At 37.8% G+C, this 60,988-nt stretch overlaps 2 protein-coding genes across 2 annotated transcripts; one reads left to right on the plus strand and one right to left on the minus strand.

Annotated features, from left to right (window-relative positions):
* Positions 1–25,075: 25,075 nt before the first annotated feature.
* LOC145798305 (protein FAR1-RELATED SEQUENCE 5-like) lies at positions 25,076–36,369 on the minus strand. The gene is made up of 3 exons (XM_082885816.1): positions 35,878–36,369; positions 25,274–26,382; positions 25,076–25,121 (listed from the first exon to the last, which is right to left on the minus strand). Exons 1-3 carry the CDS (start codon positions 36,367–36,369, stop codon positions 25,076–25,078), a joined length of 1,647 nt encoding a protein of 548 aa, XP_082741942.1.
* Positions 36,370–57,587: 21,218 nt separating this feature from the next.
* LOC145798306 (uncharacterized) lies at positions 57,588–58,373 on the plus strand. Its single transcript, XM_082885817.1, has 2 exons — positions 57,588–57,818; positions 57,978–58,373. The coding sequence occupies exons 1-2, from the start codon at positions 57,588–57,590 to the stop codon at positions 58,371–58,373; spliced, it is 627 nt and encodes a 208-aa protein (XP_082741943.1).
* The last annotated feature ends 2,615 nt before the right edge of the window (positions 58,374–60,988 follow it).

The following is a 60,988-nucleotide window of genomic DNA, read 5'->3' on the forward strand; positions in this document are numbered from 1 at the left end:
AAGATACGATCAGAAAATAGTTTCAGAATTTTTAGAAAAATAGGGGTCCCGCTCGAGCGTAGGTTAATCCGCTCGAGCGGACATGCAGACAAAGGTTTCCGCTCGAGCGCATACTCAACCGCTCGAGTGTACCTCAAAATAGTCAAAACTGCTGGATAGGTGAAATCCACGCTCGATTGGGCGCTCGACATCCGCTCGAGCGTAAGACACAAGGTCCCGCTCGAGCGTAAATTACCCTGCTCGAGCTAACTTAAAAACAGAACAAAATGCTGGGAGCACGATTTCCACGCTCGAGCGCCAGTCACCCCGCTCGAGCGTGAGTTCAAAATCTAGAATTCCCATATTCGAACCTCAAGCTCAAAATCAAGTTTCAAACACCAAATTCGATCCTCTTGGGCTCATTTTCTGGAAAACACTTCAAAACTCATAGTTTAACATAATTCAAAGCTCAATTTGTAAAATCAAAGCCCAAAGGAAGATCAATTAAACTCATTTTCAAACCAAATTTCAAGAACACAATCCAAGCATGACATGCATGAGTTAAAACCACTTCAAAGCTTCAATGCTAGCTCCAATGAGCCAATTGTTCAAAAAACAAGATGAAAACATGGACTTAACATAACTATGAGCATGCATGTGACAATTTTCCATGGAAACAACTCAAAACTCAACAATCCAAACATGCATGCATGAATTAAGCTATAATTCAACATGTTAGAACTAAATTATGACTTAGCTCCTCAATTAGACATGAACCATGCAAGAATCAACTTAGACACAACAATGAGAGGTAAATCTCCTTACCTAAGTCTTGAGTTTAAGGTGTAGGAGCTTAATTATGTAATCAACCTTCAATTTCTACAAGCCAAATCACAAAGATCAAGTTGAAATCACTCCTATTCTCTCACTCTCTCACTCTAGTCGATTGTGGCCTCTGAAATGGCTGAGGGAGAAGTGTTATGAGATCAAGTGCAAGGCTCAAATGTGCTAGGTAGTGGGCCACTAGGATGACAATAAGGTAAATAGGGTAAGTTATGTAATTTAGCCCATTTTAATCTAATTTAATCATACCAAATCAGTTTTTAAATAATTACACCATAAAATCACATAAATTATGATGATCATGAAACACTAATCGATCTCCGGTTCGGCCGCCGATAAGGCCTTCAACTCGCAATTTAAACATAAAACATGAACAGATAATCGAACAGTCAAACAGAAAGATAATGCAATTAAAAAGATACAGTCAATCGATTCAGTTTCAGATTTCAGTCAGTCAGTTCAGTATTTCAACCAGTTCAATTACTTTTCATAATCAGTCTCAGTTTAGCGGTAATCGGTAGTTTATCGGTAAACAGTGGTGAGGGTTGTTACATGGGGTAAGTGTGATATATGGTGAGCAGTAAGCTATTTCTTGTGAGTTAAACATGATTTGCTATCTCTGAGAGATACTTGATTACTGACTTGATCGTCGGAGTGCCCCCAAGTCGATGAACCACCATCGGATTCTTATCTTTCTGTGACAGGTTGTTCGGGCTTAATCTATTCTGCTGGTACTCTCCAACTGAGTTCCCTTTCTAGTTATGTGATCAGAAATCAACACCCACAGTAGCCAAAAAGGAGTGCCACGTTTTTAGCGACTAAATATTTTAGTTACTAAAACAAAAAGCACGTTTATTGAAAACTTTGGGCGGCTAAATTTTTAGTCGCCAATTGCCGACTTTCGGCGACTAAAAAAAAATTAGTCACCAATACCTTTCCTTTTGGAGACTAATTGTTTAGTCACCAATTTAGGACTTTCGACAACTAAATATTTTTTAGTCGCCAATACCTTCCTCGACAATTTTCCCCTGACCAAGCTCGTGACCAAACTATTTAGTTAGGAAAACTTTTCAGCGACTAAAATCTGACTTTTGGAGACTAAAAATTTGGTCGCCAAAAGTGCAATTTCTTGTTGTGTCTTAAAAAAAAATTATGACATAAAGTAAGGGGCAAATTATGTCGGTGATCCTTACATTTTATTTTTTTATTTTATTGTGATTCCTACAATTAATTGGCTCAATTTTAACTCTTAAATTTAAATTTTGTGTCAATTTGATCCAATTGATAATATCGTTACTATTTTTTATGAAAAAAATTATTATTAAATTGGTTATGGTCAACTCACTGAATTTAGTAAGTTTATAATTTTACTCTTAAAAATATGACAAATAGCACTTATATGCGTATTTTTTATAAAAAAAAAATGCTAAAACTTATAATCAATTAAATTAAATTAAATTATAATTATAAATTCATAATTAAAATCAAATCAATTAAAATTGCAAAAGAGACCATAATTTGGCCTAGAACAAGTGATATCTTTTCTCAAAAATAAATGTTGTGGGCCTTAATGCATGCTCCAAGTCAATGTAAAAAATAATCAAATAGGGCAATACTTTTCATGTCTCATTAATATGGACTGAAAAAGTCAAGAGTTTTAATGTAAACCCCTCAAAATTCAATCCTCACGATCCCATGCACCTATGAGAGAAAGAGAAAAAGAAAATACATTCCTTGTCCACATCAATTGGGAGATTTTACATTGATTTTTGATTAATGCTTAGTCCCACTATGCCTTCCTCAAGACTTAGTCCTAAGTAGGAATGGCAAGGGGCCGGGGCGAGGCTGGGGATCACACTCCCCGTCCTCAATCCCTGATGGTGAAAATGTCCCTGTCCCCGGCCCCGATCCTCGACGGGGAGCCTATCACCGTCCACGTCCCCGTCCCCAACGAGGATCGGGTTTCCCCGACCCCGAAAATCCCCCGGTCCAAATCTGTTTCAACTTTCAACACCATCAACAACAACTTTCAACCCAAATCTGTTTCAACATTCAACATCATCAACAACTTTCAACACAGATCGGCGAAGATCGACAACAACATTCAACATAGATCGGCATTCAACATTCAACACCATCAACACTTTGGATCTAAAAAAAAAAATCAACACCATCAACAACATCAAAATCCCCCGGTCCAAATCTGTTTCAACTTTCAACACCATCAACAACTTTCAACCCAAATCTGTTTCAACATTCAACACCATCAACAACAACATTCAACACAGATCGGCATTCAACATTCAACACCATCAACAATTTGGATCTAAAAATAAATAAAAAATCAACACCATCAACAACAACATTCAACACAGATCAACAACCATGTAATACATGGCATGTATACACACACACAGAGAGGACGACGGAGAAGATCGGCGAAGATTGGCGGCGATGACGGAGGAGATTGACACAGACCTAAGATCTTTGTGTGACTGCGACAATGATGACTCGATGGATCGGAAGAGAGATAGGGCAGCGACGGAGGTGGAGCGAATGGCAGAGTCAATGGAGGTGAAGCGGAGGTGTGAGGTGGATGGTGCTATACTTTAGTTGTTGTGTAATTTTAATCCCTATAATTTTAATTAGTTGAATTTTAACATTAAATTTATAATTTTATCTCAATTTAATTAAATTAATTACATTTATTAACAATTTATTTATTTATGAAAAATGAGCACGCATAATCAACATATGTCATTCATAATTTTAAGGGGTAAAAATTGTAAACTTAGTAAATTTAATAAGTTAACTTCAATCAAACCAGTGATCATTTTTTATCAATAACCTTAGTAGGCATTGTCAATTGGACCAAATTAATACAAAATTTAAAAATAAAAATAAAAATTGTAGAAAAGCTTGAAAATGATTATTTCATAATCTCTCTTTTTCCATATCCTTCAAGTACATGACTCACATCTTTATATATACGAATGTGAGTCTAACTACTCTTAACTATCTAACAAACTGATAACTACCTAACCACCTAACCAATTGGAGAGATATTCTCATATGACTGCAGCACAGGTGAGGTGCAATGAGGCCGCGACTTAGCGGGTGATGCTATGGTACATTTTGGTGTACCATACATTTAGTTATGAACTTATATGATTTTATATCATAACCTATACCATATTAGTCATAACTATCACCATATTAACTCATAACTTAGTTATATTCAATTATTTACTTATACCATATTACTTCATAACCAGGTCATAACTAAGTTATTAAATAATTTTTCTCTTAAATTAGGCAACCGGTGTACCTGGTTACCAAACAGAGCAAAGTCAGAGTAGTCCAACAGTCCCGAAGCCAGTTGGCCTCCCTCTCTGGGTCGTGCTCTTGCTCTTGCTCTTCTCTTCTCCTCCCTCCTCTCTTCCACCATAGCTGGAGCTTCAGCCATTGCCGAAGACCACCAGCCCCGTTGGCGTCGGGACCACCACTCTCTCAGTGTAACCTCTCACTCTCTTGACGTCAAGAACTAGAGTTTCTTCCATTCAAATCGAATATTTCCAAGAGATATTTTCTGTGGCTCAGGTTTGTTTCTAACTCTAAACTTCATTTACATTAGGGCTTTTGATTTGAAAACCCTAACCCTTATTGAATATCTGATATTAAGTTTGGTTCTCTATATCCAATAGCTGTGCCACTTTGATTTCAGAACTGAAGAATGAATATCTGATATTAATTTTTATGGATGGTTTAGATCAATGGGTGTTCCCGCCATATGGATGATTTGTCTGTGTTTATATCAGTATCTACTCTCTGTCTCCCCCATACCCTGTGTCTGCCATCTGTCTTCCTTGCTCTGTTTTTGTGTTTTTGAGTTATATGGTTTGAGTTATACGGTTTGGATTTGGATTACCCGTGTGTGCAGATTTTATTGTGTGCAGATTTTATTATGGTGTGTGCAGATTTTAGTGTGTGCAGATTTTATTTTTGAGTTATTATGGTGTGTGCAGATTTGAGTTATTATGGTGTGTGCAGATTTGAGTTATTATGGTGTGTGCAGATTTTATTGGATCTTGAATGCTTATTGAGTTATACGGTTTGCAGATTTTTGCAGATTTTATGGTGTTTTATGGGTTGGGGTTTTCAATTTTCCTTTCTTTTGTATTTTCCTCTACTTTCTCGCTAGCCACACACACACACACACACACAGAAGATGTGCATGAGTGTGTTGAAATCAAAGGTATGATGGAAGAGTCTGACAATAAATAAATAAATAAATTAAAAAATATTATTGTCAATTTTAAAATTTCGACAATATTGAAGTTTTTTTGGCAGTCATGGCAAATCTTTTGTGCATGCTTTAGTTATCTCTTTGGCGTCTTTGTGCATTTTGGACTATTTTTGGATTTTGAATTTGTGAAGCAATTTGTTGAGAGAAAATAATAAGGAAGAGATTTTTGTGAAAAAATTCATCCTCTATTTCATTCACAAATCCCTTTTTTTTTCTTTTTTTTTTGTGAAGATTTTTTTTTTCTTTTCATTTACAAATCTTTGCACAAATCCTTTTATTTCTTGCAAATTCATGGTATATTTATGTATGCCTCATATATTCTTACATTTACATCACTGTTGCTTTCTTCTTGGTGCAACCCAATTGAATTTGTTGTAGAATCTGCAATGGTTTGTAATTAATGTCCATGAAAAACAAATCATAACATTTTAATATATAATAATAACATACATTTTCATTCTAATTTTAAAAACGTTACTAATGCATGATGGATAGACACTCGCATGTTTGTGGCTCCCATTTTGTGTGAGATCCATAAACATGTGAGTATCTGTATATCATTATGTGATTTATTTTATATTAGTAGTATTTTTTAGTCCTTAATCTTTTGAATAATTTCGTAAAAATCTCAAAACACAAGAATCTTGAAAATTGTTGTGTAGTGAAAAAATAAAAAAGTGAAATGCCAATTAAATATAAGTTTTAAATTTCTTTTCTCTTTTCTATTCTCTTCTCAAATCTTTTCAAAATTTAAAATTCAAACACAACTTAAAAAAAATTAAATTCGTAACAAATGATAGAGAAGGCAGAGAAACAAGGACCTGTTTGGGTTGTGGTTGGGAGAGAGCAATTAATGCTTCCTTTCTAATCAGTGGGACAGTCACAGACATCATTCTCAACCAAACATGCACCTCCATGGAAACAGAAAATGTCACCACATGGTGCCCTTGCAAGCTCACAGTGCTCTCCACTATGCCCTGTTTGGCACTGGCATTTATAACTCTCACCCTGCACTATCTCCTCGCAAGTCCCTCCATTTCCACACCAAAATGAGTTAGTCCCATCACACATTGTCATTTCCTCATCACAAAACCTCCCCCTGTTAATCAAAACAATAGAACACAAGAAGTTCCATGATGTTTCAATTCCATGAATCTAATCAACTAAAAAACAATGAGCATCAAGTATAGAGACAAAATTCTTTCTTTAAAAAAAAAAACTAATAAAATACAGTACTGACAACACTACATTTATTTTGGATAGAGTCACATTCTATCAAAATAAATGCAATATTAATACTGATAGTATGACATTTATTTTGAAAGGAGTCACACTCTATTAGAATGAATGTGATATAGGCCGCATTTTTTCAATATGCTTTTGTATGACAAATTTATGTTTATAACATTATTAATTATATATCATACCAAAAAAGTGCTTGTTCAAGAATTTCAAAATTTTCTTATATTGGTGTTTGGTACATTAATGATTCAAGTTGGTATGAAAACTTCCATTGAAAATCATATGGTTATAAATTGAGAAATAGTTTTAAAAATTGTACAAAATATAGTGTTGGCAGCACTGCATTCATTCTAGATGAAATTATACTAGAATAAACGTAATGCTGGCAATACTACATGTTGTACATTTTTCTATGAAAAAATTGTGTTCGTAGCATTACTTGTTTCTTTTTCTTCTTCTTCCATTTATTTATTTATTTTTTTAAATCTTGCTAAAGAATTTCAATATTTTCTTATAATGGTGTCTAGCACAAGAATGATTTAACTGTTGTATGAAAACTTCCATTGAAAACCATATATATATATATATATATATATGAGTTTGAATGAAGCAGGCAAGTTAGATTTACCCTTGGAAAGGTCGATCACCATCTAAAATGGTGGAAGGGTCTGGAAGATTGCAAATACAGTGGCCAGTGCTGTTGCATGATCCAGTTTTGCATCTGTCGTCATCACACGGTAGAGCAGCAGCAGCTTTCACAATATTGGTTGATCCAAGAAACAGAGATAGTATAATTAGATACACAACTCCCATGCCAATTGACATTTCAAGAATATGAGAGAGAGAGAGAGAGAGAGAGAGAGAGAGAGAGAGAGAGATTGTGATTGCTTCATCTCATTTTTTGAGATTTGTGTGTGATGAATGTGACAGTCTTTGGATTTAAGCAAGGTGTCAAGAGATAGAGGAAATGGGATTTTTATTTTTTTATTTTTTGGAACCTTACCAAGTAGTAAATCTTATATACCGGTAATTACCTACAAATTACACGTATCAATTAAGACGGATAGAACACCAAAAGAAGTCAAACTTTAAATGTTTCAATTTTCCAGTTCGTTCTAAGATAAGCCTTTTATTATTTAGTAATACTACATGTTTATTATATTTATAAATATCAAAATGTTGTCTATATTCATTCTATGCAAGGACTCACAATACGGCAATTCAATCTCAACCCTTCCTTTATAATCCGAGCAACTCTCTTACCACAATTTCTGAGATAGGAAAATGACCTATTGTTTCAATGCAGAAACTGAGGCTGAGCTTCTAAGTACATGCACTTTGTTTCTTTTCTTTTCTTTTCTTTTACTTGAATTCAAACATAAAATAAGCTAAACTTCTTCTTGAATTTTTTAACTTCTGCACAGACCAATCTATAGATATATGGAAAAGTATTATTAACTTCTTCTTGAATTTTTTTTTTCCTCTCTCAGCTTTTGCCTTCATCAGAGCTCCTGTGGATCACTCTGACCACTCTTACCGTTGTTCACTCCGGCTGCGACATTACTTCGGCTGCTCGACATCCTGCTCGGTTAGTTTAGAAAATATTCAACAGACTACTATACTTCTATAATTAGTTCTCTATACTGATATGAGACAGTATACAATCCTTGAAGCTAAGCTTCTATATAATTCTTGAAGCATATTGATATTAACTACCCCTGTTTGGCTCCCATTTTTTTCTTCGATTTTTAATTTTAGTAAATTTATATGCAAACATATATATAGGTTGCTAATATAACAGGTATGGATCCAAATTCATTAAATCTACATTTCAAGCTCCTACTTTATCATCCCAAATAGATAGATAAAAGATGTATATTCTACATTTATATCTGGAGGGATTGTAAGCACTTTGTACAAACTTCATTTCCTTCCACCATCAATCTACTTAGTGACAAGTAACAAAGGGTGTAATAGAGATTACATTTTCCCCTCCCCTTATCAGACTACATTTTCATGTCCTAAATACACTAGAAAATTGGCATTTCAAAAAAATCAAAATCAGTTCTCAATTCAATTTCCAATAAAACTGCAGAAAATTGGGTATCTTATATGATTTCACAATTCTTATTTTTCTTTTCAATCATCTTCTTAACAACAAACAAATCATTTTTGTATTGTAAAACAAAATGGTAAATGAAGGACCAACCTCAAAATGAACCAACCAATTGTTAATTCCTGCTCCAAACCCCTTATCAAGATGGTAAGCCGGGGGAGACCCATCCAAACAAACTGCACAATATTAGAATCCCAAACACATTATAGTCAAGATTGTAAAAAAAAATTAAATTGGCTTATTATGAAGAAGATTTTAACCTGCTCCTTTTGCAACAGCATTCTGAACATAAGTTGTGCCAACATAGAAGCCTTCTGTTTTGAGCAATATTAGTACACAAACTAGCATTTGCAACCATTGTCCTAATCTCCCATTGGCCATTATGCACCTCTGTTAAACATACCATACCATTGAAATTCTAAGAATTATATGTAAATAACAGAGAAACCCAAAAAAAAAAATAATAATAATAATAATAATTAATTTAATTAAATTACAAGGAATATATTGGGAAATTTGATAGAGAATAAATTGTTTTATTGATAGAGAATAAAACCTAGATGAGTATTTCGATATAAACAAGCTTTGAAAACCCAAACCCAGTATTGATAAAACAATAGTCTTCTACAGAAATAGGAAGTGGGCTTGAATTGAATTGATACACTAGTGTCAGTATATATATATATATGAATTGTGTGGTGTGTTTGGTTTGGTTTTATTCTTTTTATTAACCAAAAGAGAAGAGAAGAGCCAACCGACAAGAATTGGCTCCAAACCCAGTAAAAAAACAGAGGCACCAAAAAGTGAAACCCAAAAAAAAGCTGCTGCGATGCGAGAAAGAGAATTTGCAGCACAGAGAATCTTATCGGTTTACGCGCTCCTCTTTCTAGACTCTACAATTAATGAATTACAGGTGGATAATAGTGATTACTGTTTTTTCAGGGGTTAAACTTTCAATTTCACTAGATGTTGCAATTTTTTATCGATAACAATCATTAAATGGAGGTTTCTCATCACATCACGGGTGATGCTATGGTATATTTAGATGTACCATACATTTAGTTATGAACTTATATGATTTTATATCATAACCAATACCATATTAGTCATAACTACTATCATATGATCAAGCCCAGCCATGTTTGGAAACCCCCTATGAGAGATTGTTCTAAGACGTAAGAAATCCCTAGTCAACCCATCATTGCCACCTCCACCACCGCCGCCTTCATTACTTCCCCTCATTGCCATCCCTTTGGCATTACATGGTCTAATTTATTTTTTTTATCACCCAAGTAGAGAGAGAGAGAGAGAGAGAGAGAGAGAGAGATAGCTTAATCCTCCAAGGTGACCATAAGGAACGAAAGAGCAACAAAAAGCACAACAAAAGATAATGACCTTCGATAAACCCCTCCCACTTCCAACTTAGTTACTCCCACTCTTCCTAGCAGGATTAGCAACCATCCTTGGCTTCTTTTTCTTTTTCTTTCTTTTTTTTTTTTTTTTTTTTTTTTTTTTTTTTTTTTGCTTCAATAGAAGGTAAGTAATAATGATAAACACAAGCAAATTAATAAAGAAAATATAAAAAAATAAAAAATCATCTGGATTGAAATAGAGTGATGATAGGATTACCTCTAACATTCATGTCAAATAACACATCTGACCGCATATCGAACTAGCAAATACACACATCTTGATTTTCCATTAAATAATTAAAAAAATATCAAAATTACTTGATTCGAGAAAAACCTATTTTCATTCAAAACCCTCAAACTTCAAAGACACTAAATTATTAATTTACTTCTTATTTTTCTTTTTCTTTTCTTCCCCCCCCCCCTTCTTTGTTGTTTATTGATTTTTCTACAAGAGCATGAAGATACATGAAACATAAAAATGCCTTTAAAAAATTATTGTTCTTCTGTTTTTGGGGTCTTTGATTTATTGATTCATTCCAAACTAGAGTTTATATGGGTTTATGTGTGGTATGTATGGTCATGCTACTACACCCCTTTTGAGATGTGTACCATATGCAAATTATAACATTTGGCCTAATTTCCAAAGGATTTACACTCTAACATGTATCCTAATTAATATGCTATATACTTATTAGAGTTCTATAAACCCTCATGTGTAATTGTAATTATTTTACATTTTTTCATCACTAATGATGCCCTTTCATATATGCTATTTTCCCACCACCTCATTAACTCTTTTACAAATAACAACTTCATTTTGGAATTTTTAAAGTTTTGACATGTTGGTTTATGTCTTTTAATTTTTTCCCCTCTCCCTTAGTTTTGTGTTTTGGTTGAAATGCTTCATTCCTTATTTTTGGCAGGTAAAAGGAGAGGCCAATACCTCTTACATCTGTGCTTATATTTCGATCAACGGAGTACACTACAGCTATTGACTTCTGGTTTGCTGGTTGTGTTGTTGCTGAACTACTTCTTCGACAGGTACATATTTTTTCCTACAAGGTCCTCTATGCTTCAATATATTTAAATCTTTAGTTAGTGTATGTATATTACTGAATACAACTGTATCAAATCATTCTCCCATTTTCTAATTTCTTGTATTTTGTATTCTAAAAAACAAATTGCTTTCCTAAACATTTATAATTTTCAAGTGCTTTATGTGGTTCAAGCCATCCCCAAACCCATGCAGAGAATAAAAAAAAAATTAGCAAGATAAAATATGGGAAAGTGAACCACAACATAGCTAAAACCAAAGCAAGTAAAACCAGTTAATAAAGATATTCAACCTTCTGACTGTACACCTAAAGTGAGACTTGAAGGAGCAAAGGAGCTATACATAACCATGACATCGTTTTTTATTTTTTTCTACAATAGTCCCAAAAATAAAATAAAAAACAATGTCGTTTTTATTATCAATTCGTATGGTAGCAAAATATTTGGCTCCTTTTTGCGGCAAAAAAATTTCCTTACCAAATTACAAATTTTGTCCAAAAAAATTAACTTCTTTAATCTATTTTTTATGGTAATGTGACCTAAGCTACTGGGGTATCATTTTTTGTTTATGATTAGAATTTTTTTTAGTGTCTTTCCTTTTTACATTGGAAACATAGTCTTTGTTAACTACATTATTATAAAACAAATCCATTCATGTGTGCATGTCGTGCATTTGATGAATGTACTATAACCTTTAAGATTTTTGTTTGTTTATTTTTTTTCCTAATCAAAGATATTATGAGTTTATTTTTCTTGTCTTTCTTTACAAGGAATTCTGATTGAAGCCTAATGGATAAGCCGACTGATCCTCCAAAGCGCCCGATCACTCCATTCATTTTCTTTTGGTATTTCATTAATATCTATTTGTATGTAGTTATATATTTTCCGTTATACGAATTCTTATATTCATTTTCATATGTTTATAGCCAAGAACAATCAATGGAGTTAAAAAAACCCCAAATGAAAGTAGACCTGAAGGTAAGTGCAACGTATTCTTGTTGTTTGTAGTATTCCTCTTGTACTTGTAAGCTTGTATGTAATTGTTAATATGATTTTATGCACGTAATGTAGGATATTGGGGACAAATGGAAACAACTTCCCGAAGAAGAAAAAAATAAGTATATACAAATGGGAAAGTTGCAATCTGAACGATATGCCGAATTAAAAAATGCGGTCCAACAAAAGCCTCCAAAAGTAAAAATTCAACCCCGGATTGAGCTTACATCGATTTGTAAGATTATTAGAAGGCTGGACAAAGCACAACAACAAGCAGTGACTGATATGGGGTTTCATGGCATCCTAAGCCTTAGGTGCACGCACATAGATCATGACTTGTGTCATTGGTTAGTTCAGAACTTTGATCCTTCAACTCATTCATTGAATGTCCACGGTCTTCGAATGCTTCTCACCGTAGAAGATGTTCATGAGTTGATGGGATTACCTTCCTATAGCGATTCCGGTTTCCCTTTTCTTTAACTGTTGTACCCAGACTTAGGTTCCGTGGAGTTGGTTGTTGTATATGTCTTGTTTACATCCTTTACTCCTTGCATTCGAGTCTTGGGCTGTGTTGAGCGAGTTTGAAACAGGTTGGTTGAACTTAGAAACCAAGAGTAGTTGCCCAGATTTTGGCCTTCACGCTCGAGCGGGGATTCTGACGCTCGAGCGGGCCCTTCGTTGTTGTCTATCCGATCGAGCTGGGTTTTCGATGCTCGAGCGTAGTTTTCCATCTTCCAGTTTCTCCTCTGCAGAGTTGTACGCTCGAGCGGGAGTTTTGACGCTCGAGCGGGTTGTTGTGTGTGACGCTCGAGCGGGAGGGTTGACGCTCGAGCGGAGACCTGGTTCTGTAAAAGTTCTGGAAATGTGTATTCGCCGCTCGAGCGGGATTGTTGACGCTCGAGCGGGAGTCTGTGAGTGACACTCGAGCGGGGCGTTGGATGCTCGAGCGGGGCGACTGGGTTAAAGCTCCGTGTTTTGACTTTTCAAATCACTTTTTCCATTTCTCTTATCACTCTTACTTTTCCAAAAACACCATTGTTGAGCTTCTCACTCTAGGACTCTACCTTCTCTCTAGGTATTGATCTAGTAGGAGTGATTTGCTCACCTTTGGCCTTTACAAAAGAGTTGTTGATCGTCGAGGGCTACCTTTTGATCCGAAAAGTTTGTGGTTTGGAGCACTTCCGTTTTCTTCGTCTTCTCGGTTGGGAGTTATCTTTGGAGGTAGGGATATCCTACTCCTCTTTATGAGTTTTGTCTTTAAATTTTGGCATTTTGATATGTTGGGAGTTGTTGGGTAATTTTGAGGAAGTTCGGGCCTTTGTGTAATTTTACAAAAGTTGGGGTTTTGATCATATAAGACCTAAATGCATGTTTGGCATGGAAAAGTGAAATTAATGTTAAAACATTAATGAAAATGGAACCTAAGGGTTGTGATGTTAATTATGGAATATGCCCTAATTACATTGGTTAATTAATTTGTATAATTAATTGTTGGAAAGGAGGAATTGTATTGAGAATGTTGAAATCGGGAATGTATGGGACTAAAGGGTGTGGGTGGATCATTTATTGCTCACCAAATTGAAATGTCCATTTAATATCCATTTTGTGCATTTATTTTCTATTTAGAAATAACTGCTTTGGGCTATCGGTGGAGGATAGTCTTGATTGTTGTAGACAATGCATGATGATTAGGCAAACTAAACCTAATCGATTGAATGTGTCATAGAGTATGACGGTGAATTGAATACATTAATTTTATGTATTGATTGATTGCGTATAGAACCTTTGTGTTTATATGCATTGTGTATAAAGAAGGAGATGAGGGATGTACTCCGCGGTTTAGGGGAAGATGGGGGATGTACCTCTAAACCGGATAGGATTGGAGGAGATGGGGGATGAACTCCGTAGACACAGCTCATATGCTTGTCTAGAGAAGTGAAGATACAGCTCATAGGCTTATCTTTGAGAAGTGTAGATACAGCTCATATGCTTGTCTAGTGAAGTGTAGATACAGCTCATATGCTTGTCTAGTGAAGTGTGGATACAACTTATATGCTTATGTGTTGATGCGTAAAATGTTTATCTGTTGAGGTGTTGATATAGCTAATATGCTTATCTATTAAATAATGATGGAAAATGGAAAGTGTCATGGACTCGTATGTTATGAAATTGTGACGTGATATATGCGGATGTATCGGTGTTGACCATCTATCAATTGCTAATCTTTTAGTCATTGCTCATAGTTGGTTTAGTATATCTCTGCTGGGCTGTGGCTCACCCTATATGGGAACATCATTTTCAGGTACAGGTAGCATGCCACCTCCAAGGACGTAGCTTGGGAGGCTAGAGGCGGGCTGACTTTTGTTGTCTTTTCCCTTTTGATGTATTACATGTATATTCAAGCCAAGGGCTTAATGTGTAAATGAGTTAGCACTCTTTTGTTGTAACCAAGTGTTAACTTGGAAAGCTGTAAGCCCGTAGGGCATTTGCTTTTGTTGATTAACATGTAATAATTTTGTAAAGAACTACTCTGATGAATAGAAGAATGTTTATCTTTATTACCAATACATGTCTATATTGATGGGTTTAATGTGTTATTTTGAGGGCGTTACAACTTGGTATCAGAGCGTACCGGGTTTGAATACTTTGGGTACGTGGGAAGTGATTAGGATCACAATGGGTTTGTCTCACTTGATAGAGACTTAGATGTAGTGTTATATGCTACATGCTTAATTGATAACATGCTTATGTGACTATGTGGGTATGGGATTTAGTTTCTAGGATGTTGATTGGATCCTTGGGTTTCTATGAGTCTTGTTGGAAAGGCACTTGATCAATGCTGTTTCTAACCAGAACTCTAGTAACGCCTCGGGACTATCATTATCCGGAGATGAAATTCGTAAGTGCTTATGTGTTTGTGTGCTTACGTGGAGTGAATTACAGTTGTCTATGCATTAGGACGTGAGTGTTTAGTTTTGGCACATTTGTGAATGTGCTAATAGTCTTGGTTATCTTTATTAGGATGTCAGGACGAGGAAGAGGTGCTAGGCGTGGTAGGCCTGCGAGACAGGAAGTACCTTCACCGGATGATATTCCGGCAGTGCAGGAGGGAGTTGGTCAGGCCAACGTGGCCGAGCCAGCGGGTCAGCAGGCTATGGGCGCCTTGGCCCGAGAGATAGCGGGAGCTTTGGGTATTCTCAAAGCTGAAAATCAAGTTACTAAGGCTGGACCTTCTTTCTTGAAGAGGGAGTTCTTCCGGTCTAACCCGGACGAATTTGTTGGGGATCCGAAGGAGCCACTTAAGGCTGACGAGTGGTTGGAACAAATGGAGAAGACGTTCGAAATGCTTGGCATCGAGGACGGGGCTCTTAAGGTGACCTTGGCATCCTTCCAACTGAAGGGAGATGCGGGTCAATGGTGGAAATACGAGAAGGGCAGTGTTGGTGGTGCATGGGAGGCATTTGTGAATGCTTTCCAGGAGAAGTTTTTATCTTCAGCTGCAAGGGAGAATCTGAGGGAGCAGTTTTGCCAGCTTAAGCAGCAGAGCCTGTCAGTGGCCGAGTTTGAGGCTACTTTTACTAGTCTATCCAGGTTTGCACCTGAACTAGTGGCGTCCGAGGAACGCCGTTGCTTTGAGTTTGAGCGGAAGGTGAGGCGAGGCCTCAAGATGAGGGTTGGTGGATCTTTCATCCGAGAGTATAGACGGTTGGTGGATGCTGCAGCTCATATGGAGCTCTTGATGCAGGAGGAGGATGAGGGGCAGAGAGGCTCCAAGAGGAGCCAAGATGGTCAGGGCGATGGTAGGAGACAGAGGGGTCCCAACCCTCAGCAGTCTCAGGGTGGTCTGGCTAGGTCGACCTTTCCAGTGCCGAGTGCAGGCTCCGGGAGAGGTAGTCAGGGGGATTTCACTTTTTCAAGTGTGGCCAGCTGGGTCACAAGGTTTCGGTTTGCCCGCAGAAGGGAGGGGGTCAGCGAGCTGCTTCTTCTTCAGCTAGACCTCAGGGCCAGAGTCAGGGCAAGGGCCAGTCCTTGTCTTGTTATCAGTGTGGTCAGCCTGGGCACCTGAAGAGGTTTTGTCCACAGTTGAGTGCTACTTTAGGGGCGTCTGGTTCTAGGCAGACGCAGAGTTTTCAGCCAGCTCAGTCTATGCAGGCCTCGAGGGCCAACCCGGGAGCTTCGTCATCCCAGTCTGTGTAGCAGTCGTTTGCTCCTAGAGGTGAGCAGGTGGATCAGGGGCCTACAGGGCGCGTGTATGCTGTTACCGCGCAGGATTTAGTACCAGCTCCATCAGTAGTGAGCGGTACTTTTCTGTTTTGCAACTCGGTTGCTAGTGTGTTGATTGACACGGGTGCATCTCATTCTTTTGTATCTGCTGCATTTGCATCTGTTTTGAAATTGGAGTTGGCACAGTTAGCATCTCCTATTTGTGTAGTGTCACCTCTTGGGGGCGAGTTGATCTTGAAACAAGGTGTTAGAGGTTGTGATATAGAGGTCGCCGACCATAGGCTTCCTTTTCCGTTTGTTATCATGCCCATGAAGGGCTTTGATGTTATTTTGGGTATGGACTGGCTATCGTCATACCGGGCTATTATCGATTGCTACCGCCAGAGGGTCACGTTATGTACCTTGAGCGGGGAGTGGTTCCATTTCTTGGGAGACCGGGTTGGTAGTGTTTTGCCACCAGGGTATGATCCGCGAGGGCGGAGTGAGCTTAGTGGTCTACTTGCTAGCTTTAGGAGTGGTGAGTGTGTTGAGACCCAGATTGTATTGCCGAGGGTGGTTTGTGAGTATTCGGATGTCTTTCCCGAGGACCTTGTTAGTTTGCCACCCCACCGAGAGATAGAGTTCTCTATTGATTTAGTACCCGGCACGGCGCCGATTTCTATGGCACCTTATCGTTTTGCCCCAGCCGAGTTGAGTGAGTTGAAGACTCAGCTTCAGGAGTTGTTAAATAAGGGTTTTGTTCGCCCTAGTGTTTCACCGTGGGGAGCACCGACCCTCTTTGCTAAGAAGAAAGATGGTGCCTTGAGATTGTGTATCGACTACCGAAAGTTGAATCGGGCTACGGTCAAGAATAAGTACCTTATGCCCCGTATAGATAATCTGTTTGACCAGTTGAAGGGTTCCCGTTGTTTCTCTAAGATAGACTTGAGATCGGGTTACCACCAGTTGAGGGTCAGGTAGGAGGATATTCCTAAGACGGCATTCCGTACGCGGTATGGCCATTATGAGTTTCTGGTGGTGCCATTTGGGCTTACCAATGCACCGGCAGTCTTTATGGACTTGATGAACCGGATTTTCCGGGAATTCTTGGATCGATTTGTAGTCGTTTTCGTGGACGACATCCTTATCTATTCGCCTTCAGAGGAGGAGCACGAGGAACACTTGAGAGTGGTGCTTGAGTTGCTTAGAGCCCATAGGTTGTGTGCCAAGTTTGGGAAGTGTGAATTCTAGCTGAGGGAAGTCAAGTTCTTAGGCCATGTAGTATCCGGAGAAGGGGTGTCTATTGATGTGTCCAAGGTAGAGGCAGTGCAAGATTGGGCACAGCCTAAGAGTGTGTTTGAGATCCGCAGTTTTCTGGGATTAGCTGGGTATTACCGCCGGTTCATGAAAGATTTCTCCAGATTAGCTTCGCCATTGACTAGATTGACACGGAAAGGGGTCAAGTTTGTGTGGAATGAGACTTGTGAGAAGTCGTTCCACAAGTTGAAGGTTAGATTGACCACCGCTCCGATTTTGATTATTCCGGAGAGAGGGTTGGGTTATGCGGTTTATTGTGATGTCTCACAAGAGGGTTTGGGTTGTGTGTTGATGCAAGAGGGGAAAGTGGTAGCTTATGGCTCACGTCAGTTGAAAATACACGAGAAGAATTACCCTACGCACGACTTAGAGTTAGCCGCAGTGATCTTTGCCTTGCAAATTTGGAGGCACTACCTGTATGGTGAGAGGTTTGAGGTGTTCTCGGACCACAAGAGTTTGAAGTACCTGTTTACCCAGAGGGACTTGAATTTGAGGCAGAGGAGATGGATGGAGTTCATTGAGGACTACGACTTTGAGTTGCACTATCACCCGGGAAAGGCCAATGTTGTGGCCAATGCCCTTAGTAGAAAATCCATTAGTGATGTAGCTTGTATAGCCATCCGGGAATGGGAGATGTTGGGTACACTTGGCGAGTTTGATTTGCATCTGGGCGAATCTGTTGAGGCTGCGGCCTTGTTTTCTGTTGTTGCGCAGCCTACACTTGTAACTAGAGTGTTAGAGGCACAGAGAGGTGACCTTGAGGTAGAGTCCTTCCGAGAGAAGATCTCCGGTGGGAAAGTTGAGAAGGGTTTGACGGTGTATCCCGACCAGAGTGTGAGATACCGAGACCGTTTGTTTGTGCCGGAGTCTTGCCGAGAGGAAGTACTCCAAGAGTTTCATCATTCGCGCCTTGCGGTGCATCCGGGAAGCACTAAGATGTATCGGGATTTGGGTCGCCAGTTTTGGTGGCGGGGTATGAAGAGAGATGTGGCTGTTTTCATATTGAAGTGCCTTACTTGCCAGCAAGTGAAGGCCGAGCATCAGAGGCTAGCGGGTTTGTTGCAACCCTTGCCTATTGCCGAGTGGAAGTGGGAGCATGTCACTATGGACTTCGTTGTAGGTCTTCTGAGGACTCAGCGGGGTAGTGATGCTATTTGGGTGGTTGTAGACCGGTTGACTAAGTCGGCGCATTTCATTCCTATGCGCGTGAGAGATTCGGTAGATCATCTTGCCGACTTGTATATTCGGGACATAGTGAGATTGCATGGGGTCCCAGTGACGATCGTCTCAGATAGAGATCCTCGTTTTACTGCTAGGTTGTGGCAGAGTTTGCAGAGTGCCTTGGGTACTAAGTTGACCTTTAGTACGGCCTATCATCCTCAGACTGACGGGCAGTCCGAGCGTACTATTCAGATCCTTGAGGATATGCTTCGGGGTTATGTCCTTGACTTTAGTGGGACGTGGGAGAGGCACTTGCCATTGGTGGAGTTTGCCTACAACAACAGCTTTCAGTCTAGTATCGGTATGGCACCGTTTGAGGCCTTGTATGGCCGACTGTGTAGGTCTCCAGTTTGTTGGGCTGAGGTGGGTGATGCACCTTTGTTGGGTCCGGAGTTGGTTAGGGAGACGACGGAGAAAGTTGAACTTATCCGTAGGAGGCTTGTTACAGCCCAGAGTCGTCAGAAATCTTATGCTGACCGTAGGAGGAGGCCTTTAGCGTTTGAGATAGGTGATCATGTCTTTTTGAAGATATCACCTAGGCGAGGTTTGATGAGGTTTGGGAAGAGTGGGAAGTTATCCCCTCGATTTATTGGCCCTTTTGAGATCCTTGAGAGGATTGGGGAAGTCGCTTACCGTTTGGCTTTACCGCCGCAGTTGTCCGGGGTGCATGACGTCTTTCATGTTAGTATGCTTCGGAAGTATGAACCGGATCCATCGCATGTGTTAGATTGGACCGACTTAGAGGTAGATGAGGACGCCTCGTATGAGGAGAGACCGGTTCGGGTCTTGGATAGGCGGGATCAAGTCTTGCGAGGCAAGACCATTCCCTTGGTAAAGGTTTCGTGGAAACATCACGGAGTGGAGGAAGCCACTTGGGAACGTGAGTTGGAAGTCCGCGAGAAATATCCGAACTTGTTTATTGATGAGTAATCTTGTATTTAGATTTTGTAATATTGCTGGACTTAAGAGCTTTATATATGTCTTAAGTTGTAAAACATTGGTAATGTTTTGGTTTAATGGAAGTATGTTATAGAACTTACCTTAATATGGGGGTTGATTATGATATTGCATATGTTGGCTATATTATAAAATTGGAGTTGTATCATGTATATTGATTATGATATGAACTGTGAACCATGTATGTTGAAAATGGTTGGAAATAGAAGAAAATTGCATGTTGATAATGCACTTGTAATATATGTTGTGAAATGCCTCTTGAAAAGAGATGGAATTGACCGGTAATGGGTCGGAATGTTTAATATTGGGTTGAAATGTTGTTAGAAATGGAGAAAACCTGTTTTTGAAAAACTTGTGTTTAATTTCGGGGACGAAATTCTTTAAGGGGGGGAGGTTATAGCGATTCCGGTTTCCCTTTTCTTTAACTGTTGTACCCGGACTTAGGTTCCGTGGAGTTGGTTGTTGTATATGTCTTGTTTACATCCTTTACTCCTTGCATTCGAGTCTTGGGTTGTGTTGGGCGAGTTTGAAACAGGTTGGTTGAACTTAGAAACCAAGAGTAGTTGCCCAGATTTTGGCCTTCACGCTCGAGCGGGGATTCTGACGCTCGAATGGGCCCTTCGTTGTTGTCTGTCCGATCGAGATGGGTTTTCGACGCTCGAGCGTAGTTTTCCATCTTCCAGTTTCTCCTCTGCAGAGTTGCACGCTCGAGCGGGAGTTTTGACGCTCGAGCGGGTTGTTGTGTGTGACGCTCGAGCGGGAGGGTTGACGCTCGAGCGGAGACTTGGTTCTGTAAAAGTTCTGGAAATGTGTATTTGCCACTCGAGCGGGATTGTTGACGCTCGAGCAGGAGTCTGTGAGTGACACTCGAGCGGGGCGACTGGGTTAAAGCTCCGTGTTTTGACTTTTCAAATCACTTTTTCCATTTCTCTTCTCTCTCTTACTTTTCCAAAAACACCATTGTTGAGCTTCTCACTCTAGGACTCTACCTTCTCTCTAGGTATTGATCTAGTAGGAGTGATTTGCTAACCTTTGGCCTTTACAAAAGAGTTGTTGATCGTCGAGGGCTACCTTTTGATCCGAAAAGTTTGTGGTTTGGAGCACTTCCGTTTTCTTCGTCTTCTCGGTTGGGAGTTATCTTTGGAGGTAGGGATATCCTACTCCTCTTTATGAGTTTTGTCTTTAAATTTTGGCATTTCGATATGTTGGGAGTTGTTGGGCAATTTTGAGGAAGTTCGGGCCTTTGTGTAATTTTACAAAAGTTGGGGTTTTGATCATATAAGACCTAAATGCATGTTTGGCATGGAAAAGTGAAATTAATGTTAAAACATTAATGAAAATGGAACCTAAGGGTTGTGATGTTAATTATGGAATATGCCCTAATTACATTGGTTAATTAATTTGTATAATTAATTGTTGGAAAGGAGGAATTGTATTGAGAATGTTGAAATCGGGAATGTATGGGACTAAAGGGTGTGGGTGGATCATTTATTGCTCACCAAATTGAAATGTCCATTTAATATCCATTTTGTGCATTTATTTTCTATTTAGAAATAACTGCTTTGGGCTATCGGTGGAGGATAGTCTTGATTGTTGTAGACAATGCATGATGATTAGGCAAACTAAACCTAATCGATTGAATGTGTCATAGAGTATGACGGTGAATTGAATACAATAATTTTATGCATTGATTGATTGCGTATAGAACCTTTGTGTTTATATGCATTGTGTATAGAGAAGGAGATGGGGGATGTACTCCGCGGTTTAGGGGAAGATGGGGGATGTACCTCTAAACCGGATAGGATTGGAGGAGATGGGGGATGAACTCCGTAGACACAGCTCATATGCTTGTCTAGAGAAGTGAAGATACAGCTCATAGGCTTATCTTTGAGAAGTGTAGATACAGCTCATATGCTTGTCTAGTGAAGTGTAGATACAGCTCATATGCTTGTCTAGTGATGTGTGGATACAGCTTATATGCTTATGTGTTGATGCGTAAAATGTTTATCTGTTGAGGTGTTGATATAGCTAATATGCTTATCTATTAAATAATGATGGAAAATGGAAAGTGTCATGGACTCGTATGTTATGAAATTGTGACGTGATATATGCGGATGTATCGGTGTTGACCATCTATCAATTGCTAATCTTTTAGTCATTGCTTATAGTTGGTTTAGTATATCTCTGCTGGGCTGTGGCTCACCCTATATGGGAACATCATTTTCAGGTACAGGTAGCATGCCACCTCCAAGGACGTAGCTTGGGAGGCTAGAGGCGGGCTGACTTTTGTTGTCTTTTCCCTTTTGATGTATTACATGTATATTCAAGCCAAGGGCTTAATGTGTAAATGAGTTAGCACTCTTTTGTTGTAACCAAGTGTTAACTTGGAAAGCTGTAAGCCCGTAGGGCATTTGCTTTTGTTGATTAACATGTAATAATTTTGTAAAGAACTACTCTGATGAATAGAAGAATGTTTATCTTTATTACCAATGCATGTCTATATTGATGGGTTTAATGTGTTATTTTGAGGGCGTTACAACTTGGTATCAGAGCGTACCGGGTTTGAATACTTTGGGTACGTGGGAAGTGATTAGGATCACAATGGGTTTGTCTCACTTGATAGAGACTTAGATGTAGTGTTATATGCTACATGCTTAATTGATAACATGCTTATGTGACTATGTGGGTACGGGATTTAGTTTCTAGGATGTTGATTGGATCCTTGGGTTTCTATGTTTGATAGAGACTTAGATGTAGTGTTATCAATATCTTATGTTTTATGAAGACTAATTTTATAATGTGTGATGTTTTTACGTACTCACTACTTTTGGCATGTAGTTTGACTATTTGCATAGGGCTCGCTTGTTACTTGATCTTGTGATATACAAGCATAATTCAGCTCCTATTGTTGGTGATATCGCGCAATATAAAGCTGGTGATGCTCTATTCTTTTTTATTTTTCATAAGTTCGTACAATCAATGACGTTATCGTATTTCTTAAACTCGTGAACTTTGAGTTTATAACTCAACCTTTGTTATAAAATTATATTCTCAAGTGTGCTACCTTGTGCAGAACTCAGAGCTAGGGGTGAATTGAAATGGAAGTAAAGGCTATACGACTTTTGTGATCCTGAAAGAAGGAAAGATAGTAGATAAGGTTGTGGGAGCGAACAAAGACGACTTTGATTTTAATTGATGTATTTAAAATTTGAACATGAATTGTTTCTATTCTTGGGTATGCAATGCATTGTTTTTTTTTTTTTTTTTAATTTGAACATGAATTTTGCTTTCAAGCTTTAGTTTATTTATTAATTTAATATACATCAATTATTAGTTCTTAATAATCGTTTATGACAGGTATAAATATCTATCGCTATATTTAAATGCCAAGCTTAGCACAATTAAAAAGAAAAGAAAAGGCTATGGCAGCGTTTTTTAAACGTCCCTATATCCCATCCCCAACGGTTGGATTTTTAAAATGTATAAATATCTATGACAGCATTTCAAAAGCGTCGCTAAATATCATAGTGACGTCATAGTACCGTTAGGGTTGGACATTAGGCGGCGTTTATTTTTCATGATTTCAAAAATAAAACTAATCATTTTTACTATTATGCAAAAACAGTTTTGAAAAATTCAAATAACAACATTAAAGTTTCTTATAAAAAGTATACTTCAAAAAAAAAAAAATGTTGTCCATTTTCAGATAAAATATGGATAACAAAAACACATTTAACAAATTCCCAGTCAAGAGTAAATTCAGATACTTCGCAAAGTCTGCTGTCAAGAATGGCAGAGGCAGCTACTTCTATAAATTAGAACAATACAGTGTGTGATACCAAATGACAGTTTGGCCATTTTCAAGAGAATATTTTATGGGAAAAAACGATCGAATAATGACCTTCAATTTTCTATATGCACTTGCTGTTGTGCATTTGCTTCGAAAATGAGCAAAAACACTAAACAAAATGGCTTTATAGCCTTTGCTAGTGCAACTGTGGTCTAAAATTTATATTAAAACCTTATACATATATACATCTTAAAGAATTGATCCATCAACGATATTAAAACCACACACATATATACATCTTGAAGTGTCTTTTGATGAACCTGGACGGAAGATCAACAATATTGAAAAGCAAGTTACTATTGCAAGGCAGTGTAGGATTTCTTACAACCTCGTTTGGTGAATGATAATTCCTTACAAAATTCTTTCTTCAAGGAAAAAAAGAAGTGTGCATACAAAATATGAACTTCCATACAGCAAAACAAATATCCATCAACCATCATTTAAGAGTATTTATACAAAATACTAACAGATTTAAGTCCTCAAAAAAAAATTTTAAAAAAATCTTAGTTTAGCTTCCAATATCACCCGCTCGATCATATCAACTATTACCCACAGCAACACCTGCAGAAACAAATTATATTGTCGTTAAGGTTTGTTCACTTGAAATCTATGATTCAAATCATAACAAATTGAATTTTGATAAATTGGTCATTACACACTCTTTTGTCATTTTCTGTTCGTAAATTATTTATTTCCATAATCAAGTTGTAAACATCATAATCAGTTATGACATCTAAATGTTCTAGCTAAAATCTATCTTGGCATATCAAGAAATTAGAATTAAGCAGCCACACATAAAATTTGCAAAGCAAATGTAAACAAAATGAACATAATTTGAACTGAAAAGATGCCATAAAAGTAATCACCTAGAGACGTATCCGCATCAGTGAACGTTAAATTTTGGACAACTTGTGCATCGCAACTACGCAAGTCATTAACATCCTTGCTCAACTGCACTGGAGATGTATCCACATTAGTGACAAAAAGTCGTCTCTTCACAGGGTGGATCTTACATGGCCTCATATTATTCCTGGGACGCTTCGGTGTAAAAGGGGTGGGAGTACCAATTGGATCATAATCATCATATTCCTCAAACAAATTGCTACCCACTTGTCCCGTTTTATGATCATTTTGGGGGCAAGTTCTCCTCGTGTGGCCGACGACCCTACATTGTCAAGTAAATCACCAATCATTAAAGAGAACAAAAATGCCAAGACTACCTCACAATAAAAAAATTAAGACACAAAGCACAATATAATGTATACCTGCAACATTGGCATCGCCTTGGCTTTCGAGGTTTAGCCATGTAGGATCCCGCAGTATTCCCCTTCGTGTTCACTACTTTCGGATCCCCAACCCCAAATGGCGGTAGTGAACTTTTTCCTTCATCAACATTAGTTCCCTTGGCCATGCAAAGCTGCTTCATCCGACATGTCATAGTGAAAAATGCATTCCTAGCCTCTTCAAATCCTTCAAATGTTTGTGAGGCATAGTAACACATTTCAATAAAAAAGGAGCAAAGAACCCCAAAGCGTGTCTCCTGTGTGAGAGTGCTAGAGAATTGGGCTTGGCAATGTTGTTTACCAACCTTTCTTGCTTGCTTTGTCCAACGATGCATCACACAACCTGGGGGAATTTCAGTCATGTGTTCACATTTCATCACAGAAATCATATGGCTGCAAGGAAGTCCAAAGAACTCAAACTTTTTGCAACTACATTTCATTATGCTAGTTGCGGGATGGTATGACAATTCCCATGTGGAACCAAATTCAGTGTACTTTGAAAATTTGTATATGCGATGATCGAACTCCTCTTTCCTTCCATCAAAAATCAACAATGCTTCCTCAATTATTTCATTACGGAACATTAAGAACAAACATCTGGTAAAGACGGTTGCTGCATGTTTCTCTAGAGGCTGAAGTGTTGTAGTAAGACAAGGATCACTGTTGTCAGTTTTTGCCTCGGCATCCGCTTCTTTGTTCCGTAACCGATAAAGGGCCATGTCAAAACATCTAACAAATTCGAATAGTTTCAGTTTTCGTTTGAGGCGCTCATTGAAAAAAGTATGCATACCCTCACAACGCTGACTGCTCTTTATTCCAGCAAAAAAATGACCACGCAAATATGACTGAGCCCACATGCCTTTGTTGTTGTAGGTGTCTGATACCCACTTGTTATTTTGAAGGCCATATTTTCTAACCATCTTACTCCAAGCTTCCTCAAATACAACCTCATTCGCATCAAGATCCATGAGATGCTTGAAATGTCCCTCGAATCCATCAACTCGAACATTTCGCTTGGCATTTCTGTGCATATGCCAATTACATAGACGATGCTTGGCACTCGGGAAGACTTTTTGTATTGCCTCACGCATGGCCATATCCCCATCTGTCAACACTGACACCGGTCGTTTGTTATCCATGGCCTCTAACAACTTCTGCAAAACCCATGTGTATGTTGCAATTGTCTCATCAACAAGCAAGCTGCATGCAAATATGGTGGTTTCAAAATGGTTATTGACCCCGGCGAAAATAACAAAAGGTTTGTTATATGCATTCGTTTTATAAGTTGTATCGAAGACCAACACGTCACCAAATGCAGCATAGTCTAGGCGAGACCTTGAATCTGCCCAAAACAATTTGTCAAGCCGATTCTCTTGATCCTTGTCATACTTGTAAAAGAAGTAAGGGTCAGCATCAGCTTTTGCACACAAGTAAGCCAAAGCACACTCCGCATCGCCATCCTTCATTTCTACTTTGCGCTCGGCTTGAATATAATTGTGCAAATCCTTGTGAATAAAGCCCACGTTCGCGAAAGACCCAGATTGTTGCACCAACAAATCCATTATCTGGCTTGTCTTGACACCAACATCGTGCAATGTAACGCCCTGCTGATTAATAACATTAAACCCATCAGATAAGACATGCATTTACATATAAACTAACCGCATTCCTTTCATTCATTAGAATTCCAAGACACAAGTATTACATGTTAACCTCATAACAAAATGCCCTACGGGCTTACAGCTTTCCAAGTTAACACTTGGTTACAACAAAGAGTTCTAACTCGTTTACACATTAAGCCCTTGGCTTGAAATTACATGTAATACATCAAAAGTAAAACGACAAAACTATGCCCGCCACTAGCCTCCCAGCTATGTCCTTGGAGGTGGCATGCTTCCTGTACCTGAAAATGATATTCCCATATAGGGTGAGCCACAGCCCAGTAGAAATACACTAAACCAACCATGGACAATGACTAAAACATTAGCAATTGATAGTTGGTCAACACTGATACAATCACATAAATTACATATTTATGTCAACGACTTACAAGTCCCAATTACTTTTCATTTTCCCTTTTTCAACAGATAAGCATGCTAGCTCTATCATCATTTCCACAGATATGTATAAAAACTATATCTCACATTCAGATAAGCATAAAAGCTATATCCACATTCTCAACAGATATGTATATCAACAATATCCACAGATAAGCATACAAGCTGTATCCACACTCTACAACAGATATGTATATCAACAATATCCACAGATAAGCATACAAGCTGTATCCACACTTCACTTCACAAAGATAAGCATATGAGCTCTATCTTCACTTCTCTAGACAAGCATATGAGCTCTGTCTACGGAGTACATCCCCTATCTCCTCCAAATACCTATCCGGTTTAGAGGTACATCCCCTATCTTCCCCTAAACCGCGGAGTACATCCCCTATCTCCTCCTCTACACATAACGTATATAAACACATTGGTTCTATATACAATCACACAATACAAACAATTAATGTATTCTAGTAACTGTCAAGTTCCATAACACATTCCATTGATTAGTTTCAATTTGCCTAATCAACATACATTGTCTACAACAATCACGACTATCCTCCACCGATAGCCCCAAGCAGTTATTTCTAAAACATAAAATAAATGCACAAATGGATATTCAATCAACATTTCATTTCCTCATTTCTCATCAATTAATTATCCCAATTAATTAAACAATGTAATTAGGCCATTTTCCATAATTACCATTTCAACCCTTAGGTCCCATTTTCATCAATGATTTAACAATCATTCTATTTTTCTATGCCAAACATGCATCTAGGTTTATTATGAATAAAACCCCAACTTTTGTAAAATTACACAAAAGCCCCAAACTTTCACAAAATTACCAAACCAAGCCCAACATCTCAAAATACCAAAAATTAAAGACAAAACCCATAGAGAGGAGTAGGATATCCCTACCTCGAAGTTTTAGCCCAAAAGGAGATGAAGACTCCAAGATCAACTTGCTCCAAATCCAAACTTTTTCAGATTAAATCGAAGCTCTCAACGCCCTCTATCTTTTTAACAAAGGCCCTAGGCTAGATTTACACCTTAGGGAGATCAAACCTTAGAGAGAGTGCAAGTTTAGAGAGAGAGGGTGTCGGATTTAGGGTTTAATCAAAGAAAAGGACTGAAAAAGTGATGTTTTAGACGCTGCTGTCCGCTGATATAAAACACCCTCGCTCGAGCGAAGGATTGGTCGCTCGAGCGACCAGACACAGAAAACTCTCGCTCGAGCCAAGAAGTTCTCGATCGAGCGAAGAAAAACCCAGACCGCTCGAGCCACGAAAATCTCGCTCGAGCCAGAAACTACAACTCTCAGGTCCAAAACCGGGGCAACACTACTCTCGCTCGAGCGACAGACTCCTCGCTCGAGCGAAGGACCAAAAATCTGGGCAGCAACACTAGGCTCCCAAACACAACCAACCTGTAACAAACCTGCCCAACACATCCCATACTCAATATACAAAGTAAAAAGGATGCAAACAAGATAATAAACAACATCCAACATCCACGGACACATGTCCGGATCACTGTACAACAAGGGTAAACCCGGGATCGCTATAACCTCCCCCCCTTAAAGAATTTCGCCCCCGAAATTAAGCACAAGTTTTCAAAAAAAACAGGTTTTCCTCCATTTTAAACAATGTTACAATTTAACATTCAACAATTCGACCCATTACCGGTCATCCCATCCCTTTAACAAGAGACATATCACAATATGTAAACAACATATGTATTATCAACATGCATCAACATTATGCACTAACTTTCCAATGTCAACAATATACTTAACACCTATAATGTTACATTCAACTTCCATATGAGGCAAGTTCCAAAACATACTTCCAATAACTAAAACATTTTCAATGTTTCACAACTTAAGACATATATAAAAGCTCTTAAGTTCAACAAAATGTAAAATTTAAATACAAAATTACATATCAATAAACAAGTCCGGATATTTCTCTCGGACTTCCAACTCACGTTCCCAAGTGGCTTCCTCCACTCCGTGATGTTTCCACAAGACTTTCACCAAAGGAATGGTCTTGCCACGCAGGACCTGATCCCGCCTATCCAAGACCCGAACCGGTCTCTCCTCATACGAGGCATCCTCATCTACCTCTAAATCAGTCCAATCCAACACATGTGATGGATCTGGCTCATACTTCCGAAGCATACTCACATGAAACACGTCATGTACTCCGGACAACTGCGGCGGTAAGGCTAACCGATAAGCAACCTCACCTATCCTCTCAAGGATCTCAAAAGGACCAATAAACCGAGGGGATAACTTTCCACTCTTCCCAAACCTCATCAAGCCTCGCCTAGGTGATATCTTCAGAAAGACATGATCACCTACCTGAAACGCCAAAGGCCTCCTCCTACGGTCGGCATAACTCTTTTGTCGACTCTGGGCTGTAACAAGCCTCCTACGGATAAGCTCAACTTTCTCTGTCGTCTCCCTAACCAACTCCGGACCCAACAAAGGTGCATCACCCACCTCGGCCCAACAAACTGGAGACCTACACGGTCGGCCATACAAGGCCTCAAACGGTGCCATACCGATGCTAGACTGAAAACTATTGTTGTAGGCAAACTCTACCAATGGCAAGTGCCTCTCCCACGTCCCACTGAAGTCCAGGACACAACCCCGAAGCATATCCTCGAGGATCTGAATAGTACGCTCGGACTGCCCGTCAGTCTGAGGATGATAAGCCGTACTAAAGGTCAACTTAGTGCCCAGTGCACTCTGCAAACTCTGCCACAACCTAGCAGTAAAACGAGGATCTCTATCTGAGACAATCGTCACTGGGACCCCGTGCAATCTCACTACGTCCCGAATATACAAGTCGGCAAGATGATCCACCGAATCTCTCACGCGCATAGGAATAAAGTGCGCCGACTTAGTCAACCGGTCTACAACCACCCAAATAGCATCACTACCCCGTTGAGTCCTCGGAAGACCTACAACGAAGTCCATAGTGACATGCTCCCACTTCCACTCGGCAATAGGCAAGGGTTGCAACAAACCCGCTGGCCTCTGATGCTCGGCCTTCACTTGCTGGCAAGTAAGGCACTTCGATACGAAAACAGCCACACCTCTCTTCATACCCCGCCACCAAAACTGGCGACCCAAATCCTGATACATCTTAGTACCTCCCGGATGCACCGCAAGGCGCGAATGGTGAAACTCTCGGAGTACTTCCTCTCGGCAAGACTCCGGTACAAACAAACGGTTTCGGTATCTCACACTCAGGTCGGGATACACCGTCAAACCCTTCTCAACTTTCCCACTGGAGATCTTCTCTCGGAGGGATTCTACCTCAAGGTCACCTCTCTGTGCCTCTAACACTCTAATCACAAGTGTAGGCTGCGCAACAACAGAAAACAAGGCCGCAGCCTCAACAGATTCGCCCAGTAGCAAATCAAACTCGCCAAGTGCTCCCAACATCTCCCATTCCCGGATGGCTATACAAGCTACATCACTAATGGTTTTCCTACTAAGGGCATCGGCCACAACATTGGCCTTTCCCGGATGATAATGCAACTCAAAATCATAATCCTCGATGAACTCCATCCATCTCCTCTGCCTCAGATTCAAGTCTCTCTGTGTAAACAGATACTTCAAACTCTTATGATCCGAGAATACCTCGAACCTCTCACCATAAAGGTAGTGCCTCCAGATTTTCAAGGCAAAGATCACAGCTGCTAACTCTAGGTCGTGTGTGGGGTAATTCTTCTCGTGTATTTTCAACTGACGTGAGCCATAAGCTACCACTTTCCCCTCTTGCATCAACACACAACCCATACCCTCTCGTGAGGCATCACAATAAACCGCATAACCCAACCCTCTCTCCGGAATAATCAACACCGGAGCGGTGGTCAATCTAACTTTCAGTTCTTGAAACGACTTTTCACAAGTCTCACTCCACACAAACTTGACTCCCTTCCGAGTCAGTCTAGTCAACGGTGACGCTATCCTGGAGAAATCTTTCACAAACCGACGATAATACCCAGCTAATCCCAGAAAACTGCGGATCTCAAACACACTCTTAGGCTGTGCCCAACCTTGCACTGCCTCAACTTTGGACGTATCAACAGACACCCCTTCCCCGGATACCACGTGGCCTAAGAATTTGACTTCCCTCAGCCAGAATTCACACTTCCCGAACTTGGCATACAGCCTATGAGCTCTAAGCAACTCAAGCACTACTCTCAAGTGTGCCTCGTGCTCCTTCTCAGAAGACGAATAGATAAGGATATCGTCCACGAAAACAACCACAAATCGGTCTAAGAACTCCCGGAAAATCCGGTTCATCAAGTCCATAAAGACTGCCGGTGCATTGGTAAGCCCAAATGGCATCACCAGAAACTCGTAATGGCCATACCGCGTACGGAATGCCGTCTTAGGAATATCTTCCTCCCTGACCCTCAACTGATGGTAACCCGATCTCAAGTCTATCTTAGAGAAACAATGGGAACCCTTCAACTGGTCAAACAAATCATCTATACGGGGCATAGGATACTTATTCTTAACCGTAGCCCGATTCAACTTCCGGTAGTCAATACACAATCTCAAGGCACCATCTTTCTTTTTAACAAAGAGGGCCGGTGCTCCCCACGGTGAAACACTAGGGCGAACAAAGCCCTTATCGAGCAATTCCTGGAGCTGAACTTTCAACTCAACCAACTCTGCTGGAGCAAAACGGTAAGGTGCCATAGAAATCGGCGCCGTACCAGGCACTAAATCAATAGAGAACTCTATCTCTCGGTGAGGTGGCAAACTAACAAGATCTTCGGGAAAAACATCCGAATACTCACAAACCACCCTCGGTAACACAACCTGGGTCTCACCACTCTCACCACTCTCAAAGCTGGCAAGTAGACTACTAAGCTCACTTCGCCCTCGCGAATCATACCCCGGTGGCAAAACACTACCAACCCGGTCTCCCAAGAAATGGAACCACTCCCCGCTCAAGGTACACAATGTAACCCTCTGGCGGTAGCAATCAATAACAGCCCGGTATGACGATAACCAGTCCATACCCAAAATAACATCAAAACCCTTCATGGGCATGACAACAAACGGAAAAGGAAGCCTATAATCGGCGACCTCTATATCACATCCTCTAACACCCTGTTTCAGGATCAACTCACCACCCAAAGGCGATACCACACAAATAGGAGATGCTAACTGTGCTAACTCCAATTCCAAAACAGATGCAAATGCAGCAGATACAAAAGAATGAGATGCACCCGTGTCTATCAACACATTAGCAACCGAGTTGCAAAATAAAAAAGTACCTCTCACTACTGATGGAGCTGGTACTAAATCCTGCGCGGTAACAGCATACACGCGCCCCGTAGGCCCCTGGTCTACCTGCTCACCTCTCGGAGCAAAAGACTGCTGCACAGACTGGGATGACGAAGCTCCCGGATTGGCCCTCGAGGCCTGCACAGACTGAGCTGGCTGGAAACCCTGCGTCTGCCTAGAACCAGACGCTCCCGAAGTGGCACTCAACTGTGGGCAAAACCTCTTCATGTGCCCAGATTGTCCACACTGATAACAAGTCAAGAGCTGCCCCCTGCCCAAACTCTGACTCTGCGGTCTAGCTGAAGAAGAAGCAGCTTTCTGACCCCCACCCTTCTGCGGGCAAACTGAAACCTTGTGACCCATCTGGCCACACTTGTAACAAGTGAATTCCCCCTGACTGCCTCTCCCCGAGCCTACACTCGGCACTGGAAAGGTCGATCTAGAGACTGCACCCTGAGACTGCTGAGGGTTATTACCCTTCTGTCTCCTGCCATCACTCTGACTATCCTGGCTCCTCTTGGAGCCTCTCTGACCCTCATCCTCCTCCTGCATCATAAGCTCCATATGAGCTGCAGCATCCACTAGGTGTCTATACTCTCGAATATAAGACCCACCAATTCTCAACTTGAGGCCCCGCCTCAACTTCCGCTCAAACTCATAGCAACGGCGTTCCTCAGACGCCACCAGTTCAGGTGCAAACCTAGACAGACTGGTAAAAGTAGCCTCAAACTCGGCCACTGACAAGCCCTGCTGATTAAGCCGACTAAACTGATCCCTCAGCTTCTCCCTAGCTGCTGCTGATAAAAACCTCTCCTGAAAAGCATTTATAAACGCCTCCCAAGTACCACCAACACGAGCTTTCTCGTATTTCCACCATTGACCTGCATCTCCCTTCAATTGGAAGGATGCCAAGGTCACTTTCAGTGCTCCGTCCTCGATGCCAAGCATCTCAAACGTCTTCGTTGTCTGTTCGAGCCATTCATCTGCCTTAAGCGGCTCTTTAGGATCCCCGATAAACTCGTCCGGATTACACCGGAAGAACTCCCTCTTCAAGAAGGAAGGCCCTGTCTCAGCTGCCTGATTCCCAGCTCTAAGAATACCCAAAGCTCCCGCTATCTCTCTGGCCAAGGCACCCATAGCCTGCTGACCCACTGGCTCAACCACATTGGCCTGCCCAACTCCCTCCTGCACTGCCGGGATCTCACCCTGTAACGGTACTTCCTGCCTCGCAGGTCTACCACGCCTAGCACCTCTTCCTCGTCCTGACATCCTAATAAAGGCAACACAGAACGTTAGCACATTCATAAATGTGCCAAAACTAAACACTCACGTCCTAATGCCTGGACAACTGTAATTCACTCCACATAAGCACATAAACACATAAGCACTTACGAACTTCATTTCCGGATAATGATAGTCCCGAGGCGTTACTAGAGTTCCGGTTAGAAATAGCATTGATCAAGTGCCTTTCCAACAAGACTCCCAGAAACTCAAGGATCCAATCAACATCCTAGAAATTAAATCCCATACCCACATAGTCACATAAGCATGTTATCAAGCAAGCACATAGCATATGGTACTACATCTAAGTCTCTATCAAGCGAGACAAACCCATTGTGATCCTAATCACTTCCCACGTACCCAAAGTATTCGAACCCGGTACGCTCTGATACCAAGTTGTAACGCCCTGCTGATTAATAACATTAAACCCATCAGATAAGACATGCATTTACATATAAACTAACCGCATTCCTTTCATTCATTAGAATTCCAAGACACAAGTATTACATGTTAACCTCATAACAAAATGCCCTACGGGCTTACAGCTTTCCAAGTTAACACTTGGTTACAACAAAGAGTTCTAACTCGTTTACACATTAAGCCCTTGGCTTGAAATTACATGTAATACATCAAAAGTAAAACGACAAAACTATGCCCGCCACTAGCCTCCCAGCTATGTCCTTGGAGGTGGCATGCTTCCTGTACCTGAAAATGATATTCCCATATAGGGTGAGCCACAGCCCAGTAGAAATACACTAAACCAACCATGGACAATGACTAAAACATTAGCAATTGATAGTTGGTCAACACTGATACAATCACATAAATTACATATTTATGTCAACGACTTACAAGTCCCAATTACTTTTCATTTTCCCTTTTTCAACAGATAAGCATGCTAGCTCTATCATCATTTCCACAGATATGTATAAAAACTATATCTCACATTCAGATAAGCATAAAAGCTATATCCACATTCTCAACAGATATGTATATCAACAATATCCACAGATAAGCATACAAGCTGTATCCACACTCTACAACAGATATGTATATCAACAATATCCACAGATAAGCATACAAGCTGTATCCACACTTCACTTCACAAAGATAAGCATATGAGCTCTATCTTCACTTCTCTAGACAAGCATATGAGCTCTGTCTACGGAGTACATCCCCTATCTCCTCCAAATACCTATCCGGTTTAGAGGTACATCCCCTATCTTCCCCTAAACCGCGGAGTACATCCCCTATCTCCTCCTCTACACATAACGTATATAAACACATTGGTTCTATATACAATCACACAATACAAACAATTAATGTATTCTAGTAACTGTCAAGTTCCATAACACATTCCATTGATTAGTTTCAGTTTGCCTAATCAACATACATTGTCTACAACAATCACGACTATCCTCCACCGATAGCCCCAAGCAGTTATTTCTAAAACAGAAAATAAATGCACAAATGGATATTCAATCAACATTTCATTTCCTCATTTCTCATCAATTAATTATCCCAATTAATTAAACAATGTAATTAGGCCATTTTCCATAATTACCATTTCAACCCTTAGGTCCCATTTTCATCAATGATTTAACAATCATTCTATTTTTCTATGCCAAACATGCATCTAGGTTTATTATGAATAAAACCCCAACTTTTGTAAAATTACACAAAAGCCCCAAACTTTCACAAAATTACCAAACCAAGCCCAACATCTCAAAATACCAAAAATTAAAGACAAAACCCATAGAGAGGAGTAGGATATCCCTACCTCGAAGTTTTAGCCCAAAAGGAGATGAAGACTCCAAGATCAACTTGCTCCAAATCCAAACTTTTTCAGATTAAATCGAAGCTCTCAACGCCCTCTATCTTTTTAACAAAGGCCCTAGGCTAGATTTACACCTTAGGGAGATCAAACCTTAGAGAGAGTGCAAGTTTAGAGAGAGAGGGTGTCGGATTTAGGGTTTAATCAAAGAAAAGGACTGAAAAAGTGATGTTTTAGACGCTGCTGTCCGCTGATATAAAACACCCTCGCTCGAGCGAAGGATTGGTCGCTCGAGCGACCAGACACAGAAAACTCTCGCTCGAGCCAAGAAGTTCTCGATCGAGCGAAGAAAAACCCAGACCGCTCGAGCCACGAAAATCTCGCTCGAGCCAGAAACTACAACTCTCAGGTCCAGAACCGGGGCAACACTACTCTCGCTCGAGCGACAGACTCCTCGCTCGAGCGAAGGACCAAAAATCTGGGCAGCAACACTAGGCTCCCAAACACAACCAACCTGTAACAAACCTGCCCAACACATCCCATACTCAATATACAAAGTAAAAAGGATGCAAACAAGATAATAAACAACATCCAACATCCACGGACACATGTCCGGATCACTGTACAACAAGGGTAAACCCGGGATCGCTATATGCAAAGTCTTTACTTGAGCTTTGTCGGGGATCTTTACAAACCTATGCGACCGAAGAAATGGCACACATGGTGATGTTGCCAATGGATGGTTATGTTCCATGTTAAAGTGAGTGACAATGTATTTGCCTACATCCAGATTGTACCTTATGCGGAAATGAGCATCACAACCAACTCTAGTCAATGCCCTGGCAGCTCTTTTTCGATCAATACGGGCCAAGTGTTGCTTTGCTCTTTGGCCTTGCCTTGAGCATACCCATTTTCTGCTAAGAACCTTTGTTGCCTGCATTGTTCGCGTGTCTTTCCTAATGCTAAATCCCACAACTTTAGCATATTGATTATAGAAATCATTGGCATCCTCTTCTGAATTGAATTGCATTTCAAGAACATCATTCTTGGTTAAACTTTGAATAGGGTCATTTGCATGGGAACCTAATTCTTCTTTATTCCCACAAACTTCGTCATCTTCAAGCTTGCGCTCAAATTTGGTACATCCAAAAGGATCCATGATAACTACATCAAAAACAATACGACAAGAATAACATTATCTTATAAAATGAATGAAAATTCCTAAAATCACATAAGAGAATTTTTAGGTATTTGGATTGCTCTAAAACACATCTGCAAGTATAACGTTATACACTGTCCAACTTTTATTCATACCTTAATCTATGTAAGTATCTTTTAGTAATTATATATGCAAGCAAAATTTGTATATCAAATAAAGGAAATAGTAAGAACTCATCATTTCGCTCACATTTTTATCTTTTTCTTTTTTAAATTTTTTTTTTTTTATAACAAATGCAAAGTTTTGGATATGTACAATGACACAATTATATATAAGGTACTCAGGCAATAGGTTTATTTTTGAATCTTTTGAGTCGTTATGCCCAATCTCTAATCTCTTTGGACTAAAATAATACAATTTGTTCAAAAGGACAACTATCTGTTGCAATCAACCCATTTGTCTATCTCTTGAAATCATCTCATTTCTTGAAATCATCCAACTTGCCTATCTGTTAAAATTCACCAAAGCTATTTTCTTATTTATTGAAATTCAGCAAACAATCTATTTGTTGAAATGTGACACATGTCACTCCGGTGACTTTTTCAGCACCAATGACTTTTCCGACTTATCTTTACAACCAAATAAGATTTTTCCTTAGATCTAATACCTTATACACCTTTTAGGATGGACTTTCATCAAATTTTTCTTATGAAGGATTGGGTTTCTCTCGAAAATTCAAAAAAAAATTAGGACCCAGCCCTGTCTACACTTTACATTTTATATTCCTGACACTGTTTTGAATGCCTAGAGCTTTCAGGGAAGTTTTGCCCACATTGAAAAAGACTTTAATTATTCTAATGTCAAACATAAAAGTCATGCGACTTTTGGAAAAAATTTGAATAATTACGTCCAATCCAAAAGACAAACCTCACATGAAAAGTGAGATACCAAATTTACCAAAAGTCATAGCCCTAAAATAAACTAAGACATAAGGGTTTGAATTTTTTTAGAGCCAATTGGTCAGTGTACAAAGTATGAAATGAGTAAAGTGAAGGGGAGGTCAGGAAATCTATGTCATGGCAACAGTTTGTGGTTATCGGTGAGCCAACTCTTCAACTTGGAAAAAAGCTGAATTCCCATATAACCAAAACTCTGTCCGTTTGCTTTTGTTGGTATATTTGAAGTTTAAAGGGCAAAGAGCTGCTGTTTTTGATGTGTTTGTGTGTTGTTGGAAGCTTCTATGACTCTCAAGATGCTTTTGAGAGAATGAGATAGTTTATATAGATAATTTACAAAGTTATGATACCTACTTAAAAAATAATTAAAAAATATTTATAATTTGAATGTCTGATATAAGTTAAACTTGGTTGCTCAGAAGGAAAATGATTTGCAAATAATTTCTTTTAAGAAACTTATACTCACTTCTTTTTGAGATTTAAAAAAAAAAAAATGCTCAACTCACATTTTTAACATAATTACATTGGCGTCCCATTTAATAATGTTAAAATGACCGAAACTAATATAGATTGTAAGTAAGCACTAAAATAAACAATGATAAATATACACTTTAGTTAGAAAAAAGTAAATATTATATTTTCATTACTGACAAAAAAGGGCTTAATTGTTATCTAAATTAAAATTTCAAGGGAAACCAATATAATTATATCAAAAGTGTGGAACTAATTGTATTTTTTTCAATTCTCATGAGAGTTGAGTGTAATTTACCGTTTCTTTTAATACAAAAAAACTCTACTAAAATGATGTGGCTATAAAATTTTTGATAGCAAATAACTAATCAAACTTATAACTTTATAGCAAAGAATTAATAAAACAAATAAAAATAAAATGAATTTTATTTCGACTATATATAATGATAGTAATTAGAATTCACAGAATTTTTTTGACTTATCCTCCTTGTGCAAGTTAAGATCTATTCTTCAATATCACGGAACGTCTTTTTTTCTTAAGACTTCAATAAAAGATTATTTTGGAAAACAAGGAATAATTCATTATGAATTAAGACCTAAGAAACTTCGGAATTCTGGACTAAATCAATGGAAAAACTGGTTAAAAGGTCATTATCAATACCATTTATCTCAAATTAGATGGTCTAGATTAATAGCAGCAAAATGGAAAAATAGAATCAATCAATGTCGTACAATTCAAAATCAATATTTAAACAAAGAGAATTCATATGAAAAAGAACTATTAATTCATTACAAAAAACAAAACGACCATTGGCAACTTTTTCAACAACTTTAGGAGTGATAAATGAACCAAACAACTTGAGCTCGACTTATGTTCAGCTCATTAAAAACTCGTTCGAGCTCAGTTCGTTAAGTAAATAAGCCGAACTTGAATAGTCAATTGCTTGTTCGGCTCTGTTTGATGAATCTAAAACTACCAAACTACTTCAGGTCGGCTTGAGAAAAACTCATTTGATATTAACTCGAAAATTTAACGAACCAAAGTTGAAGAAATTTTAAAATTCACTAAAGTTATCAAAGCAAGTTATAACAATCAACTGTTCAGCTCGTTTATTATCCCTAAAGAGGGTTTAAATAGGACTACAACTATTTGTCTTCTCATTTTACATCCCCTCCATACCTTATTCTCTCTACTACTTACAACACAATTTTGGAAGCAATTATTATATATGTAGAATCACTTGAAAATAAAATAAAATAAACACTCTAGAGGGTTCATGCTTCGTCTGTGATGGGTGGCTGTAGGCAAAAATCTCAGTATAGAATTTTCAAATGTCTATCAAAATTAATGAATTTACTTGAACCAGACTCTCTTGTGATGTATTTGCCCTAGAGTTCTTTCTTTTCAAACATGTACATTTCTCTAGTCCCTCAAAATTATGTTTATTTTTGTCGTGGGTGGGAAGCAAAAGTATCAGTTCAGAATTTCCAGACATTTACATGTCATTCAACAAATTTGAGTTCAACCAAAAATGAATTCAATCTTTCTCTTGTGACATCATCTCCCTCTAAAATAAACAAATAAATTCAATAGCACAAATAAATTCAATAGCACATCCACCAATGCCCTGCTATCAATTAAAATAAACAAATAAATAAAAAAAGACAGCACAAATAAATAAAATAGCACAGCCGCCAGTGCCCTGCTATCAATTAAAATAAACAAATAAATAAAAAAAGACAGCACAAATAAATAAAATAGCACACCCGCCAGTGCCCTGCTATCAATTAAAATAAACAAATAAATAAAAAAAGATAGCACAAATAAATAACGTAGCACACCCGCCAGTGCCCTGCTATCAATTAAAATAAACAAATAAATAAAAAAAGACAGCACAAATAAATAAAATAGCACACCCGCCAGTGCCCTGCTATTAATTAAAAGCAAATAAATTAAAAAACACACCTGCTAATGCAACCGCTAGAGATGAAGGGATGGAGGAGGTATAGCTTTACTTCTACGTTAAGATGGAGAAATTGAGGACCTATAACAAACAAAAACAGAACATTGAAATAGAGTTAGTAAAGAAGACAATACATAAGGAAATTAATGATTGTGGGGAGAAAAGAAAGAATCTATGTACGAAAAAATATTATTGTGCACATCTTTTGACATTAACAAACTGCATAAACAATAACAAAGATGAAAGTCTACTACCTTTGTTCAAAGTCTCAATAACCATTACATAAATAAACACTTAAACAAATGTACCACAACCAACCATTTGACCACTTCAACAAAAAATTAAATAAAAATATATACAAAAAAAAATTAAATAAACAAATGTTCTTATAATTACATTCAACACACATTTTCCCTTTCCCTTTCCATTTCCAAATCCCTAGCTAAATCTATGATCCAAACATAACATTAAGGAAATATGATGGTTTCAACGTTATAGAAAGCAAAGCACATTCATATAATTTTCTTCTTCTTTTGTGCTAGCTTATTATTTTCCAAAAAAATTCAAAATATAATAAAAATGTGGGAGTGGATTTTCCAAATGATTTGAGCCAACATCAATCAATATGTTATAGTTACATGAAGTTATATATCATAAAGTGAGTAATTATAAATGACAACAACTATGGCTTTGGTTATTAGGACATATTGGTAGTTTACCCTTTTATTTGTTGTTGGATTCAATGTGATGATAATGAAAGCATTTTATTTTATTTTACTTAAATTACTTCAATTTTGACACATGGTGGCATAGGCAACATCAGAGCTAATTCGAAGTTCTGCCAAGCCAATTCTTGAACAATATAGATCAGTTATCTTATCATCTCTCAAGTTTTAAAAGTTGACTCTTGGTACTGTGGCTGCACAATTCACAGGTTTGTTTGATTTCTGTTTGATCTTTGATGAGGAAGTCGAGAAAAAAGAAAAAAAGAAAAAAACAGACCAACCAACAACCAGACACAACACCCAGAGCAGGAATACTTATGCAGAGCAGGCATCTGATATTACTAAGACAACAAAAAGTGCTATGGAAGCATGGCCTTGACATAATACTGGCAGTGGCATCCGATAAGCCAAAAAATATCCTTAAAAAGAACATTGGCACAACAAAATTTGGGCTTCAAAGAATTCCATGCATGTTTTCTTGGGAAAACTGATGAACATTCCAACTTATAGCCAAACTACAAGAGCACTACAATGGCATCTAAATAACAGCCCCCAAATAACAGATCAAACAAAGAACAGCCACCCACAAATCAAACAGAGAACAACACAGATAGATAAGGAAACCAGAATAAGCAGAAGTTGGATTAGCAGAACCAGACAAGGCCAACAGTTGAGGCCACACCAAAACTGAGGCAAACAAAACACCTCAAATAGCAGCAACACTAGAATGGCAGTTCAAAACAACAGAGCCTACGTGAAATCAGAACCCAGAATAGTTCACCATACAGTAAACCAGTACAGCAAGGAGACTGGCAGTTCACCATATAGGAAAAGTATCATACTTGATGTTAAAACTAGAGTCGGCATTGGATTACCTATACAGGTGATCTTCAACTTATTTCTCATATCAATAAAACTTTTCCCAGTAGCAAAACTATTAAAAACTACTCTCAAATTTATTTTATTTTCACATTTTATTTATTTATTTATATTATTTATTTATTTTTTGTGTGTATAGTACTTCTAATACTTATTTTATAGATAATCAATGTGTTCTCTTTCACTCTTTTTGAAGAATAATAGGTGACTAAAAAATTGGATAACATGATATAAAGTAAAGAATGTTCGGTTATTGGAATTTTACCATAAGATGCCACTTTAATATTTTTTCGTATATATTTTCATCTAGGTCAAAATATTGGATTCACGGGAGTTTTCAGATTAATTTTCAAACCACTAGTTGACGAGTTTCCATATTTTGGGGCTATTTGTTATTCTTTGATGGAAAAGGTGGGTACTTTGTATCTTTGTCCCTCTTTGAACTTATTAGTCTAGTTTCCAACATTTTGGAAGTCATCCTCATGATAAATCACGCAAATTTGTGCAAATATTCATATATTTATCATGTCATCATAAAAAGAATTATATAAAATTTTGAAAAATTACTATGCACTTGATTTTTGATACTACAATTCCCCCTATGATTCTGCCACAGAAAAACATGGACTTTACACTCAAAGTTGTAGGTGGGGAATTACCAGCAATTCTCGAAATTTCTGATGCTATTGAGGTTTCAGAAATTTTATATTTTTATTTATTTATTATTTGTTTCACACTAAAATTGGAGTTAAACAAGCAAGTAAACTTGTGTACAACACTATTGCATATGACATATAAAGAATAAAAACAAAATGTACAAGGACAATAAAAACAATGTAGATTTGATATTGAAATGAAATTTGTGTAGGACCTACTAAAAAAGCATAAAGTGGTTGGCCATTGGCTCAAAAATGGTTTGAGTTTATATATAATACAATACTAAAAATTATATATATATTTTACGAATGTATGTTGGTTGTACCCGTATCCTAATTTTTAGGTCTTTTCTCTATTTTTCATTTCTTAGTTTAGAAGAAAATCTATTTCACTAACACAAACAATTCATGAAGAAAAAATTGTTAAAAGAATGACAAAACTTCACAAGCGAAGTCCATTTGCAAAAGCATGAGCTCTGAAATACAAAACCAACCTAGGCAGAGAAAATCAAATAAAAACAAAACAAAACCACAAAACCCAGAATTGCACCCTTAAGACAAAACTGACGTGAGACTCTTACGGTAGATACCCAGATACAAATGTTCCACATAATCCAGTAATCGTATTTGCACTTCTCAGCACTCGGAGCCATGAAAATTAAAAAATTGAAATGAAAAAAGAAAAAAAAATGCAAATTCCAACTATATTACTGGTAGATAATAAGAAATAGGAGCCAATGATGATTACATAATCAACCTACACACCAACACACAGATAACACATTAAACCCCATCACAAATCAACAATTAAGTAAATTGGAGTGCCTATCAGACCAATTCAACTTGCATGTTCAATAATCTAAAAAAATGCATGGGTTGTAAGATCAACTTTGCATAAAAAATGCTCTGGTTGGAGCAGAAAAGAGATATGAAAACTAGACTAGGACTTTTGTATAGATGCTGACAATCAATGTCCCCAAATGGTGGATGTAAGCCACCAAGTCCCCCAACTTCTCTGATTTTCTGGCTTTGATTTCATTTCCCAAACCAAGTTGGTGATAAATTCTGAAATTTGAAGATTTAGAAGGAAAAGAAAACTAAATCAAAATGTTATTTTTAAATGGTGAGTTTCACCTTTTTTGTGTCACATCCTAAAAGGATGCTTGTGATTGGAACATTGCATTGAAGAGAAAATTAAGGAGAAAACCAAAAAGAATGAGATTGCTAAAGGTAATACATCAACCAAAAAAAAAAACAGAAGGAAAAAAACAGAAAAGAAAAGAGAAAAAAGAGTCCAGCCATATATTGAGATATGACAATGATCTCAAAACCATTTTCCAAGACCTCCTAAGAAGCTTCATAGTGCTCCACCAAAATGGCCAACCACCCATATTGATTGTTAGCATTGATATCTTAACATAGTCGAAAATGCATACTTTCCAACATTAATGAGTATAGGCACAATAGTCATGATGTTGTGCACAATCATTCAACATACCCTATACCAATCAACCTAACATGGCATTATATTTTGCCTGCACACATCAATGGCATATAACAGTTCTTGTAGGACAAATATCAGATAAATGAAAATCGAAAAAATAATTACATACTAATAGAGTATAGATATGTATTCGGTGCAAATGAAAATTAAATTTTGAAATTTGCAATTACTTTATCTATTTCTTATTTATCTGATAGTCTCTCATTCTTGTAAGAGACATAAGGGATCTAGACCCTAAAATGAGGTTGCCTTTTCATGAAAAGCATTGGATTCCATTTTAAAGACCAAATCAGAGTCATCAATCCCCCTTTTCTATCTTTGCCTGTTCCTATCAAATGCCTGACAAAAGCTGTCCTGTAGAATTCACCATCCTAGAAAAGACTTTTGTTTATCTGAAATTTTGTTAGAAATTAACCTAAACTGATATTACTATTGAAAAAGGTACCCTACATTACTTGCCATTCAATGGAAAGAACAACAAAAATTAACGTTGAATCCTAACTTCCCAATAGATTGACCTTCCAACTTGGAGCTAATTTGAATAATAATGTGGTCCCAAATTCCAAAATAATGAACAATACCACATTTTCTATGCCCCATTTTATTGATCTATTAACCAATGGGTCACTATCCCAAACATTGCTAACTCTTTCACCAAAGCTAGAAACCATCCAACCAAGGCCGGTCCTGAGGCAAGGAGGGCAAGGCCGCCTCGGGCTTTGGAATTCTATCTAAAAAATAGGGACCCCAAATAATTTTAGCCCTTATGTTATGTTTGGTTCATTGCAATGAAGTGGATGAAATAATCATTCCACATAATGTCCATTCTCACGTTTGGTTCACTAAAAAAATTATAAAAAATATATTACAAATAAAATCATCTCTTATTATTATGAGAGAATAATCATTCTATAGAGAGAGGCTAAGGAATAACTATTCCTTTCTATTTAATTTCATTCCAGTGAACCAATCATTACGCTGTAGTATTAGTAGTATAAAAATAAAGTTTTACAGAAAAAATTTAAAAAACATTGAAGTGGTGAATTATTTAAAAGTACTAGATGGATGTTTACCAAATGTATGGATTGTTAATAAATAACTATACGAGTTATATTGCCTCTAGATAAATAAATTTTATGCTGAAGTTGATCAATTTTACATTCAATTGCCTATGTCAAATTTTTTTTGAATACATTAATAATGTTACCCATCGAGTCCAAAATCTATCTCAAAAATTATGATTTATGTGTATCTTAAGAACTATGATTTATGTCAAAAAGTCATATGGAAATTACTCACAAAATACAATATTATAATTATTATGAAAAACAAATTATAATAGATTCACTCACTAATATAATATTTTCAAATTGGATTTATCACTTAATACTTTAAGTGATTTCTGTGTATGGAATGGTTAAAAAACTAGTAATTTTCGTGTTTATATATGCTAGCAAATTTGTGTAGGTAAATATATATAAATATACATATATATTGGGATGACTTTGCAGACAACCAACCTTTTCTTGTTGGTGATAGAGAGAGCTTACTAGACTAGACTAGACTGGACTAGACTAGACTAATCACATTTTGTTTTGTTTAGAACAGTCACTAAAATATCTTGAGTACATATTATTTAATATCCACTAATTGATGACAAAACATGGAAGTCTCTTATAAATTGGTAGATCCATGAACATTTGATCTTATGCACACAAACATAGATGCACCGTACACCTCATGTAAGAGCTATAGATCACAAAATGTTAGAGAACCTTCTAATTAACAACAAAACGCCAAAAAAAATGAAAAAATGTTTGAAATCAGTCTCCTTGAATCAACTACAGCCATTATATGCAGAAAGCAAAAGGTAAATAATAATAATTGGGCCTGTGAATAGAAGTAAGAACACAAGTAAAATGATGATAGCCGAATCAATAAAACAAGCAGCCTGTTTGGAGATAAACATAACAAAGCAGAACGAGAAATGTCTCAAAAAGAAGATAATATGTAAAGAAAATATGTATTGAACATTTTTTACATCTCAAAAAGAAGATAATCACACATGACAGTGCCAGATTAATGACATAGGTGAGCTCACAAATTGCCCAACATATTTATTACTTCAATTCTTGTATAGTTCTCTACAATTCCCTCAAAAACCAAAACAAATAGATAATTCTAACCAATCCCAAAAGAGAACATGCTAAAAATTTAAAGAAGGTCAAGATTATGAACACTACACCGAAGGTCCAACAAATTTATGGCCTGGATTATGGAGGCCTAACCATTTAGATGAACTATCTTAAATGGGTTTGGTTCTTAGTCAAATCAGGGTTGAGAAGGCAGAATTTAAACAATCAATCCAACAGAAAAGAGTCATAGACAACTCAAAATGCAAGGTGAGGGGGGAAGAAAGAAAAGAAAGGAAAAGTAACCCTAAACTAAAAGGTATATATCTCATGGACCTATTTTAGTAATCTCTCAACTGATTATAGCACAAACACTTCTTTTGTTTAACAAATTATTTGAATTAATAGTAATCTATGTTCCTAGTAAGGTGCCTCAAATCATGATTCTTCAGAGTTGGGTTGCAGAACAAAAGTCCAATAAGCAAATAGGGTATGTTGAATGGGTTTATACAGTAACATCAAAATATCCATTCATTTCTCAGTTTATACAATTCCCAGAAAATTGCTAAAGGTAATACATCCAAACCACTTTAATTTTGTTTCTCATAGGAAAATCAAGCCACCACAAGAGTAATTGTTAGAAAAATAAACAGATTTCAATAAGCAAATAAAAAATTAGTCTCATATCAGTTACATGGTTACAAAATTCAATTACCAACACATCAGATTTCACACAAGCCAAATTTCAAGTGTATATATATATATGGAATCAACACAACTAACAAACATAAAAAACCTAAACCTATTCAAATCATATTTTCCTAATTTTATAAACCAACCCAGTGAGTTCACGTGAAAGGGGCAGTTTCGAAGAAGGGGATTTCGGTCTAGGGTTTCATAGAATGGAGATGGAGAAAGGGACAGAAACAAGTAGCAGAGCGAGAAAGAGAGACATACATTGAGGCATGTAGCTTGCTAAAACGAGGAGGAAAAGAAAAAGGCAGAATAAACTCACTCTTCGGTGCTTGGCGAGAAGGAGCTCCGGCGAGATCCTATACAGATCTTTGTCAACAGCTTTGGGAGCTTTTCTCCGTGGTAGATGATGCGGCGGCGCAGGTCTCGGCCGTAGCAAGGGCAGAGAGAGAGACAGAGAGAGAGAGTAATTTTTGAAGACGTTTGGGATGAAGAAAGGGTCTGAGGGATTTGTCATGAGAGGAGGGAATTTTGATTTTCACAAAATTTGGAAATTTGGATGTTTGTTCCAAATTTTTGGGCGAAATTATTAGGGGGAATTATGTAATAATCATAATAAAAAATTAAAATAATTAGAGTCTTATAATAAAATAAATTATTAATTTATAATTTTATCAATTTATACCCAAATTTTTTTTATTTATTTTTAATATAAATTCTTATATATTTTTATTAAGTAAAATTAATAAAAAAAATATTTTACTCATCAATTACAAAATGTATAATCACACTATAAATTGGCGTAAACATAATAGACAAAATTTTAGAAACTATAAGGTAGTGTTTGGTAATATTTACGTTTTTAGTTTATGTTTACAAAAATTTTATAAATTGATTTTTGTTTATTTTTAGAAAAACATAAATTACAAATGCGTTTGGTTTGAACAAATGTTTACAAAATTTTAAAAATATAAACTAAAAAATATGTTTGTTCAGGCCTAAAATATTTATATTTATTTTTATTATTTATAACAATGGGATCACACACATTATAATTGAAAAAAGTTAATTAAAAAAATAATTGAAAAAAAAATTAATTGGGAAAAAAAATAATTAATTGAAAAAATAATTGAAAAAAAATTATTTGAAAAAAAAAAGTTAATTGAAAAAAAAAATTAATTGAAAAATAATAATTAAAAAAATATTTATTTGAAAAAAAAATTTATTTCAAAAAAAATCATTTGAAAAAAATAATTGAAAATAAATTAATTGAAAAAAAAATTGAAAACTGAAAACGTAAACTCATTTTTTTTGTTTACGTTTTTTCCTCAAATTTATAAACTGAGACAATCATTTAGGTTGTGTTTGGTAACGTTTACGTTTTCAGTTTATGTTTACAAAAATTTTATAAACTGATTTTTATTTATTTTTAGAAAAACAAAAACTACAAACGTGTTTGGTAATTGACAAAATGTTTAAAAAATTTTAAAAATATAAAAAAGAGTGAGAAATGGCAAGTGGTGGAAAGTGGTGACGGTGGATGGGTGGGTGACGGTGGCGGGTGATGGGTGGTAGCGAGTGGGTGGTAGTGGTGGTAGTGGCAGGTGGTGGTAGGTGGGTGGCGGATGGTGGGTGGTAACGGGTGGGTGATGGTAGCGGGTGGTGGGCAGTAGCGAGTGGGTGATGGTGGTAGTGGTGGTGGTGGTGGTGGTGGGTGGTGGGTGGTGGCAAGTAGGTGGCAGATGGCGGGTGATGGTGGGTGGTGATGGTGGGTAGGTGGGTGACGGTGGCGGGTGGTGGGTGGTAGCGAGTGGGTGGTGGTGGTGGTGGCAGGTGGGTGGCGGATAGCGGGTAGGTGGCAGGTGGTGGTGGTGGTGGGTGGGTGGGTGACGGTGGCGGGTGGTAGGTGGTAGCGAGTGGGTGGTGGTGGTGGGTAGTGGTGGCAGGTGGGTGGCGGGTGGGTGGTGGTGGGGGGTGGTAATGGGTGGTGGTGGCGAGTGGGTGGGTGGGTGGCAGGTGGCTGGTAGTGGTGGGTAGTTGGTGGTGTCAGGTGGTGGATGGTGGTGGCAGATAAGTGATGAGTGGTGGTGGCAAGTAGGTGGTGGTGGTGGTGGTGAGGGGTGGGTAGTGGTGGTGGTGAGTGGGTGGCAGGTCGGTGGTGGGTGGTGGGTGATGGTGGCGGGTGATGGGTGGTGGTGGCAGGTGGTGGTAGGGGGTGGGTGGTGGTGGCGGAAGACGGTAGTGGAAAATGGTGGCGGGTGGTGGTTAGTGTTGGGTGGTAAAAAAAAAAAAAAACTCAAAAGGGAAACATATTTTTTGTATTTTCATTTTTTGGCCAAATTTATAAACTGAGACCACTGATTTATAAATCAAAAATTTTACCAAACAAGTTTTTATTTGAGTTTTTTAAATTTTTGTAAATATAAACAGAAATCTGAAAACGTAAGTGTTACCAAACGACACCTTATAAACCAAAAAAAATTATCAAACAAGTTTTTATGACAGCTTTTAAAATTTTTATAACTATAAACTGAAAACTAAAAACGGAATAGTTACCAAACAGACCATAATATTGTAATCAAGTCACAAAGTTTTGTGATATAAAATAGAAAATACATAACTGCATCACTAATTGGCGTAACGAAATTGTTTAAAATTCTAGAAAATCACAAATGTCGTAACTAATTTCCAAAATTTCATAACATTAACCAAAAATTATGTAACTATCCACTAATTGGTGTAACAAAAACATCTAAATTTTTTAAATAATTTAATCACCAATCGAGATCTCTAATGATACAAATAAACACAGAATGTAATGACAATAATCAAATAATTTAATCCATGACTTATAGCCATGGAACAGAAAATGAGAGTTAGAGAAAATTAACCAATAGAGCGAAAGGAAAGGGAATATGAGTAAGAGAGACTGAACGGACTTGTCGTCTATGAAAATAATGTCAAAGATGGTGTTGTTTCCGATAAGGAACATCGGAGATATCTACAGTGACAGTAAGGAATGAGAGAGATGTTTGATAGATGAAGAGAGCTGAGATAGCAAAACAGTACAACAAAATCGTAATATTCATTTTCAACAGTTCTATAAGATATGTACAAATTGATAAAATCATAACTACGGCCAAAGATTTGTATATGTATGAGAGTTTAGAGAGAATGAGAGTTTGAGAAACAAATTTGTTGTGAGAAATACAATGTGAGAGGGGTGGTATTTATAGGACTTGGGAGGGAGGAGTTAATTTATATATATAAAAATAAAAATAAAATAAAATTGATTGTTGGTGGAATTAACGATTATATGACTCTTTCAAATTGTTTTGATTTAAATTTTTGACCATTGCACTGACAATGGGGGCAAGGAGCCATTGGGGTCAGGTCGAGCTAGATGGGAAAGAAAATTTCGGGGCGATCTCACGGGATAGGTCACACTCCATAACACACCAGGGTCGGGTCGGGCTCTAGAACACATAGCTCAGGGTCTTAGGTTGGGTTTAGACTCAAGCCTAGTTAGGCCTACCCAGGGCACGAGCGGACTTGGGGTGTGCCGCGAGCTCATGGGCTAAATTTATACCCCTATATGTGGGTAGTGGTTCTGAGATATATGATTAGTAGTTATGATATATGTGATATTGATTATGAAACAAAGGGTGCTAGTTATGAGATGTGGTTATAATATATGTGGGTAAAGGTAATGAGATATATGATTACTGATTACGAGATATGTGATTTTGGTTATGAGCAGAGTGGTATAGTTATAAGTCAAAGGGTGTTTGGTTATGAGATATGTGATTAGTAGTTATGATATATGTGATGTTGGTTATGAGATATGTGAGTAATGGTTATGAGTAAAGTGGTGTCAAAGGGTGTTTGGTTATGCTATATGTGTTAGTGGTTATGAGATATGTGGGCAATGGTTATGAGCAAAGTGGTGTCAAATGGTGTTTGGTTATGCTATATGTGTTAGTGGCTATGAGATATGTGGCTAATGGTTACGAGCAAAGTGGTGTCAAAGGGTATTTGGTTATGCTATACGTGTTAGTGGTTATGAGATATGTGGGTAATAGTTATGAGCAAAGTGGTGTCAAAAGGTGTTTGGTTATGCTATATGTATTAGTGGTTATGAGATATGTGGGTATGAGATATGAGCAAAGTGGTGTCAAAAGGTGTTTGGTTATGCTATATGTGTTAGTGGTTATGAGATATGTGGGTAATGGTTATGAGTAAAGTGGTGTCAAAGGATGTTTGGTTATACTATATGTGTTAGTGGTTATGAGATATGTGGGTAATGGTTATGAGTGGTTATGAGATATGTGGGTAATGGTTATGAGTAAAGTGGTGTCAAAGGGTGTTTGGTTATACTATATGTGTTAGTTGTTATGAGATATGTGGGTAATGGTTATGAGCAAAGTGGTGTCAAAGGGTATTTGGTTATGCTACATGTGTTAGTAGTTATGAGATATGTGGGTAATAGCTATGAGTGGTTATGAGATATGTGAGTAATGGTTATGAGCAAAGTGGTGTCAAAGGGTATTTGGTTATGCTATATGTGTTAGTAGTTATGAGATATGTGGGTAATGGTTATGAGCAAAGTGGTGTCAAAGGGTATTTGGTTATGCTACATGTGTTAGTGGTTATGAGATATGTGGGTAATGGTTATGAGCAAAGTGGTGTCAAAGGGTGTGGTTATGCTATATGTATTAATGGTTATGAGTTATGAGATATTGGTTATGTGACTAGTGGTTGTGAGATATGTGATGTTGGTTATTAGATATGTGACTAATAGTTATGAGATATGTGATGTTGGTTATGATCAAAGTGATGTGGTTATGAGCAAAAAGGTATTAATTATAAGATATGTGATTAGTAGTTATGAAATATGTGATATTGGTCATGACAAAAAGGTGTTGGTTACGAGATATGTAACTAGTGGTTATGAGATATGTGATGTTGGTTATGACTCAAAAGGATTGGTTATGAGATGTGGTTATGATGTATGTGGGTAGTAGTTATGAGATGTGTGATTAGTGGTTATGAGATATGCGATATTAGTTATGACAAAAAGGTGTTGGTTATTAGATATGTGACTAGTGGTTATGAGATATGTGATGTTGATTATGACTCAAAGGGATTGGTTATGAGATGTGGTTATGAGATATGTGATCAATAGTTATGAGATATGTGATATTTGTTATGATCAAAGTGGTGTTGGTTATGAGATATGAGATATGTGATTATGATTATGAAATATGTGATGTTAGTTATAACTAAAATGATGTTGGTTATGAGATGTGGTTATGAAATATGTGATATTAGTTATGAACAACATGGTGTTGGTTATGAGATGTAGTTATAGCTAAGTTATGATCAATTTGATTATAGTTATGAAGAAATATTATTTTAGCTCATAACTATAAAAAGTGACTTGTTTAGCAGGTCACTTTTAATGATGTGGCTCAATCCTAACCATTGATTTTGTATGTACCGTACATTTTTTATACAAAATGTACCATAGACTTTCCCCGACTTAGCTCCTTGAACTCCTTGAATTGTTGTAGTTTTCTGAACTAGAACTGGTCTGTGATATCAATAAAAATCAAGTCAATTAAAAATATAAAGACCAAAATACATAAGAATCAAATTAGAGAAAATAACCATGTAATTTGCCTAACTTTTTAAATGTTTAAGTAGAGTAATACCATATGCAAGTTATGCCATTTATGAGTTTGATTATCGTAAATGGCATAACTCAATATTATGGAAGTTATAACTTTAAAAAAAATAAATTATAACCAAACATCACATAAGATATAACAAAGAACTCTTATATCAAAACTAAAATAATTTTATAATCAACATTATAATAAATCATAATTAATAACATAATAAGTTATATAATTGAATACCGCAACTAAAAATATATATAGTGCTTTTGCTGGTTATATAACATTACCCTTACTAATAAGTTGTGTGTTCTCTCAAGCACTTAAAAAAAATGTCGTCTCTACTTCTTGCTTCACTCACTGTAGTCATTTTGTTGGCTGCTGTTGCCTCCGAATTCACTCTTCCCTTGTCTGAAGGTATGTATGTATATATATATATATATATATAATATTAGTAGCGTGCTGTTTTTTGTAAGAATGTTAGTAACGTGTTGTTAAATTTATAAAATTTCAAATTTAATTCCATGAGGGAGATATATATTTGGTAAAGAGTCTCGGATTCTTTATATATAAGTATAAAAATATTAGTATGTGTTTTTGTCTTTTTGCAGTGGAAGCTCTAAAGGAAATAGGAAAGTCGTTGGGAAAGAATGATTGGAATTTCAGTGTAGATCCATGCAGTGGAGAATCAGGTTGGGCCAAATATCCTGATACTGGCCCATTTCGAAATGCTGTCACATGTGGTAACTGCACCTCCGATAACACCACATGCCATGTTGTCACCGTGTAACATTCTCTCTCTCCTCCTCTCTCTCTCTCTCTCTCTTGGATAATTCCATGAAAGAAAAATATTACTTATTTATTAATGAGTTATATTAGCACAAACGGATTTCTAAACATGAGAATAGATATGGTTTAAAGATTAAATTTTCATATGAAAATTAAAACCAATATTTATTCAGTCCTTAGGATTGCGAGAGATTCAAAAATCTCTTGAAAGAGCTGATAGTGTCGATTTTATAAATAAAAATTTTAAAAAATCCTCAATATTCTTTTTCAAAACTCATTTATATAGAAAGTTCTCATTTAGGATGAGCTAATTTAACCTGATATTTTGACTTTTTAACTATTTTAATCTGACTAAAAAAATTATGTTCGAGATAAATTTTGACTTTTTTTTGTAGGTGATTTGATGGTTGTGAAATAAAAAATAAAATTATTATGGTTTGACATATATTAGATCAATCTTTTAATCATTATTTATTTTATATTTTAATTTAATGAGAAATTTATTAGAAAATCTTTTATTGAGTACTTGTATCCCAATTAGTTCATAAAATATTTTTGTATTCCAATAAGTACTATTATTTTAGATATTTGATTCATCAAATCTTAATTCTCATATTTAAGGTATTTTATAAATAATTTTATCCTCAAAAATATTTTTTGAACTCTTAACAACTTAGTGATGTGAACATTCACATTAAATAAATTTGACAGTGTGAATGTTCACATCATGGAACATTCATATTATCAATGTGAACATTAATGAGCGTTTCACCCTATTATTATTAGAGGTATTTTTGTAACTATGTCTCCGTAGGACTTATTGAAATATAAGAAAATAATTTGAACTAAGTAGAATATAAATAGGTGAAGAGAGATTTATAAATTAATGTCCCAAATAATTCTTAATTATATTATATATTTTAGATCAAATATTTTATTTTTATTAACATCTTAATCTAATTTTAAATTTGGAGAAGTTGAGATAAAATTATCTTTTTGTTGTGTTAATTTCACTTAAGTTTTTAAAAAAATGAAATTCACTCTAAAATATAGCATATGTATACACTTCCCATTAATTTGAATGAAAAAAAAAATTAGTAGTGATATTTTAGTTTAAAATTACATAAAAATTATCTCATTATATTTAAATCATAACAAATAAGTGACCACAAATCACACAAAACAAAATAAATTTTATGTTTTATTTTAATATTTTTGACTGAGACGTACAAATCATTTTATAAAGGAAAAATTACCCACAAGTCCTATTTAAAATATGTGTACACTATTTAATCCAACAACTTTTTGAGTAGACCCAAAAGTCCTACTTTTCCTCTCTCTCTCTCTCTCTCTCTCTCTCTCTCTGCTTTTTGCCTCACTCTTTACGTTTTTCTCTCTCTTTTTTTCTGCATTTTTCTCTCATCTTCTTTGTCATGGACGACGACCGGTAATCATGTCATTCTTATTCTATTTCTCTTTCTAATATATAGTTACGGGTGACCAACGACCACTATTGATCGGGATTCACCGGTAACCACCAACCATCGAAATCAACTCGTGACTTCACCCTCACCGACGGTGAAGAAGATATAATTTTCAACAAAAAAGATGAGTAGATCTACTCAAATCTGAGTAGATCTACATCAGATTTGGCTAGATCTAAACAAAAAATAATTGCTGGAGTACAATCCTCTCTCTATATCCGTCTTTCTCCTTCGATCTCTTATTTTTTTTATATTTTCTCTGCTATACACTTCTCTTTTTCTGTTCTAATGGAGAAAATTTTCAAATTCTGAACAAGTAGTTTTCGAGTTTTAGTTACAGCGGTGAAAACTTTAAAATTTTGCAGTTTCAAATTTTTTTTGGTGCTGGAATGAATCATGGTTTAAAACTGTAAAATTTTGCAGTTTCAAATTTTTTTGGTGCTGGAATGAATCATGATATAAAACTGTAAAATTTTGCAATTTCATAACATTCTTTAGAACTGTAAAATTTTACAGTTTCATAACATGTTTTTCAGTTTGATTAATAAGGATAAATGCTTTATAAATTTTTTCTTTGAAACTGTAACATTTTACAGTTTCAAAACTTATTTTTCAGCTTGATTAATATTGGAGATTATTTGCTTAAACTTCACAAAAATTGGAAAATAGCATATGTTTTTCCCATTGTTGCTGTTTTTTATCGTTTCATTTTTTTTCCTTTTAGTTTATCAATATTTAGCACATTTTACTATGTTTTTTCGCTCTAATTTCTCCATTTATTCTTTTTTTTTTGGCAATATTCTAGACATTCCGATGAGTCTCCAATGATATTCTTAACGTCCAGAACATTCTGGCGACTTCCATTAACGTCCTTAACACTCCGGTGAACTTTTGGTGAAACTCCGGCGACTTCCCGGCGATACTCGGACGACTTCCTGGTGATGTTGAACATTCCGACGAGTCTCCAGCGACAGTTTGACAGAAGTCCGACGGTAGTAAGATGTAACAGTGTCTATAAATTTAAAAAAAAAAAAAAAAAAAAAAAAAAAAAATTGGTAACAATTAAAAATGTATAGGACTAATTGGTGCAAGTGTTTTGTTTGAGAATTAGCTGAGTCTTGAACTTTGTATATGGGACTTATAAGTAAGTTCCCCTTTTATAAATTTAGAAAACCTAACATAATCAAATAATATAATTGATTACAAATGATTAGGTGAACAAATGTGTATATTGAATGGTTCAAATTAATCTACTACATCTAATGGTTAGTGTGGGGAAGTATTTTGTGGATGACAGCACGTGGCTAAGGTGACGTCGAAGTGTCAGACGAGGTGTTACGTGGCCTGATCATGCAGTTGAATGATCTCGGCTAGGCCGAAGTTATCTGCGGAGATACCGGAATCCAAGATAAGCAGATAAGGGACAAGAGTCTTAGAATAGAGAAGGATCTCAGTTTGGATAAAAATATGGCTTAAGAAGAGTTTATCTCTATCTAGATGAGGGTCTAGATGAGCATTGAGCCTGAGTCCATTGAAGTGATGCTTCTAAACGAATCAGGTCACTGCTAGTTATAAAAGTAAGGCACCCTTATGGGTCAAAGGTAAGTTCTTTCTGGTGAGTTTAAGCACTATTTGCTATCTTTAAAAGATATTAATTACTGACTTGATCATCGGAGTGCCCCCGGGTGGACGAACCACCGTCTGATTCTCATATTCTTGTTAATAGGTTGTTGGGCTTAATCTATTTTGCCGGTGCTCTCTAGCTGAGTTCCCTTTTTGGTTGTGTGGTTGGAAATAAACACCCACAATTTGGCGTCGTCTATAGAAACTTAAGAAGAATAGATGGCTAACAACGGCCAAGAAGAAAAGATTCGACATCCACAGTGAGAGTGGTGAGCATGTAGATCCTAACGTCGGGGAGGAAAACTATAATGAAGGAGCACAAAATCCGAATCCTGGAAAGAAGAACGTCGACAAAGAGGGTAACGCCCCGAAGAAAGGTGGCCGAGATGAGTATTACAATGAAAGCAACCTCTAGGTATGGAAGGATAGATACCTAAGAAGCTACAAGATGAAATGAATGGAAAACAAGGTGGCAGATCTACAGTCGTTTGTCAACTTCATAATGTAGAACAACATGATGCAACCATTATTCCCATTGCAGGACATGCCAGCACCAACGACCAAGAATGATACCTAGAAAAGGAAGCAGAAAATAATCCCAGTAGTCCCGTAGCACAGCAAGGGAAAGGAACATTCACATCGGCCGTCACAAGATGTCGGGCGAACAGAATCAATGAGAGATGAATCACAGAAGACACCATGAACCAAGGGGATCTATATTAAAGAACCTCGGCACATCCAGGGGAAGGGCCTTTGTTTTGATGTAGTGGATGAGGAGAAGTCCAAACGGACGCACAATTACACTGGGAGCAGCGTGCCAAAAAGGATGAAATCTGTTGATAACCGAGCTCCCAGTCAAACAAATGAGGATTTGAGAGACTACCTCCAGAGGAAGCAGCACAATGCCGAGATCACATCCTCCGTCAGCTGAGGACGCCGTTCTCGGTGCAGTTGGATGCGTTTGAGGCCCCAAAGAGATTTCACATTCCAGATTTATGACGGTAAGTCTGATCCGAACTTTCATGTCGGCTTGTATTTAAATTCAATGGTTTTGTGGAGCAGGAATGAGCAGCTACTGTGCAAGGTGTTCCCCTCATCCTTTGGTGAGATAGCATCTGATTGGTTTCATAAGTTGCCGAGGGGAACTGTGAAGAATTGGAAAGGTCTAGCCGAGATGTTTGTGGCCAGGTTTGTTACGAACAAGTTGCAGCCACTAAGGGTAGACTCCCTACTAGCTTTGAACATTAGCGATGGCGAAAGCCTCAAGGCTTACGCCAAGAGATATTACGAGGTGTTCAACCTAATTCCAGCTTATAACTAGGAGCTAACGGTCGTATCCTTTTAAGAACGGCCTGGATGATGAATGGTCACTTCGAAAATTGCTAGCAGAACCTTACCAAAAAGTATGGAGGAGCTCACGGCACAGATTGAGAAATATGCCAGAGCAGAAGAGAACACACAAGGAATGAAGACACCAAAGCAAGAGAAGAGAAACGGCTGGCCGAGGCAAGGCTGAGGTAATTCCAGTGTAAATAAGCAAGAGACAAGGTTGAGGGCTCCACAGGCAGTCACCACTGTATTCAGGATCCCTATCTACAAAGCTTTAGGAAAGGATCAGGAACCAGCCGTATTACAGAGCGCTCGAGAAGATCCCTGGTGAGGTTATGGAGAGGAGCATTGGGAAACACTGTGCTTACCATAATGAGGATGGGCACTTGACTCAGGGGTGCAGGGCTCTGAAGACGCACTTAGAGGATATGGTCAGACAGGGTCACCCAAGAGACATAGTAGATGAGGCCAGGACAAAAGAAGAGCATCCGAGGCTTCCCCAGGCACTAGTAGCACCATCTCCACTATCGCTACCACAACAAGTAGATAGACCTCGGGTGATCAATGTGATTCACTCGAAGGTTAATGAGAATGATGTACGAGGGGAGACCCAGAGAGTAAGGCACCTGCAACACGTGTATCAGGTCCAACAAAAGAAGCCTAGGACAAATGAGTACCAAGGACCAATGGTTTCTTTTACTGAGGTAGGCCTGCATATGGTGCAGCGTCCACACAACGATGCCCTGGTGATAACACTGAAAATAAGAGAATGCCAAGTAAGGCGCATAATGGTTGATCAAGGTAGTTCTTGTGACATCATGTATGTTAGATGTTACAAAGAGCTTGGCCTTAACCCAAATGATCTAGAACAATTCAACAGCCCGATGATTGGATTCAATGGGACGCCTACATGGCCTCTAGGAGCCACGAGTTTGGAAGTACATGCAGGCACCAAGAAGGTAAGCACAGAGTTTACAATAATTGACACCCTCTCCCCTTACAATGTTATTTTGGAAAGACTGTTGTTGCACGCAATGAGGGATGCTCCCTCAATGCTGCACCAGCTATTGCGATTCCTAACTGAACAGGGGATTGAAGAGGTTAGATGGGATCAGGTGTAAGCGAAAAATTGCTCCATGGCAACAATGAAGTCCACCTGCAACACACGGGAAGCAGAGACAGTGAAAATTGAGAACGAGGACATGAAGGTCTTAGATGATGTCGACAAAGAACCAATCGACAAGAGTGAGGAAGCTTTGCAGAAGATTCTGGTCTAAGAAGGTGATGAGGAGCGCTTTTTTCTTCTCGGCTCAGGCTTAGTCGAGGAGGAGGAAAAGGAGTTGGAGACTTTCCTGCGAGCAAACATAGAAGTGTTTGCCTGGACGCCCTATCAGATGCTTGGCATTAACCCTGAGGTCACTTGTCATAGGCTCAATGTGGACAAGTCGGCTAAACCTATCATCCAGCAGGCACAAAGACCGACATTGATACATGTGGAGGCATTCGAGGAGGAAGAGGACAAGCTGTTAGAAACCTAGGCCATTCGGGAGGTGAAATACCTTACATGGCTATCCAACACAGTGGTAGTGAAAAAGAATAACAACAAATTGAGGGTTTATGTGGACTTCACCAGCTTGAATAAAGCTTACCCCACTGACAGTTTTCCATTGCCCAAGATTGATCAATGAGTAGATGCCACTTCAGGGCATGGGAGGATGAGTTTCCTGGACGCATACAAAGGTTACCACCAGAGAGCAATGTATGCCCCAGATGAAGAGAATACAACATTCATCATCCCGAAAGGACTCTATTGTTACAGAGTGATGCCTTTCGGGCTTAAGAATACATGAGCAACATACCAGAGATTGGTAACCAAGATGTTTAAGCATCTGATTGGGAGGACAGTAGAAGTCTACATCGACGACATGGTCGTGAAGACAAAGAAACTAGGTAATCATCTGGCGGACTTGCAGAAGGTCTTTGATATCCTGAGATCATATTGACTTCGGCTCAATGCCTCCAAATGTGCATTTAGAGTTAGATCCAGTAAGTTTCTGGGATACCTAGTCACCAGGAGGGGCATTGAACAAAGCCCAGATCAGATTAGGGTCATCCTTGACTTAAAGAGCCCGACAAAAGTCAAGCAAATCCAGGTTTTGACCAGCAAGGTAGCAACCCTGAACAGATTTATCAACCGAAGTTCTGATAAATGTAAACCATTTTTCAATTGTTGAAGAAGGCCACAGATTTTTGTAGACAGAAGAATGCGAAGTCGCCCTTGCCGACTTGAAAAGGTACCTGACAACAACTCCAGTTTTGTCAACTCTAAAACCTGGAGAAAAACTATTCTTGTACTTGGCAGTATCAGACCACGCTGTCAGCACGGTGGTAATCTGTGAAGAGGAGGGGGAATAGAAGCCAGTATACTACGTAAGCAAGACCTTGGCAAGTGCAGAAACCAGGTACCTGCCCTTGGAAAAGTTAACACTAGCCCTGGTGATGGCTTCCAAAAAGTTGAATCACTACTTTCAAGCCCACAAGATTGTGGTGCTGACTGAGCATCTCCTAAAGTCCCTGTTATAGCATGGAGATCTGACAAGCAGAGTAGCCAAATGGGCAGTGGTGGTAGGCCAATACAACTTGGAGTTCAGGCCTAGAATAGCAATCAAGGGCCAAGTCCTAGTTGACTTCGTGGCAGAATTTGCTCTAGGAGTAATCCCAAGGCGGGCACCGGTGAGCCACGGCTTAGGATGTCCAGGAGAACAAGAGGAAACCTAACTGGGGCCAAAGAACCCCACACTAGTAGCGCAGAAGGAAAAAGATAAACCAAAGCCTTGCGATATCTACATCGGAGACTCCTTTCAACTTTTTGTCGACGGAAGCTCAAATTGGCAGGGAGCAGGGGCAGAAGTAGTACTGGTATCACCGGATGGGCGAATGATAGAGCAATCTATTTGTTTGGGTTTAAGGCCTCAAATAACGAAGCAAAATATGAGGCACTAATTGCAAGGCTGAAGCTAGTAGCAGCCATAGAGACCGACAAGGTGGTAGTCTTCTATGACTCTCAGCTTATTGTAAATCAAGCAACAGGTGAATATGTAACTCGAGATGAGAGGATGATAGCCTATGTCAAAGAGGTTGTCAAGCTGCTAACACTGTTTGAGAATCGTCAGCTATAGTAGGTTAGCTGAGATGATAATAGTCACACCGACACCCTAGCTAACCTAGCCAGCGCAATGAAATCAGGTAAGGCAAGAACGATAATGGTTGATTATTCGTCATGCCCAAGTATAAAGCCCCTCATCAAAAAATACGAAGCAATGTGTGTAAAGATGGGTCTAAGCTAGATGGACGCCATAGTTGCGTTTCTCAGAGATAGTAGGCTGCTAGCTGACAAAAAGGAAGCACACAAAATTAGATTGAAGTCGGCCAGATTCTGTCTGCCAGCAGAAGGCTATCTCTACAGAAGGTCTTTCACTAGGCCCCTTTTGAGATATGTGCATCCATCCTAGGTTGAGGACTTACTGTACAAGATCCATGAAGGTGTATGTGGAAGCCATGCGGGGGGCAGATTATATGCTCATAGGGCCATATCTCAGGGGTACTGGTGACCCTGAGGAAGTGTGAAAAGCGTCAAACGTTTGCACCTTTGATACACTAGCTAGCTGTAGATTTGAATCCAATATCTAGCATGTGGCCATTTCCCTAGTGGGGCATGGATCTTGTTGGGCAACTG

Source organism: Camellia sinensis, chromosome 8 (genome assembly GCF_055761805.1).
Source record: "Camellia sinensis isolate YWXY chromosome 8, ASM5576180v1, whole genome shotgun sequence".
In the NCBI taxonomy this organism is placed as follows: Eukaryota; Viridiplantae; Streptophyta; class Magnoliopsida; order Ericales; family Theaceae; genus Camellia; species Camellia sinensis.

Excerpts from the sequence above, each read along its gene's own strand:
- LOC145798306 (XM_082885817.1), top strand. The coding sequence starts at position 57,588 with ATGGAGAGGAGCATTGGGAAACACTGTGCTTACCATAATGAGGATGGG. Across the intron at positions 57,819-57,977 it reads ATAGACCTCGGGTGATCAAT|CGTCCACACAACGATGCCCT; the intron begins GTGATTCACTCG and ends CATATGGTGCAG.
- LOC145798305 (XM_082885816.1), bottom strand. The coding sequence starts at position 36,369 with ATGGATCCTTTTGGATGTACCAAATTTGAGCGCAAGCTTGAAGATGAC. Across the intron at positions 26,383-35,877 it reads AGATCCCCGACAAAGCTCAA|GGCGTTACATTGCACGATGT; the intron begins GTAAAGACTTTG and ends ATTAATCAGCAG. Across the intron at positions 25,122-25,273 it reads CGCATATACAAATTTTCAAA|GTTGTGTGATGCATCGTTGG; the intron begins GTACACTGAATT and ends AAATTCCCCCAG.